This window comes from Pseudochaenichthys georgianus, chromosome 1, assembly GCF_902827115.2.
Source record: "Pseudochaenichthys georgianus chromosome 1, fPseGeo1.2, whole genome shotgun sequence".
Taxonomy (NCBI): Eukaryota; Metazoa; Chordata; class Actinopteri; order Perciformes; family Channichthyidae; genus Pseudochaenichthys; species Pseudochaenichthys georgianus.
Window position 1 is genome coordinate 15,841,350 of NC_047503.1, and position 72,089 is coordinate 15,913,438.

Here is a 72,089-nt window from a genome sequence, read left to right on the forward strand (position 1 = left end):
AAACAAGAACAGGATCTTGAGCCATGATGTTTTTAAAGTACAGAAAAATTCAAATGTTTTGTAATAGACGCCTAGTACTCTTAATTTATAAAGTAATAATAATAAATGTAAATAATTGAGCTCATTAGTGGCCTGACTGGCCCTCCTAATTTGGTCTAAAAAAGTAAATGATCATTGTGAAGGGGTGTCCAGCCCATATCAATAATATACTAAACTACAGGCTAATGAAGTGGTTCTCAAAGTGGGGGTTGCAGAGGCATGACAGGGGGGGGCGCGAGAGAACAGGAGGAAAAATGGTTATTAAAAAAAAAAAACCATTAAAAAAAATCACATTTTGAAAAATTATTGATTCGAAAATAATATGACACAGTACTATTACGTCTGGGTCTCTGTGTTTCATTAAAGCTCGACTCTGTGTGTGTGTGTGCGTGCGCGTGCGTGTGTGTAACGAGCCATTTTGTGTGCGTGCGCGAGTGAGAGAGAGATAGCGCACCGGAAGCCTACCGGAGATCGTTGATGTTAGCTTCTGGTGCTAGCGAGCTACGCTAACGGATATAAGGAGTTTTTTTAACAACAAAGTGGAGGAGAGTCCTCTCCTGTCAGACTGAGAGACTCAGTGAGCTAAAGGACTCTCTCAGTGGGTCTCAAACGGTTTGGTCACCATTAATGTAAACAATTATTTCCGAGGCACACGTTTATATGATCATTATAGTTCTAAAAAAATAAGAGAATAAATTAAAAACAGGTATGAAATACTATATGACAGTAAAACAAGACTACAGTTTAAAAGGAGAGTGATTTGTAAAATATCCATAAAGAAATAGTAAATCTGTTTACAGTTCTGTGTTGAGAAATGTATCCATAGATCTCTTCATTTTGCTCTCAAAGTGCACCAGATTGATGCTTTTAACTTCAATATTTCAAAAATCTTCCCGGGGGAACTTGCCCCCGGACCCCCCTATGTGAGGTCCACACACCACCTATAAAAATAGCACTTGACCCCCGCTTACACCTATATGCCGTGAGCTGATTATCGAGCCTTCATTGTAACAGTTGCAGGAACGTTGTGTATATGCGTGGGGAGTGTTGCAGTAGAGAATTCTACTGTAGCGCCCGGTACATTGATGGGAAACCCTAAATGTTTGAGCACCCTCTATGAAACGTCAAGCAACCCCACAGCACCCCCAAAATAAATCTCTGGTGCCGCCACTGAGCCTGACTATTTGTGTTGGGGGGGCCTGACTTTTTTCTCTCTCCAAAGGGGGGGCCTGACAGAAAAAGTTTGAGAACCGCTGGGCTAATGTGAGATTCAGATTAGTTTTAAAAATCATGTTTTCATGTTATAGTAGGCCTACCTTACATGAACCTGTTTGAAACCTTAATGACCCCATGATGTGATTATTTATATCTTAAAACCTGTAACAACTATATTTAGATGTTCATAAATATCTAAATTTATGTATAAATTAGGGCTGTCAGTCGATTAAAATATTTAATCGCGATTAATCGCATAATTGTCCATAGTTAATCGCGATTAATCGCAAATTAATCGCACATTTTTTATCTGTTCTAAATGTACCTTAGAGGAATATTTTTCAAGTTTTTAATACTCTTATCAACATATGAGTGGACAAATATGCTTTATGCTAATGTTTATTATCATTTGAACAATGACAAATATTCTCATGCATATTAAACACAACAACCTGGAACCTCTCTCATACAATCATACAATACAAATGGGGTGTGTGTGTGTGTGTGTGTGTGTGTGTGTGTGATCGTTGGAGCTATGTGCAACTCAAGGCATATGCTCGAACGGGAGCTGCCTGGACGCTGCAATCATGAGTGTGCTGACTTCTCGTACAATGTCCCGCTGTCTGCTTCCTGCATCAAGTCAAGTGCTCGGCGCAGTTGTGTGGATAGGGCGCTCCTCTGTTTTCATTTAAACAGCTCCTTATATCCGTTAGCGCAGCTAGCTAGCACCAGATGCTAACAACAATAATAGCCGCGTTCACACTGCGGTACGGTAATGCACTTAAGGTCTCTCTCTCGCTCGCTCGGGCCACACAGACACACACCCTCCCGGTCCTCCCGATGGCCAGTCGGTGCCTGCCGGTGAGCGTGGAAGTGTGGTCTGCCACAAGTGGGCGGCAGGAGCGGGGCTGTCAGCAGCATCAGCTTGTAGATGGTATACACAGAGACTGAGCGGAAGGAGGAACCTATTGCGGTGAGCACGTTGTAACTTCCGGTTGTAACTTCCGGTTGTTGTTTTCATCTCCGGGTATCCCGTGTGCCTGTTCTGTTGCTGATAGCTTATTAACTTAAACTTAATCGATCGTTTTAAAACTCTTGATCACGGCAACTGCCTGACGTTGTAATCACACGTTACTACAGCTTAAGCACTCACAACTCTCCTTCTCTTAGCGACTGTAACTCCACAGTTGCCTACACTCTTTTCGGGTTTGCTAACGGTAGCTACTTTAGCTTGATAGCTAGCCATGGCTCTTTCCCCACCTTCTGGTGCTATTTCCTGCTCTTCCTGTCTCATGTTTGGTTACTTCCCGGCCTCCCTTACTGGTAAGGATACATGTGTTAAATGTAGTATAGTTGTTAGGTTGGAGGCGGGAATCATAGCCATAGAAGCCCGGCTCCGCATCTTAGAAAGTAACTCAGCTAAAGTAAAGCCCATGTTAGCATGTGCGGACCGGCAAAATGTAGCTCCTCTTAGCCGTCCCCCGGCAACTCCCGAGCAGCAGGGAGGCTGGGTGACTGTTCAGAAGGGGCATAACGCGAAACCCGCAGGTCCCCACCAACCCGTTCACGTATCTAACAGATATTCCCCACTCAGCGAGACACCCGCTGAGAAGCCAACTCTGGTTATTGGTAGCTCTATTATGAGACACGTGAATTTAGAGACCGAAGCCTCCACAGTCACATGCATTCCGGGGGCCAGAGCGGGCGACGTTGAGGCGCATCTTAAACTGCTGGCTAAAGATAAACGTAAATACAGTAGGATTGTTATTCACGTCGGTGGTAATGATGTTCGTTTACGCCAATCAGAATGCACAAAACGTAATGTGGAGTCGGTGTGTAGTTATGCTAAAACAATGTCGGACACCGTAATCTTCTCTGGTCCCCTCCCCAATCTGATCAATGATGACATGTATAGCCGCATGTCATCATTTCAGCGCTGGTTGTCTTGGTGGTGCCCAGCAAACAATGTGGGCTTCGTAAATAATTGGACAGCCTTCTGGGGAAAACCTGGTCTGATTAAGAGAGACGGCATTCACCCTACTTTGAAAGGTGCAGATCTCATTTCGGCAAACATTTCAGGGCTTTGTGGACGTAATCCATGACAAACTGGAGTTGAGACCAGGAGGCAGAGTCGCAGTCTTACACGCTTCTCTGCGCTCTCTCCTAGGCAGTCACCCATAGGAATCCCGAACCCAATAAAATACCCAATATTGGCAGTGTGTGTGTCTGCCCAAGGACAATTTAAGGTAAAACCTAATAGAGGTGTCATACATAATAACCTAATAAAAGTAAATGTAACAACTACTACAGTGCAACAAAACAGGAAGATTAAATGTGGTCTCTTAAACATAAGATCTCTAGCATCTAAAGCAATATTGGTAAATGATTTAATATCAGATTATAATATTGATATATGCTGTCTCACTGAAACTTGGTTGAGACATGAAGAATATGTCAGCATAAATGAGGCCACTCCACCCAGCCATGTCAACACTCATATTGCTCGAGGCACGGGCCGAGGAGGTGGAGTTGCAGCAATCTTTGACTCAAGTTTACTTATCAATACTAAACCAAAATGTAATTATACCTCTTTTGAAAGCCTCGTTTTTAGTCTTACGCATCCGACCTGGAAAACTTTGCAGCCAATCTTATTTGTTACAGTGTATCGTGCACCAGGTCCTTATTCAGAATTCTTATCAGAATTCTCTGAGTTTTTATCAACTTTGGTTCTTAAAACAGACAAAGTAATTATCGTAGGTGACTTTAATATTCATGTTGACGATGATAAAAATAGCCTTACTGTTGCATTTAACTCTATATTAGATTCTGTTGGTTTCTGTCAGAGTGTAAATAAACCAACCCACTGTTATAATCACACTCTCGACCTTGTTCTGACTTATGGTATTGAAATTGAGCAACTATTAGTCGAACCGCATAATCCTGCTTTATCCGACCATTTCTTAGTAACTTTTGAAGTACTGTTACTAGACTACAAAGCATTAGTCAAAAGCTCTTGCAGCAGAAACCTATCTGTTAGTGCTATAGCCACATTTAAGGAAGAGATTCAACCAATACTTAACTCGATAGCATGTCTGCATGTAGGGGAGGAAACTTATACAAAATGTACACCACCCCAAATTGATCATGTTGTTGATAGTGCTATAGATGCGCTGCGAAGAAAATTAGACTCTGTTGCTCCTTTGAAAAAGAAGAAAATAAAACAACATAGATTAGCTCCATGGCATAATGCCGAAACCCGCAAAATAAAGCAAAAGTCTAGACAACTTGAAAGGATATGGCGTTCCACTAAACTTGAAGAATCTCGTTTAATTTGGCATATTACTCTCAATGAATATAAGAAAGCACTGCGTAAAGCGAGAGCAGCCTACTACTCTTCATTAATAGATGAGAATAAGAATAATGCAAGATTTCTTTTCAGCACTGTAGCCAGGCTGACAGAGAGCCACAGCTCGATTGAGCCTTCTATTCCCATAGCACTCAGTAGTAATGATTTTATGTGCTTTTTTAACGATAAAATTGTTACTCTTAGAAACAAAATTAATGACCTCTTGCCTTCGACCAGTATAGTGTTATCAACAGCTCCCGGAATCGTAAGTTCTAATATTACACTAGATAGTAAACTAGAATGCTTTTCAGCCATTAACCTTGAACAATTACATTCAATGATTCTCTCTTCTAAACCATCCACGTGCATGTTAGACCCAATTCCAACTAAGCTGTTGAAGGAAGTTTTTCCATTAATTAGCACTTCTTTATTAAATATTATGAATATGTCTTTATTATCAGGCTATGTTCCACAATCATTCAAAGTAGCAGTGATACAACCGCTTCTTAAAAAGCACAACCTCGATCCAGAGGTTTTAGCCAACTATAGACCTATTTCTAATCTTCCGTTCCTCTCAAAAATTCTTGAGAAAGCGGTCGCAAAACAGTTGTGTGATTACTTAAAAAACAATGATTTATTTGAAGATTTTCAGTCTGGCTTTAGAACACATCATAGCACAGAGACAGCTCTGGTTAAAGTCACAAATGATATTCTAATAGCCTCAGACAAGGGACTTGTCTCTATTCTTGTTTTGCTCGATCTTAGTGCTGCATTTGATACTATCGACCATGATATCCTATTGCAAAGACTAGAGCACTTAGTTGGCATACAGGGAACTGCTTTAGGCTGGTTTAGGTCCTATCTATCTGAACGCTCTCAGTTTGTACGTGTTAACGATGAATCTTCCACGCAAACCAAAGTTAGCCATGGAGTGCCACAGGGCTCAGTGCTCGGACCTATTTTGTTCACATTATATATGCTTCCGTTAGGCAATATTATAAGGAATCATTCTGTAAACTTTCATTGTTATGCGGATGATACTCAACTATATTTATCAATCAAGCCTGATGAAATTAATCATCTAAATAAAATTCAAGACTGCCTTAAGGACTTAAAAACGTGGATGACCTTAAACTTTTTGATGTTAAACACGACCAAAACTGAAGTTATTGTACTTGGCCCGAATAATCTACGAAACAAATTATCTAAAGACATACTAACTATGGATGGCATTAATTTGGCCTCCAGTGAGACTGTAAGGAATCTTGGTGTTATATTTGATCAGGATTTATCCTTTAACGCCCACATAAAATCAATTTCAAGGACCGCCTACTTCCATCTACGTAACATTGCAAAAATCAGGCATATCTTGCCTCAAAACGATGCAGAGAAACTAGTCCATGCATTTGTTACTTCTAGGCTGGATTATTGTAACTCTCTATTATCAGGGAGTACTAAGAAGTCAATCAAGTCGCTTCAGCTGATTCAAAATGCTGCGGCTCGTGTACTAACCAGAGTTAGGAAAAGGGACCACATTACTCCTGTTCTGGCTGCCTTACACTGGCTCCCTATAGAACACAGGATAGAATTTAAAATTCTTCTTCTCGCCTACAAAGCCCTTAATGGGCAGGCGCCATCTTACCTTAAAGAACTCATTATACCCTACTGTCCTACTAGGGCATTGCGTTCCAAGAATGCAGGGTTGTTGGTTGTTCCTAGAATCTTTAAAAGTACAATGGGAGCCAGAGCCTTTTCTTATCAAGCTCCACATTTGTGGAATCAGCTTCCAGTTTGTGTTCGGGCGGCAGACACCCTATCCGTTTTTAAGAGTGTGCTTAAGACCTTCCTTTTTGATAAAGCTTATAGTTAGGGCTGATTAGATTCAGCCCCTAGTTTTGCTGATATAGGCTTAGTTTGTCGGGGGACATCTTACTTCTTCCTTCTCTCTGTCTATACCCGTGTACACTCATGTTCCGATTAACCCAGCTTCCCCAAATGTCTTTCTTTTTGGTGTCTATATACGCTGGGATCCGGAGTCATGGATGATCCTGCGGTCCTGTGTCCTGGATCGCGAGCGCTGGATCTTGAGTCGTGGCTGTGGTCCTGGATCATAGGTCCTGGATGGATATCCTCGTGGATTCATCTTCCTATTATACACACATGCATTTCCAAACATTTGGACTACCTATGTTGCAAATGTATTATCTTTTCAATTTACACACGGCATCTATTGCACGTCTGTCCGTCCTGGGAGAGGGATCCCTCCTCTGTTGCTCTCCCTGAGGTTTCTCCCATTTTTCCCTTTAAACTGGGTTTTCTTTGGAAGTTTTTCCTTGTACGATGTGAGGGTCTAAGGACAGAGGGTGTCGTATTGTCATACTGATATTCTGTACACACTGTGAAGACCACTGAGACAAATGTAACATTTGTGATATTGGGCTATATAAATAAACATTGATTGATTGATTGATATTTTAAACTCGATGCGCTCTGAAACTACGGGGCGGCCGAGGAAAAAAATACACATGCGTTAATGCGTTATTAACGCGTTAACTTGACAGCCCTAGTATAAATACATGTGTAGCAGTTAGACAAACATAATTAATAGATGATCTCATTACCTATTTTATATGTAGGCTTACTAATATATATATATATATTAATTTGCCTAATAGTTGCTTAAAATGCTACAAAAACATTTGCAATTCGTTTTTATTCTGCCATATACGGTTTCAACGTCTCTCAGCCACCGTAGTGTCGTGCCAGGTGGGCGTGTCGTGTAGGGGGCGTGTCGTGTACCGTCTAGTTGCGGCTGCAGCTAGACCATATTGGAAGAACTGCTCCTATCTTGTACTTAAGTAAAATTAGAAATACCAGTGTAGGAAGTCCAACATTGCACATGTTATTTTAGAACAATTATAAAAGTATTAGCATCAAAATATACTTAAAGTACCAAAAGTAAAAGCACTTATTATGCAGATTATAATATAGATAACTTATTTAGATTTTAACTAGTGTTGCATTAAAGGCTTTCTCACAGCTGGTAAAGGTGGATTTTAATGAATTTGTATAGTTCAGTGTAGCTTGTGCATTTACTCCAGGTGTAACTAAAGTCTGATTTAAGTGTTCATTGCATTTCACATCATGAATCCAAATCTGCAAAGAAAACTAGAGGTATATACTAAATGTAGTGGAGTAAAAGTACACGACTTAACTCTGAATTGTAGTGGGGTAGAAGTATGAAGTAGCAACAAACTAAAATACTGAAGAACTAATCTCAAATTTAAATACTTGAGTAAATATACTTAGTTACTTCACACCACTGGTAGTTTCTAACCCTGTGAATATGCTTTGTGAATGTGCATGCTGGTGCAAGGACAGACACACACACAATTGTTTTTTTGACGACGGGGCTTTATAATGGATAGCATTTCAAATCCAGACAGGGTCTAAATCAAACAACTGTCGCCTTTTTATACAGTCTCACGGTGTATTAAAGTTTGATTACAAAGACACTTGGGAAATCATTGGGCACAAAATACCAGATGGTGTCGAGTCGGGGATGAGAGGAATGAACTATAGAGCCACCCGTAAAGTTAAAAATACATGGAAATGTTCGTCATTGACAACAGAGTCGGTGTGATTGACTCCTATTCCTCGGAACATTAATCCTCATTATTCTGGAGGAATTTTCTCGGAAAACACTTTAAATCCGGGAAGGATTTCCTATCAGTATGTCAAGTGATTAACAAGCCATCAATGTGAGCGTTTCTTAACCAGCGTCAGAAGGTACCATTATAATTTATTATTAAGAAAAATCTAGGCATATCATCTTTAGCTATAGACAAAGCAAAAACACATACAACAGCACCGTCAGACGGGTGCAGCAGACACACATTTTTGGGTCGAACGAACAAAGAGAAAACAAAAATATTAATTATCAGTCTAATCATTCTGCTTGTCAAATATAAAAAGAGAAATGGAGCATGTGATATTGCTCGCATGAGGACAGTGTGGAGCTGTTTCTCATAAATAACATGGAAATTAAAATGAGTAAAAATGTCTTTCAAGGAATGTGCTATTTTTTTCTGTTCGTTTTGTAGCATGATATGTCACATGTGACTCCGGAAAGGAAAAGCAAGCACATACAGTAGACTGTGGGTTTGTCTACTTTACAGAAACTGAGGAAATGTTGATGGATCCCTTAAATGGTGGAAAAGAGACATCTATGCTGAGCTGGAAACTGCCAGTTTTTTCAAGTGGTCCATGAAGACCTGCAAACTGACGTCATCGGTGAGGATCGGGGCTCCTGTCTCCTGCAGATAGAGAAAGAAGAAGAGTTATTAACGCACTTTCCGGATAGATCTTTTTGTGACAACTCTGATCCTGTGCTTGTTTAAACTAAGTAAATAAGTTTATGGCTAAAATTAGCTTATGCAAGGCCTTGTTCTCTTGATAATCCGTGCTGTATAACTTTACGCAGTGTTTGTGAAATCCCAGGTTAGGATTCAGCTCTCCCTTCACTTGGGAAATAAGAGATTAACGCTATTTTTAGCTTTCAATCTCCCACACTCAAAATCTGAGGTTAGCAAATCCAAGGCCTGCGTTTCCTGACGGTTTGACAGATTGTTTTTTCTTGATTTGGACGTCAGAAGGAGATTTCTGAAACGTCTTTATTTTTTTAGATAGATGGTTATAAGGGTGCTGTACTTGTTTTTAACCCTTATATTGTTTCTGTGTCCTGGGGAATACAGTCATTTGACAGGCTGTGTTCATGTGTAAAATGGGTGTAATAACAAAGTAATTACGGTGGAATATTGGTGTTACAAGCGTGTGATATGGGTCGAATAACAGTCTAATAACAGTAAAAATAAGCAGTTATATAGGTGAAATAAAAGTGTAACAATGTGTATAATATGGGTGTAATACAGGTGTCATACGGGTGTAATGAGGGTGTACATTTCTAACACGGGTGTAATGGAGGGTGTACATTTCTAATATAGGTGTAATGCCATTCTAATTACATGGGTGTGTATAATAAGGCTTAGTTACAGGTGTAATAATGGTGTAACATGGAGGTCATGCGGGTGTGATGTTGGTATATATGGGTAATCAACTCATTTCCAAAATAGTAATATGTGTTTCCATTTAAGGGTTAAATAACCTCAGCCGACTGAAGCGGCACGATGCAGTTCTTTCCATATGCTCAGTTGAAAGCCATCTATTCCCAAGTTTAAAACACAGGCAGTTGTAGCGTGTAACAGCGTACCTGTCCCCAGGCGTAGAGGTTGTTGTGGGTCTGCGACGGGTTGACCTTGGAGAGCAGGAAGCGGGCCTGCGAGCCGCCGTGCTCCGTGTCGACGTAGCGCGGCATGGGGAAGCGCGTCTGCATGATCTCCTGGGCGTCGTCCAGGGGGGCCAGCAGCAGCTGCTTGAAGTTCTCGTACTCCGCCAACTCCTGGTAGCCTGCCTTCCTCCACTGGGCTATGGTCTGGAAGTGAAGAGATAAAGGACTTCATTAAGAAATGTCTGCTGTATCACTTAATGATATTTTCTAGAAAGACATTAAAAGGGACGGTTTATCCCGAAAAACAACATATTTTGCCACATATCTGTAGTATTGATTGTGGTAGAATTTTTAGATGGAACTATTTTATTTCAACCAAACTACACCCGCCAATATACTATTGATAGGCTCAAGCTCACTCATATGACGGTATAGTTTGGTAAACATTTTTTGGAGATTAAACCTGGATAAAAGCTTGTTTAAAAAAAAATGTATTCCTCAATTGGGAAAGAGAAATTACTATAAAGTTGTTTTATTTATTTTTGTATGAGTGCCATATAGTTTTAATATATTTGAGAGAAGGTAAAGGCAATATATAAATGTTTGGCATCTTTAATTTAGGGCAGTGGTTCTCAAAGTGGGGGGCGCAGAGGCATGACAGGGGGGCGCGAGAGACCAGGAGGAAAAATGGTTATTTATTAAAAAAAAATTAAAAAAACAAAAAATCATATTATTGATTCAAAAATAATATGATACAGTACAAGTACGTCTGGGTCTCTGTGTTTCATTATAGCTCAGCTCTGTGTGTGTGTGTGTGTGTGGAACAGTGGTGGGCCGTCAGGGCCAGCAAGGCCTTCTCTGCTGGCCTAAACATCATCAGAATATAAATTTAATTTTGATATATTTTTTCCACAAATATGTATTAAATTATTCCCCATAGTCTATTATTTTCATTTCATAGCTTTCCTCTTGGTTGCGCTGCTTCCAGCCTCAGAACAAGATTTGGAGGGCTGGCCTTTATGTTAGAGCTTTTATCCAATCATATTTCAGCCATAATGTGTTGCCAGGGTCCAAGAAATCTGCCCTTAGGCCTTCAGAATCAACAGTGCGGGCGCCTGTAGCTTAAAGTGAACGGAAACAAAACTGTGGCGTTAACCAATCAGATTTTGAGTTGGCGACTACGGGCCAGCTAGCAGGCGTACGATGACGTCAGCATGTGCACGTCTTTTGATTGGATACGCACTATTGAGAGGCAGAGCTATGTAGAGCTAGAAAACTGAACTTGAATTTGAACGAGCTAATTTGTGTAGATTTCTACAAGCTGTTTTTTTTCAACCCACAATGGCTGAAGGAGGAGAAGAGATCGATTTGGTGGCAGATATAATTACAACGCCATTTTCAAGACGAACTTTTCAAGAAAAGCTACACATTGTGAGAAGAGAACGGCCAACCCCGACGCTAGCGAGCCTATCACAGCGGGGGAAAGGGTTTGTCCGCCACTTTCAAATCACTAACTACGAGCGGTACCCCTGGCTCACAGCCTCCGAGAGGCACTGCAAATGGTACTGCTGGTAATGCCTGCTATTTGCAAATGATCGATTTGGTGTTTGGAGCCACACTGGATTTGCAAACTTGAGTTGTCTAACCAAGGCAGCAACGAGACACCAAAGCACGGCTGGGCACTTACAAGCAATGGTGCTTTTGAAAACCTTTGGGGACCTTTGGAGTGTATCTACAGCTCAACGAACAAGTGCGCCGGGAAAACGGAGCTCCACAACAAAAGGGTGAACAAAAATAGGGACTTATTGGTGGAACTGAAACTCACAGATAAACTGTACAACAGAGTCATTGAAGTCTTCTTGAGGAAAGAAAGGAGGATGGATTTTGTGTTCAAATAATCAGTTGTTTTGGTGAGTACAAAGCATTTTATTTTTTATTTTATTTTAATATATTTTTGTCATTTTATGTCGTTAATATTAAATCAATATTAACGAATTAATATATGTAATTAAAATGACAAATATATAAAAAATAAATGTTTGATGCTTCTGCAAGAGATATAGAGATGTGTGTGGCGCACTGGCTCAGCTGTGCAGTAAAAGTACTCAAGGAGACTTGTTGAATTGTTTTGGTTTAACCTTTATCAAAGTGGACATTCAGGGCTAGGAATACACTTTCACCACTGTCGCAAATATATCCTCATGAACAAATGCAAATTCATTGTTTGTTTTCTTTTATTTTCAGTGAATAGTTTGTGTCTTTATCGTCACGTTTCTTAAATGAAACTGCTTTGGGTGCGAAAATGCGCTGTTTAGTGAACAAACTTGTTAAAGCTCACATACTTTTGGTGGACTTAATACAACTTTGTAGACTAATGCCTTAAAAGCCCCTTTTATTTTTAAGTTTTGACAGTATCCAAGCGATCTTAAAGCTGGTAGTTTAACACTCTTAATTGTAAATGCGGATATATTGATTATAAATGCTTCGGAAATATTAATATAACTCTGTTGTACTTGACTATGTTAAGGTGATGTAACGCCCGGTTATACTGCGTTTCTGTCTAAATGTATAGTTTCTAGAGCCATGGCGTCATAATGATGGTATTAAGAGGTGGAATAATTCAGGTAGGACTGTGTCGGACATCACTGAAGGCCTAGGTGTGAAATGCACGGCCCGCCACTGGTGTGGAACGAGCCATTTTGTGTGCGTGCGCGAGAGAGAGCGCACCGGTACCGGAGATCGTTGATGTTAGCTTCTGGTGCTAGCGAGCTACGCTAACGGATATAAGGAGTTTTTCAACAACAAAGTGGAGGAGAGTCCTCTCCTGTCAGACTGAGAGGCTCAGTGAGCTAAAGGACTCTCTCAGTGTTATCTCAGTGGGTCTCAAACGGTTTGGTCACCATTAATGTAAACAATTATTTCCGAGGCACACGTTTATATGATCATTATAGTTCTAAAAAAATAAGAGAATAAATTAAAAACAGGTATGAAATACTATATGACAGTAAAACAAGACACTACAGTTTAAAAGGAGAGTGATTTGTAAAATATCCATAAAGAAATAGTAAATCTGTTTACAGTTCTGTGTTGAGAAATGTATCCATAGATCTCTTCATTTTGCTCTCAAAGTGCACCAGATTGATGCTTTTAACTTCAATATTTCAAAAATCTTCCCGGGGGAGCTTGCCCCCGGACCCCCCTATGTGAGGTCCACACACCACCTATAACAATAGCACTTGACCCCCGCTTACACCTATATGCCGTGAGCTGATTATCGAGCCTTCATTGTAACAGTTGCAGGTACGTTGTGTATATGCGTGGGGAGTGTTGCAGTAGAGAATTCTACTGTAGCGCCCGGTACATTGATGGGAAACCCTAAATGTTTGAGCACCCTCTATGAAACGTCTAGCAACCCCACAGCACCCCCAAAATAAATCTCTGGCGCCGCCACTGAGCCCGACTATTTGTGTTGGGGGGCCCCGACTTTTTTTTCCTTCAAAGGGGGGGCCTGACAGAAAAAGTTTGAGAACCACTAATTTAGGGTGAACTGTCAGGTGTTTTTAATCTGCTGCCTCACCTCTCCATGGTAGATAACCAGCTGGAAGAAAGTGTCCATGAGCAGGATCCGGTCTTGCAGGATGCTGCTGCTGTCCAGGAGGACGGGCTGTGAAGAGACACACATCCAGTTGGAAACCATTCAAGCACCAAACACATAATTTCTCACAGACATTCTGAAGGAAAGGCCGACGCCTCTCCAACAGTGATGATACTAATGGTGTGGAGGGTGTGAGGCTGACCTCTGGTGGTCCGTGGAAGGAGTATGAGTAGAGGATGGGCTGCACCATGATCAGGGACTGGGTCAGGTCCTGCCTGACAAAGTGGTGTCTGTAGTAGGAGGACTCATCTGGGCTGTTGTTGAACACCTGCAGGAAGGGCGACCGCCGCAGGTGGAACATGAACTGCAGGTGGAGGAGAGGAAATAAACGTTATATTAAAGCATATTCTAAACCAATAAAAGTGGGGATAGAGTTATAATGAGTAATCACATTTAAATCCGAGCTAGAAATAGGTGGAAAAGTCAATTTAGTCATTTATTTCCATGTTTACCTGTGGGTAGAGGGACAGAGACTCTGACAGTTTGAATGAGGTCGGATCATCTTTGTTGAACTGTCCGAACTTCTGACACTAAAAAAAGAAAAAAGACAGAACACGGTTCAATTACTGAACATACTTTAACCTATGATAACCTGGCACATCCTACGTGACAGATTGTGGAATGTATTTATAGCGCACAATCCTAAGAATGCCAAATATGCATTGTTGTCACAGAGCCCAGGTATGGAGGTGTGTGAGCGTCACTCACCAGGCGGATGAGCTGCCGGTCGAGCCAGCGCAGCACGTCAGGCCCCTCCTCCGACTCGGCCCGGAACACGCCCAGGCGGGCCATGATCACCGCGGCCGCCTCCTGGTCGAATGACGACTCGATGTGCTGGATTTGAGTCTGCGCGTCAGCCCAGCTTGGGTAAAAAGGAAAAAAAGGTGTTGCAGGTGAGCGTGCCGTTTAAAGACGCACATGCAAACAGGTCTCTGAAGGCGTCGCCAGGAGCTACTGGAATGTAAACATCCTTTTAGAGGAGGTTATATTTAATCCAGCGGTCTCTTTCTTTATTGTCAAGAGACGGTAGTAATGCACTAAAGATAAGCAATATACTGCTGTGGACGTGGCAGCAGCACAGCACCTTTTACCCACCTAAAAATATCATTTTTAGTGTATAATATATTTATAATATTTTCACCTCTTTTCCATGCTGCCCTTTTCAAAGAGGAACTAGAGCCCTTTTCAAAGCCACCAAACATTCATTTTACCTTACAGAACACGCAAGTAGCTTGTCCACCGCTGCCTCTATCCATGTCTTTGTTTGTGTTATTGTGTGACCTTGGAGATTTAAAGGGTTTGATGGAATCACTAAGTCACACAATAACACAAACAAACTAACGGATCAAGGATCAAGGAAGAGGAAGAGCAGCACCTGCTGTGCTGTTCAAGGGTCAAATGTGTTGTTTTTTCCCCCAATGGAGTCTGGTGGCTTTCAAGAGAACATGTTTTCGTATATGTTTTGCCACTAACCCTGGGTGCTTCCCCAAACTGTGTATAGCCAATCATCTACTGAAGGTAATAAAGACTACGGATAAGTACTTCATAAAAATGTACTTCAATACATCCAAATGTAAACCTTTTTAATGTTCCAGGTACACATGTGATACTGTAATGTTTTAGGGTCTTCTTACTTCCTGGCGACGGTGGAGACCCGTATCCTCCTCTGTGTGCTGGAGTGCTGGTACTGGGTCACAAACTGGATCACCCCTCGGCCCCCCTGGGGAACGGGGGCATTGTGCTACACACACAAAACAGAAGACACAGTAAGACATCTCTCTTTGCATAAGTCTAACAAATGGCCTTCTTCTACGAGGAACAACAAGACCATTGTTCGAGGAGTTTCTCTAAACAAAGCCTTCATCACATCACAATGAAATCACTTTTTTTTATGTGATTAGAGACTTGTCTACAGTAATCCCTTCAGAGCTAACGAGATCAAATTCAAGGAAGTGTGTTTATTTACCTGATTCACCACTTCAAAGAACATGGCCAGAGTGGTGGAGGGGTTGAGTCCGCATATTTTCCACTGGCTCGTGCCCCCGGTACCCATCTCCTGCACAGAACAGAGGAGACATTATGATGAATGCCAGTATGCGGCAACTCTCGGATTACAAGTGCATTGTGGGAAGGAAGGAATGGGGGGAGGGGGGGCAGGGACTCACATTCTCTGAGACGCTGGGACCCTTGGCGTTGAGTGAAACACACGGTCCGATGGTGCCGCAAACCTTCACTTCCCTTGACGTCTATGAAGACAGAAAGACACACAACATGAGTATAGGAATGTAGATCTATCAACGCTTTGAATCAAATGGAATAAAACATATCAAACGAGGATATTCATTGGTTAATAATGCCTAAATGACTCCTTTACCTTGACCTCCAAGACGCCTCCGAAGGCCATGCGGAAGTCTCCGTTGTAGTCTTTGCTGAAGACCCTCTGGAAGGTCTGCTTGAACAGTGAGGTGTTGAACGAGTCGCCCATCACAATGTGCCCCCTGATCAAAGAAATGACAATAAATCAGTTAGGATCTAAAGTATCTCATTAATACGTGAATCACCACACATCCCTGACACTGAGGCTGACGTACCCGGTGAGGTTAGATAAGCACTTCATCTCCAGCAGCCCCGACTGGTCCAGGGCGCAGGCGTAGATATCGATGCAGTGGCCGTTGACTGCTGTGCGGTTGGCCATGGCTTCATAGTACTGTGGGACACAAATGAACACACAGATTGTTGTCAGTGAACCTGCTAATTGCATTTGCCTTTATTGCTTTTTTGTGGAACGTCCAGTCTTGTTTTCGCCAACTTTCTAAATTGATAATTCCATTTTAACCTGCCTAAACAATAAAGTTGTCGTTCAAAATGTTGCAGCAAGATTGTTACCTGCATTAAACTAAATGTGTAAAAGGAGTATTCCACTCGAATACAAGTAGAGTTGAAAACGCCTATGCAGTTGCTCACCTTGGTTGCCTTCTTCAAATGGCGAGCGTTGTCTTTCTGGATGTCGTGCCAGGAGCGGATGGGGAGTTTCAGCTCGTCTCCCACCACCATGCCGGGGCCCTGGGTGGGGGGCCCTCCGATGAACAGCATCACGCGAGCCCCGGTGTTGGGGTACGTACCCTGGAGATAAAGAGAGGAGGAAGTGGGTTATTGTTTTACAGTCCCCTCTGCTTAAGTTACAATTAAACTCCACAATGTTTCTCGACTAGGTCACATGCTGTAGTTGTTAGAACAGATTTCTGCCAATTGAAGTGCACAGTTTGCACCCATTTATATCCACATTCAAATCCATGTACTTGGGCAGTGGATGTGGATAATGACCACGGATCAGTGACCTAGTTCTCGAATTTGCCGTTTAAAGAGAAGGTTTGAGGAAAATCATCTAGCCTTATTTAAAGAATTATGATCACAGGTACATTGACAGTAATCCAGAAAACAACCTTTTAAAGACATGTTATTTAAATTCAATATGGTTGGTTACTTCTTTTTTTATAGCGTTGCTAGGTAGGTGTCAAAGGAGAAAATAAACCTAAATTATATGATGAATACTCATTGCTTTATAAAGCTATTGGAAATGAATTTCCATTCAAATAATGCAGTTTTTTTACATTTGATGACAAAAGTAGAAATCCAGGTCAACTTAAAGTGTGTTGAAGGAGCGTGAAAAGTCACATTTAGCGCTTTGAGGGAATCAGTTTCAGCAGAAGGGGGATTTTTCAGCCAATACTCAACCAGGTCTAAAGTCCAGGAGTCTGGGAAAGTCGAGGCATTTGGAAGGAGGCCAGGAAGCCACAAAGCCACCAGAACAAGCTCTTATTGACCACATGTTCTACGCAAACAGTGATTCATTTATACAGGGCCAAAGTGTACTCATTCACGGAGAACAATCAAATAAGCCAACAAATTGGGCTTTTTGTTGTTGTTCGGCTTCACATGTTAAAGACCCATTCATCAAGCAAAACGCCTCTTGAACAAATCAGTGAATCTGAAAAAGCCAAATGTATTCCAATCAGGCCTCCTATCTGCTGAGGGAGAGGGGAGCGGGGAGAACGAAGGTTATGTAACCGTGCTGATTAGCAGCAGCAGGAGGAGGAGAGAGGATGATGATGATGAGGATGATGGTGAGGGGGAAAAGGCAAACATGGAACTAGCCTTTGAACTCACAAAGCACATGTACTGTTCCTGCAGCAGATAGTCATCAGACACTGTGTACCTTTCTGAACCACTGAATGTGGCACGATCGTCTCCAAGAGGATAAAGTTCAGCTTACAGAGTGATTTATTCATTTGAATCCAGACCATAAGCAAACACATCGGGTATGGTCTGGAGTTGTTTTTTTGTTGTTGTTTTTGTAGACGTGTAAAGAACAGCATAGATATAGTCCTGCATTATTTGTATGCACTTAAGGAGGGATAATACAGGTGATAAGGGGACACATATTGACCCAATTGATATGATGAAATGTAGTCTGACTTTAGCAAGACAACTATTTATATTGAAGATTATTGAGTTTTTATGTTTAAATATGCAAATATTGGCTAATATGCATCCATTTCCCGAACAAAACATTGACCATAATTAGAGCCAGGTTCAACATTCTTGTATATTTTGGTGACATTTCAAATAGATTTTTACGAAGGGAATTTTGGATATCTATTTGTATCACTCTAAAATGACTGTTGAAAGCGGTATTTGTATACTAATAAAATAGTTTAAATGTTGAACACCTTAATGTGAATTTTGAGTCTTGTATTTCCTTTAAACTGACAGTAGACATGTTATGGAGGGACAATAACCCCATATTATACCTTAATGTAATATTATCTGAATGTATGTGTGTGTATGTGTATGTGTGTGTGTGTGTGTGTGTGTGTGTGTGTGTGTGTGTGTGTGTGTGTGTGTGTGTGTGTGTGTGTGTGTGTGTGTGTGTGTCGTACCTCCAACAGGCCCACAGCGACCGACAGTGCGACCCCAGTGGAGCGGAGAGGCCGTTTGCCCTGAGGGACGGGCCAGGGGTCTCTCTGAAGCTCACCGAGCAAGTCAGTCAGGTTCATGTCGACTCTGTGCACGGGCTGAAGGAACCTGCGAGGGAACACAAACACGCTTTAGGCAAAGACAAACTCACTGTGTGTATTTAACCTTTAGAAACAGCTCCCATTAACTTTATTCAGACTAGAGGGGAAGGTGTGATGCTCCTACGTACTTGCAAGTGGCTTCAGCATCCTGAGCGGCCTGTGGGCGCCCTTGTGGTCCTGTTGCGGCGGGCTTTAGACCAAGCATCTCCTGAAAGACACACGCAAAAAAACAAACAAAGTTGGGTTTTTTCTTTGATGCTTTCCACAGAGTCAAACGTCAATATGGAGAAGCAGCATTCTGTTTTTATTCTCCCTACATCTGGAAACAAGTGTTTTCTGTTTGCTAATACACTCTTTATGCCTCAGTTTCCCTGTACCCACCTGGATCTGTTTGGAGGTGAGGTCCTTGGTGCCCCTGAACACGTAGCTCTTGGCGATCCCCTCGCAGCTGAGCTCGTGGACCTGAACCATGCGTCCGAATGTGATGAGGCCCACCAGGGCGTTGGGGGGCAGCAGGCTCAGGGACATCTGCAGGGACTCCTTAAGGGCCTGGAGGTCCTCTTCCTCCAAACACGTGTCCACCACGTACAGGAAGATCAGAGGGGCCGTGGGTCCGCGCTGCAGAGAGGAGGGACACATGAGTTCCACACACTGAGGAGACGGCACTGTTACATTAGATCTTTCTTTTTCTTATTGGAAAACAAAAAGTGCTGCTGAATTATTGTTTGAGCTCGTTCAATATATTTACACTAGTGGATCATATTACTTGATGAAAAGCATATGTATTATTCATGAAGGCACACAACAATAGTAATGCAGCCCTCATTGGTTGCAAAGCCACGGATGTGTTTGTATAACTACAATAACAAATATTTATAAGCCAGGTATATGATTTGGAGATTTGTTTTTCGCCACCTACAATCAGCTTTTCGACACTCTTTGTTCTGCTCTCACGGTCATGGCCTTTCTCCATGGAGATATTTTCTTCCCAGTCACTTCCTTTACCCTAGTTGGAGCAATGGCATCTATAACATTTTTAATTTTTGAATTAAAATGATCTCCTAGCTCATTTACTGAGATGTTAGCAGGGGCAAGTGTGGAAGAAAAATTCTGAGTAAACATTTCCCTAGTATTTTCAGTTAAATATCGCTTTGTGGTTACCTCTTTTTGAACATTTTGGTGAACAGAAATAGAGCTCTCAAAGAAAACACAGGAATGATCAGAGAGTGCAACATCAGTCACCACAACCTTAGAGATATTCAGACCCTTTGAGATAATTAAGTCCAGAGTGTGCCCCTTATTGTGCGTGGGCTCCGTCACATGCTGAGTCAGTCCATAGTTATCAAGAACACAAAACAGTTCTTTAGCCCCTCTGTCCTGGGGGTTGTCAACATGGATGTTAAAATCACCAACAATGACTAGACGGTCAAAGTCAATACACACTATAGACAGCAGTTCAGTAAAGTCATCAAAAAAGCGTGCACAGTATTTGTGTGGTCTATAGATATTTAGGAACAGAGCTCGAGAGGAGCATTTCAGCTGAAGGGCCACATATTCAAAAGAAGCAAAGATCCCATACGATGTCCTCCTGCATTGAAGGGAATCATTGAAAAAATAGCAACTCCACCCCCTTTCTTATGCATTCTTTCCTGACTCATAAAACTAAAGTTGGGAGGGGTTGATTCGATAAGAACAGCTGCACTGTTATTTTGTTCAATCCAAGTTTCCGTTAAAAACATAAAATCAAGATTGTGCTCAGTGATAAAATCATTGATTAAAAATGTTTTTCCTGTCAAAGACTTGACATTTAATAAAGCTAGTTTAAGTTTGTTAGATACACTATCAGTATATCAGTAAGATTTTTTGTGACAAGCTGTGGCTGACATGGAATCACTGCTAAATTTGATAAACTCACACGAACGTTTGAGCACTTCCTGTTTCTAAGCTGATTCACCGCTCTCAATATATTACCTATCAACACAGATATCGGCAAAGCTACTGGCAGGCAGGGCCTCGGCATGTCCTGGAAAGAGTTGAGAGTGCCATACGCCCTTGAGCCTGGACCCAGCACATATCAGTAAGAGTTTGCTGCGTTTTGTACACACATTCTTATCAGGCTTCGGTGGCCGCAGATGCTTTCTTGAAGGGGGGGGGAGGTGGTTGACATAAAAGAAAACTCTTCACGTAGAGCGGCCAATATCAGAAATCGTTATTATTCCCCTTGGCACGGAACACCTGGAGAACACACAATCTGCATGCATGGGTCAGTGTGCAGTCATGTGTAATATTTACCTGCACTATGTACTCGATGGTAGAGAACTGTGGCATGAGTTCAGCCGGCTGGTTCACGTCTGATATTCCTGCATAAGAGGGAGGAAACTGCGGAGACAAAGACAGAACCACATGAATAAAAGGAATGCAGCTAGTCCACATTACTGTATGTTACGCAGAGTTATGGAAACAATTGTTATCGAATTAAAGTAAGCTGTGGACGTCAGCACTTACTGGGTTCCTTTGAAAGCAGAAGTTGCACGCCCATATTTTGGCTCTGAAGTCAACTTGGCTGTGAAGGAGAGAACAAAACAGTTTAGGGTTTGCATCCAATTGGCAGGAGTGCAGCTGTGAATGATATTAAGTAAATACTGAAGGTGTATTTGCAGTACCACGCCTAGAATTTGTAACACATCAGCATTTGGAAACGCTGATGTGGTTAAATATATTCAAAGTTTCAAACACCTAATTCATATCCCTGCAAGCCATTTTCTTTTACTTAAGGAATACTACAATGAAAAAAACACAGTGTTCACTATCACTAAGGCTACGACTGAAGATTGTTTTCATTATCCAATACTTGGCCCAACTTTCTTATAGATTAAATTATTAATTTATTTTATTCCCAAGGTTCGCTTGGCTTGGTCTATGTAATGTCAGAACATGAAAAATCCATTCCTAAATTCTACTAATCCAAATTCATGTTTTTCAATGTTTTGTTTTAGAAGTCCAAAACCCAAACATTTTCAGGTTAATAAAAAAATGTTGGATAATGAAAATAGCTGTCTCTGATTTTGCAAGAAATATTACAATTACAATTTTTTTCTGTTGATCAATAATAAATTAATGTACTTATAGTACAAAAGGCAGTGGCACAGTAGGTTAAACACCATTTTCATTTATTAAAGAAAGCTACATCTACAAATGAAAGGTTGATAATCATAAAGAATTAAATAGAATACAACATATCTTTATTATACACAATGTGGTTTGTATAAAGACCGTTTTTTATGCTTGGCAGCAGAAACAAACATTGACAAAGTTCCCATCTGTTGCAATGTTTTCCATTTCACTCACCATAGGGGGTTGAGCACAGCCTTGCAGTTGGCCCGGCTGCACAGTACCGGCTCGTACTGGACCGGCGGTAAATCGGGCCTCTCCTTTAGCGGTGTGAAGAGGCAGGAGACGGGCACCACGAGCCTGGTGGCCTCCAGGCGGCTGGAGGGCCACAGGTTCCAGCTGAATCTCACCCCATCCCTGTCCTCGTTCTGTTGGATGAACTCCTGGTAGGTCGCCATCGCAGAGCTAGGGAAAGAGCCCGATAGATCACAGTCAGGTGTAAGTCCAATAGAGAAACTCTCAGTAGTCCCAGTGACACTTGTTTTGAGTGTCTGCAGTGTGTGAGCAGCTCTTTACAGGTGATCTTTCTGCTAGTCTAACCTCTTGCTACAGTGAGCCACTCTTTATACAGGTGCTCCTTTCCCTCCCATGCTAAAATAAGATGCAGATTCAAGATAGCATGACGCAGAAGTGTAACGTGTGACATCAGCAAACTTGACAAGCATGTTTTTTCGTGAGATAGAAAATAGCGCAGAGGAATCTCAAGGATATTTTTAGGCTACATATTTGTTGGCGTGTGTCAGTGAAATATCGATGACGCCTTTAGAGAAGCCTCACCAAGAAGCTGCTGTAGTGGCTGTCGACTCGCCCTCTTTCTCACTGTTGTCAGAGGAACTTTGTGTTCCCTGGGCAAAACAAGAGCATTTCAGCTAGTTTTCAAGGGGCAAAACAAAAGTTCCAATCTTTTAAGTCTCTCGAGAACTCTTAAGATTTCAGAACATATAATATGATGTATATTTCTGTAGGTTACACACCTGTGTACTAGGCAAGGCTGCAAAGTGAATGCAGATATGCTTTTCAAATTGTATATCGTTTTTTATAAATTAATTTTTCTTGTGTAGAAATGTTTTACATAATATTTCTCCTTATTTTTTCTAAGTGTGTTTGCACCATTTTACCATAAAGCTACTATATTATATGTGAAAACCTACTTGGCAATAAACCAAATTATGATTCTAAAATATTTCTAAAAGGATCTATTGAACCACCAATTATCTCCCCATTGTTAATTCTATAGATGTCCAATGTGACATCTTCAAAGCATTTGTTTCGTCTAATCAACAGTCCAACGACAGGTAACATTGAATGTACTACCACACAAGACGGAACTAGGACACTTTGCAGTTTTCCCTTGATAAAGACTTGGCAATCTAACTTGATCATCTCTGTTACGTAATCAACTTGTCACACAAGATAATATAATGTTACATTAAGTTATTGCAGGTCACAGTTGTTTGACCTAAGATAAGAGACGAATTAATGTCACATTAGCTTTAAAGACCATTGCCATCCACAGTGTTTTGTATTAGCCCTGTAATATAATAATCAAGGCCAAAAATGTACTGTTTCAACTTCTCCATTTGAGAGAGTTTTGATGTTCATTTTAGACTTTTGGCCAGAAAAAGACCCTCAACATAAACCAATATAATCATAATAGATCATGAACAACCACAGTCAGTTTCCCTGTATTCAATGTTTTTCTTAGAGAATGTGAGCTTTGCCCTGCCATATCTGTTGCACGTTGACGTTGTCAAGGGGGTATTTGGCAATTTGTCATTACACTCTCTAGGGATAGGTAGAGGCAAACCTTGACATTTCATTACATCTTAGAAATGATTGATATTTTTTAACGTTTTAAAAAAAATAGTAATTACCTTTAATGCAATAACATAGGCTACAGGCCACGTATAATCACAAATGAGGTTGGTCTCTTTCGTGTAGAATATCCACTCTTACGCTGTTTCTGACATACTTTATAGTATTGTAACCGTGGTGTTATCGAAACCAGATGAATATAACGGTACCCGTTAATGTCTAACATTAGTACGTTGCTCTGTCAGTCAAACAAGCTAACATTTCGTTGCTTGGGCTAGCTAACGGAATGTAGCATTAGCCCACTTCCTGTCCCTTCATGAATGGCAGCCGAAACGGGTGGCCTACTTTCGAGCAAATTTAAGTCAAAAGCTTACCTTTTATGTTAGGTTGGCCTCAGGTCTAGACACGAGCAAAGCAAACCGGTGTTTTCGGTGAAAATTACAGCATTTGGAGATACAAGCAGACGGATGTAAATGACAGAAAGACGATGGTGAGGGGATCACTCCCTGTCAGCCGGCTCCTGCTGCACTTTACTAGAATGACGTGTTACTCCAAATTCAGGCGATTCCTATTGGCTGTTCTCTCCGTGACGTGAATAGGGCGTGCTCTTTGTGCGCATTGGAAGAGGGGAATTGTGGGAAATTGAGTTTAAAGTATTCGCTTACGGAAACGATCGCATTTGCAAGGAGCTTGTTGAAGTTATCATTGTTGATAAGGCGTGATTAGACCATTGTGATAGTTTTTTTACTTTTTGCTATCTCACCTCTTGGTTACGTGGAGTAGGCTACTAGATAGGTGATTAATCCCAAACGACCACAAGGCTACAGATTGAAGTTAATTATTCACTGTGTAAATAGGCTTCACATAAGTGGACCTACTATGTTGTAGCCTTTTTTAGCTGCATAATTTATATTGTCTATTTCTACTCTGTAGGCCCTTAGAAGAGAATATCATACTCATACGTTTTACTCTAAAGCAATCATTTGAATGTTACTGAAATAGAACATAAATACACTTACTACAACTAATTTAATTTTTATTTTACAAGAGGCTTCATGCTAAACCCTTCTTTAGTGTATGGTTTAATTACTTAATAAAGCTTCACTCTACATAACTCTTCACAACTCATTAATTAATAGATATCGTCTTAAAAAATATGATACGCTTTGTGATGTGCACTTGTTGCTTAACAAAAGTAAACGCACAGTACTTTGACAAACTCACACAATTATTTCACACAGTTGAGGCACGTTTAAATCTTTCACTAAACAGGGGTTGCATCACTACTCCTATCAATCAGCCTTAACAATTATTGCTCACCCTTGCTCCCAGTAATAACATCCCTTCAGAAAAAGGTAACAAATGGTAACCTACACGTACACACTGCTGTGTGTTGTTAACAGAATTACTGTGTATATATCTGAAGGCCACAGCCTTGTTGCTCCCATTAACAGCTGTCCATGGTGCTGGAGTTAACTGCTGGAAACTGATGGTTGTGCTGCGTTCATGGCTTGGCTCACTAACTGGGACTTTGGTGTGTGTGTTCACCAAAACCACTTTTTAAACAGAATATCTTGCCTATTATATGTATGGCAAAATCCATCGTTTGAACTTTAAAAACTATAAAACATTGTAACACTGTTAGACAACAACTGAAATGTACTTTATCCTACAATCTGGGAATGGGTATTAGTTTATAATAAAAACACAAAAACGAAATATGCTATGAAATTAAAGTTAAAGTCTGTATGCACCTACGTTTTTAAAGTCTTAGTTTATACTATAAGTGTTTCCCTGGTCAACACATTACAACAATACTGCATTTTCCCACTTGCACTTAAAACAGCCAGAGTGCAAATTAACTCAGCATTTCGCACAGCTTGTTTAGAGTGTCTGTGAACATTAAGTGGCGCTGTAACCAAGCTGTATTTTTGGTGGAGCATAAACCCCTGGAGGGAGAGAGCAAGAGAGAGGGAGTGAGAAGGGGGAGAGCTCTTCCCTCTCTTCTTTCTCTCTGTATGTTTCTATCGTGCACAGCAGACTCTCCCCTCTCTCCCTCGCAGTGTGCTGGACCTACAGGCGGCAGGTGTGTGCATCCACTGTCCGCGGAAGCTTTTCTCACTTATTTGGGACCGATTTTGGATACAAAACCGAGACGATAACTCACACTGCAAGCACTGTAATGTGGCTGTGAGGATGTTGCAGTGATATACAGCAGAGCAGCTTTCCCACTGTATCGCGCTCAGCCGGCATCGTCAGCTGTTGCTCTAGCCGAGAGTGGAAGTGTCGCGAGCGAACTGAACAAAAAAGGCCAAACTATGCGACTGACTTTCTGCCGGTAACCGTTTTACACCTCAAGTCGACCAGGGAGCGGATGCGAGCAGACGTTGCCAACGAGCCTCGGACTATTTTCTGCTCTTTGTCGGTGCCGGAGGAGCCCTGCCAATGGAGAAAGCAACTCCGCCGCCCCAGCCCCAGCCCCAGCTCCAGCTGTCGATAGCGAAGACGGAAAGTCCGGCGGAGGACGTCTCCGGCCTGACCGACGAGGAGCTGCTCAAGTGGGGCAAGGAGGATCTGGTGCGGCGGCTGAGGCGGTCCGAGGCCGACAAGATGAGCGTGATTCTGGACCACGGGAATCTCATCCGAGAGGTCAATCGCAGCCTCCAGCTGCACTTGAACGAGATCAGGGGGCTGAAGGTGAGGAGGGGGCGCGCATCGGTGAAAGATGAGATCATAGGTTTGGAGCACACCTGAGAGCGCGCATAGCAGGATGGATGCTCTGCTTTTTAGTGAACATGGTGTGAGAATAGATGGTATTATCGAAGTTCATCGTGCAGGCCTGCATGAGAGTGTGATGTAGGTGAATGAACACTGTGTGCACACATACTTTATAGTATGCTTAAAGAGAGTTTATAGATTATATTTAACTTCCTGGAAATACATGAAGATCAAAAATAGTTAAATTAACAAAGAAAGGGAAATTATTTACAAAATGTATCTCTAAACTAAAGGCTTGACGATATTAAACAGTTTTATGTGAAATCATAGTGAAAAAAACAAAATGTAGCAAAATGTAATATAACAAATATTTTTACAATTGAGTTTTTTAATAATTTTAATGATGCATATAACCACATCACACAGCCTTACCCTCAGTTTATAGAACAACAAAGCAAGTTAAAGTGCTGAAAAGGCCATTGAAATAGGAGTCCATCCTTCTTATGCTCAAGTGAAGATCACGTCTCTCTGTTCATAATGCCAAAGCTCAAATCTGGAGTCCAGATTTATTTCTGTCTGAGCTACACACACCTCACATTCCCAGACAATCCCTGCATGTTAATCTACAGCATGTGCACTACAATTTGCCTTTAGAACAACGTGGCATTTGCTTCAAAAGTCTATGCAAGCATTCTCCTTTTCCATAACCTTTGTACTGCCTTCATATTCCGCACTGCTAATAAGAGGGTTGTGGAACAGTGTCCACAATATTTGCAGTTAAAGCTGAGACCCAGCCTGAGGTAGCCTCAGATGAAACACATGGGGATCATTTGCCTTTCTTTCAGAGACCTCGTCACCTCTCCACACTTCCACGCTGCTTAATTACACAGGAAAGAGCTGGAGGGTGTGAGAGGGAGGGAGCGGGAGAGCAAGGGTATAAAGAAGGAGCTCTCGGGGAGGTGAAGGGGAGATGTTTAAGTAAACGTTGCTAGGTGTGAAATGTATGGGGCGTGAGATTTCACTGCTTTCAGTTTTATGTAAGGCCCTCTCCAATCTCTCAGTCTACTTCACGTTGAATGGCACATAGTGAGGCAGTGCTTTTGAGGGAAAAGATAGAGTGGATTAGGATTTCATTTCATTATGATTGCATACAGCGTACTGAAATCTATAAAAGAGCAGTGAAATGGATTGAAAATGGAGAATTGTTGTAGCGATTTAGTCAGAGTTAAATCAATAGAAAACAAATTCATTAATTTTATACCAAATCCAAATCACATTTGGTTTCTATCTGCTCCCTAATGCCAGTTAAACTCATTTGTCTATTGTGCTTTCCTTCCCATTCCCTCAGGATATTAACCAGAAGCTGCAGGAGGACAACCGCGAGCTGCGGGACTTGTGCTGCTTCCTGGATGATGACCGCCAGAAAGGCAAGCGTGTATCCAGGGAGTGGCAGCGCTTAGGACGCTACAGTGCCAGCATCATGCGCAAAGAGGTGTCCCTCTACCTCCAGAAACTCAAGGAGCTGGAGCTTCGGCAGGAGGAGGTCATCCGGGAGAATTTGGAGCTGAAGGAGCTCTGCCTGCTGCTTGACGAGGAGAAGGGGGTGGTAGGTGGAGGAAGTGGCGGTGGCGGAGGAGGAAGCATAGGGGGAGGGAGTGTAGGGATGGGAGGGTGCCGCAATTCCATCGACAGCCAGAGTAGTCTGCTGCTGGTGCCCGGGCAGGGGCTCCTGATGAGAGACGTAGGGGACGGGAGCAGCACCTCCAGCGCAGGAAGTGCTGACAGCTCGGATCACCTTCACCACAAGCAGCCTCACCTGGTTCCAGGGGTGGGTGGGGTTGGGAGCAGTGGAGAGAAAGGGAGCCCGGAGCTGGTGCACAAACCCAGGTGTAGCAGCATCAGTGGAATAGGAGGCGGGGGAGACAGAGATGTGTCCAGCCCTGAGCACCCTGCAGGACGCCACAGGAGTACCAGCCTGGAGTACCCGTACACGCTGCCCCAGCTCCGTCGCCCCCGCTGCGGCTCCATATCCGTGCCTGACCACAGTCGAGTCATGCAGGGTCTCAGCCCGGAAAAATACGGGCGGAACGTGGGCCGACGCAGTCCGGAGCAGCACCCCAAGCACCACACCTCTGACCTGCTCCTGGGCCAGAGGCAGCACTTCCTGGGTCAGGGGGGCAGCGGGGAGCTCTATCAGAGGCACCACAGGAGCAGCATCAGCAGTTTGGGCTGCGGGAGCCCCGAGCCCAGGCAGGCACATTTAGGGGCCCCAGAGCACCACGAAAAGGGATGCGTGGTCCAGGGGGGCAGCCCTGAAACTCATAGGCACCAGTACAGTCTGAGCCCCGACCATGTGAAGTTTGGCAGCCCGGTGAGAGACGGGCAGAGGAGGCCGGCTGGAGACGAGCTGTCGCCAAACCATCGGGGCATCTACAATGGCATGAATGGTAGGTTTGTGTGTGAGTGCATGGGGTCAATCTATGTCTCAATTTTCAAATGTATTCACAAACGTTCTCATGCGCACATACCCTTATACATGCAATTTTTGTTTTTTTAACTGCATCTAGGAGTTTCTCGATTTAAACAATATCCAACAACAAAGTTTGGTTACTTTGTAATGAAGCCTCGTGGGAGTTGTTGTCTTCACCAAAAGGTCATTGGGGTTAGGATTCTCCGGGGTTAGGATTCGTTCAGTGTTTATTGTTCGAAAGGTTTGAAAGGGGAGCCGAATTATCCACAGCGTTCCCCTCCTTTCCATAACAAACAAAGCACCTTCAAGTACAACATATTATGTGTTTCCCCGAGCAACACAGGGGCTGTGAGCTAATTGCTCAAATGTAGTCAGCTTGTTTTTATGATTAGATCCAGAAGTCAGATGATCTTAAAATGTAAAGTTGAAAACATTCCAGATCTAAATCATTTATCGTAAAAATGTGGCTTGAAACTAGATAAGATCCAATTTATAACAGCTTCTAGCTAAAGTTTGCCAAATTGTATAGGTATAAAGATATTTCTAATTGTGTTCAGCCATTTGAATGCAGAAATGTTACATGTTATACCTTTAAATTCACCAGATGACATTTTGAATAATCTTATACAGTCAAAGTCTTACATGAACTCAAGACACAATCTCTGTAAAAACTGTTAAAAATAATTAAATAAGGAAAATCAACAAAAGTGTTAAAGGCGATTTCAGTAGAACACATTTATTTTATTGAAAAAACACAGATACTCTTCCTCGTTCTGACTGTTGCAACATTTACAGCATTATTGATTTTTTTCTGGCGTCTCGAGAGGAATGTGGGTTGGCTCGGTGGATGAGAGAGAAAGTAAAAGGGAACAGATTATTTGATTATTTTTAACGTTCTATAAGTTGAACATATTGGACTCAAATGAACCATGCTCAGATATCAGTGTAGCGTTGCAACGTTGCAACACACGTGCGTGCACCTCTTAAGATGATAAATTACCTCCAAATCTTTCCCGTCTCGCTGATCTGTTCCCAGTGAGATCAGGGAGAGTTAAGGGTGTCAGAGAGAAGGAGGAATATCAAAGTACCAACTTGGCTGCTGTTTAAATACCCCACAGTGGCTGATAATGATTTCTGGAGTCTAGGGGGAAAAAAGTGCTGAGTGGCACAGAGCTGGCAGAAGCTAAAGGACAAATTCCTCAAGGTGAAATATCTGCCTGCCTTGGCAATACGAAGCTGAAAATACAAGAGAAACAGTGTACACAGAGCAGAGTGATTCCTGGAAGAAGTTCAATAACCTCTCATGTAGTGAGGCAAATAGTTAGTCATGTGATATTATGTGCAATTGTTATGGAACAGTAAGTCATTTTTGCTTATTGATTATTATGTCTCCTTGTAAAAAAGACAATTGCAAAGCAAAGACAAATCAATGCGTGCTATCTTTGCTAACATTAGCATGACCTTAAAGGGGCATTCTACATATTTTTCGCATTGGAAATCAGTTTACTAGTTACTTGGAGTATTTATTGTAAAAACGGTTGTATGGCATCTGTAGTTTTGGGGCTGATTTACGGAGTCTGACAAATGATGATGTAATTTTTATGTCATCTGGGTTTTTTCCCCTTGTTGGTTTGAAGAGTAAAAATACATTAATTGACAGAACTAATCAAACAGAAGTTGTAGAAAATGAAGACATCTTTTTATTTGCCAGACGTCAATGGTCTAAAGGACCATTTTGAGCTGAATTATGGGAAATTATTTGTGTTTTTGGACTCAACCCATACTGGAGAACAATGTTACTTTACAAGAACTTGGAAATTTAAGATTTGTTCAACCTCTTATTAAAATCTTACATAAAAAGCTGTTTTATGATGTCACACAACAATGGCAGTACCACTCGAGGTGCACACTCCAAATAACAGAGCATCAACCGAAAGTAGTGTCGCCAATGCTATTAGACCCTGATTATATTGGCAGCTACCGAGTAACACATATTTATTAACTTAAAACAGCTATCTATCTTTTGTTTTTTCATAAAGGGCCAGAAGTCCTGTTGCAAAAGCATAACTCCTTCGCAGAAAGGAAGGAATATAATTAGGTTTATGGTACAAAACAGCCATTACAGCCTTAGAAATTACAGTTTGCGCCAGATTAATGCAAAGACACAACTTTGACTTGGATCATCATTCTGTTTCTATTTTATCTGTGTGCTCTGTAGCTCAATAAGTGATTTGAATCTTGATGTAACCTGAAACCCGTATGATGTCTGCAAAAAGGCCTCACCACGGTAATGCCTTGCAAATCCTTAATTGGAAATTGTTGTGAGTGCACACGGGAAGTCACTGGCCCTCGAGTCTAGTGGTTTGCCCCACTGTAGCATGAGTGTTGTGAACTACAAGTCAAATGCATGCAACAAATCGCCTTAAACCATGTTCACAAATATTTAATTGAGCCTTTGTGTGAGAAAAGAGTGAGTGTGTGTGTGTTGCTATGGAGTAATATTGGTGTATCATTATAGTTATCTGTCAGAATGGCTGTTGATCACTATAACAGATGTCCCCACAGGGCCCTTATTCCTCAACTGACCTCACAAGGCCACCAACCTCAACTGTCACAACACAGTATAAAAGTGACAAGGCATACAATATTAGACAAGCGGTGCACATACTGAATGTATTGCTTCTAAATACAGTGATGAAAATAAAGAGTATTAATAGAGCAACAAGTCCTCCAACTCATACGATCAAATAAGTCGATTGTTCAGCAGCTTATTACGACCTATAATCACTTTTAAAGTTTAGCACCTCTAGTGGTCGTGTAATAAACAAAAATTTGCGGCAATTGCAAACGCTCCGGAGGGTCGTATATTCACAAATAACCCTCTCTGGAAAATCCTAAATTGTAGAATAGTTTGGCCATTAAAATGCTTTTTGATTAGATTTCTAGCGAGAAGTGTATATTGGAATACACGTCCAGTGGATTTGAAAAATCTATAGTTTGATAGATATTACGAAGATTAATTGAGGTCTCGCCAGGAGAACGTGTATGTCTTTGCCCCTATGTAAAGTTAGTGTCAACCCTCACGGGGTGAAAATAGTATTTCCAGTCTCGAAGTTTTCATAATAAAACCGTATTCCCCTCACTGACAAATGATTTAACAGTGATATCTGCAGTACTCATCCACTAAAAACACATCAGTTTATCCTTGTTAATTACACGACATTAATTGGTTTAAATTGTGTACAATGATTTTGTGTTTTTCCCATAGATGTTTCCCTTTTGATTCCGAGAGACCCATTTCTTTTTTCAGAGGTTTTCAAACTACCCATAATCCTCAGCTATCGTTGAAGCTCAGTGATTGGATGTTTTAGCAGCAATGCACGTTGGGATATGGTGTTTATGCGATGTGAAATCCGAAAACATACAAAAAAAAAAGAATACTTTATTTCGAGTGTGCTTGCTTTTCTCTTTGGAAGTCATCACATACCGGCATTGTAATACACGGTTCGGCTGCATTAAGTATTACACATCTGCCGTAGTTCTCTATTTATAGAGCCCTGATGAGAAGACTTCTGGACAAACTGGAAGAAATACCGCCAAAACTGAATATGTGACGTGGATCATAAATATATCAGTAATTAAACAACATCTTCAATTTCTCTTCGCACAATACGTCTCTTTGTAGTATCAACAGTAATTCGGCTGACTTTTATATTTGATCCAATTGGTAGATAGGTAATATTTACACCATAACGGTGCACAGTTTATAGAAAGGGACTTGACATTTTTAAAGATATTACTGATTTTCTTTGAATTAAAGAATGTAAATACTGAGTTGAGAGAATAGTCAGGGGTTTTGGGTGATGGGAGACACATCTATGGAATCACTCAGAATTCCAATAGCTTACCATTAAATGATGGATATACCTCAGACATTAATGTGTAGAACTACAATATGTGAAATAATATAGCAATATCCTGTAGAATTATGTGGAAACATGAATAAAACTACACATCTTCAGATGTTATACATACATAAGTGTCCTACACTAATAATACAAAGTCATTATAGCATTGTAGGCTGTCTGTTATTTGTAACATCTTCATAAAGTATAATTTATTGTGTTAACACTGTAAACTTGACAGTTTTTTAACCCGCACCGCCGTTAAAGCACGTTATTGAATTCTCTACAATGAAACAGTTTAGTGCAGGACGTCCAAATATATTAATAGGAAGATGTGCAAAACAAATAAACTAATAAGGCTTTATTTAAATATTAAAGAATACTTTAAGTTAAGGTCTTCTTTTGAATAAGAAAAAAACTTTGGGGGTATCTAGAGATAAATATTAAGCCTGCAAAGTACTTAACGTCTAATATATTACATAGTTTATTTTGGTACTTGACAATCACTGTAACTAAAGTCTGCTTTAAGGGTTGTATATATTTCACATCATTAATCAGAATCTGCAAAGTAACTAAAATAAATGTAGTGGAGTAAAAATACCAGGTTAACCTCTGAATTGTAGTGGAGTAGAATTACAAAGCAACAGTAAATTGCATGTTGTACATGCTGCTGTAACAAAAAAATTTCCCAACTTGGGATCAATAATGTATATCTTATCTTATCTTAAGATGATCGATGGCTACTGCCATATTTGCAAAATTTGCCTCTGAACCTTGACAAGTGCATGTTTCAGTCCAGTTTTGGATAGTCTGCCGTGGTTTCATTCCATTTCAAAGAGCTGTTTGAAGCTTGGCGTAACCTTGGCGCACTGCCACTCCAACATCCAATCACAGAGCTAATCACAGGGTTTGTCAAGCAAAGCGGGTGTTGTAGTCCCAAACGATAGCTGAGGATTATGGGTAGTGTAGTGTCTTCGGCCATCCTAAACTCCCAAAAAACTATTTGTTTCTCCAGATCGAAGGTTAAAAACACAAAAGCATTGTACACAATTGAAACCAATAAAGGTTATGTAATTATTAAGGATAAACTGATGTTTTTTAGTGGATGAGTAAGGCAGATATCACTGTAAAATAATTTGACAGTGAGGGGAATACTTCCGGTTTTACTATGAAAACTTAGAGACCGGAAATACTGTTTTCACCCCGTGAGGGTTGACGCCAACTTTACATGGACGCTGCCGTCAATTGAAATGAATAGGGGAAAGATGTAGTATATACACATTCTCCTGGCGAGACCTCAAATCATCCTCTTAATATCTATCAAACTACAGATCTTACACATCCACTGGACCTGGATTCTAAAAGTACAATATACACTTCTCGCTAGAAATCTAATCAAAAAGCATTTTATTGGCCAAACTATTCTACAATTTAGGATTTTCCAGAGAGGGTTATTTGTGAATATACGACCCCCCGGAGCGTTTGCAATTGCCGCAAATTGTTTTTTATTACACGACCACTAGAGGTGCTAAACTTTAAAACGTGACTATAGGTCGTAATAAGCTGCTGAACAATCAACCTCTTTGGTCGATTTTTGGAGGATGACAGGCTGTAATAGAGTGTATTGTAAAGTAGGAGAAGTAAAGAGAGCAGCTTTGTGGCCGTGTCCATGTGTCATCCTCTGACCCATCCTGACTGCAATGTCCATTTTTGGACGAAGAGGGAATTAAATTCCTGTGACGATGTAGTACACTCTACTCACTTGGATTATCCTCTAAGCCCTTTGAACAGTATTATTTCATTTTTTATCTACTTGCATGTGTGCGCGCGTGTGTGTGTGTGAGAATTGTATGGATGTGCCAGAGTGTCCCATCCAGGGTCACTGTAGTGTTGTATCCAAACAAAGAAAAGTCTCATGTTCCCGGGCCACTCGACAGCTCAGGCCGTTTAAATTCCTGACAAAATCCAAAATGAAAGCAAAACAACACTCTGACCTCTACGGCCTTTTACTACACACTGCTTCTGCATGTTTTGGGAAGCTCATCACACGTTTACCCCTTTCACACTACCTTAGCGCTTATATGCAGGGTTTTAAGCACATGATAAGCTGCTAAAAATAGGCAATAGACTGCTTACCTAAACTGTGGCCTCCATTGCATTTCATTCATTGTGCACAAACAGAAGTAATAATAATAATTGTACTATTTGGCTGGGTGTCAGCAGGTCCCTTTTTTCCCCTGAGTAAATGTCAAATCAACAACTTTATGCAATTGCTGTAATGCGTAGATGTTTATCAATTTTCAGGAGTTCTTCAAAACCTTGATAAGCAGGACAGCATTTGTGAATCATGACAAATTGCATCTAATTCTGGGACGTCTTGTGACCTTTACGTGATTCACTGTAGAGTCATTTGTCCGGGGAATCAATGCCGATTGTACGTTTTCCAACTTGAGACTAAAGGCCAATGTTAGTGGGTTGTTTGTCTGGTCGGAAAGGGACTATATTGTGTGAGGTTTAAAACTGGGAGTAGGATATGACCCCCCCAAAATAACTATAATACAAATATTAAAAATAAGCCTTCCATCCAACAAAATACATGAACCAGTAAATAACACTGGCGTACCTGAAAAGGCATTAAGACTATTCAGGGAGTATAAAGTGAATATATTAATTGAATGGTCCTGAATAGTTCCTGAATAGCAACTAATGTTATCCTGATGTTATCCTGTCCAGAACAAATATGTCCATCTCTTCATGTGATAGACTTCCCCTTGGTAAAAGATAATCAGCCATGAACACTGTAGTCTCCTGACCCAGACTGTTCGCTAAGCCTATAGGATCTCTGCGCTACAGAGGGTCTTTTTCAAAAAGACGAGAGACTTAATCATGTTTTCTGCTTTGGCAATCACAAGTTCTGCATATTAGCCTAAGCCACTCAGATGATGGGGGGGGGAGGAAAAAATTGGCTGCATGGGAGAAAAAAGATACTACAGTGGGTCACACACACACACACACACACACACACACACACACACACACACACACACACACACACACACACACACACACACACACACACACACACACACACACACACACACACACACACACACACACACACACACACACACACACACACACACACACACACACACACACACACACACACACACACACACACACACACACACACACACACACACACACACACACACACACACACACACACACACACACACACACACAGCTTCCTTTAGATACTGTTGCTACGATACATAGACGTATTACGCTTTATATACATGAAAAGTAGTATGAAAACAGTTCCAGGTTAACCACTCACACTGAAAGTTACTACATTTCACACTGAGGTAAAGCCACAATGGCTTATCATCTCAAGCCAGCAATAACTTACTTTTTCACCTGCAATAACTATCTTTAGCAAATGTTTGGTCGTGTCTACATGGTATCCCTCGATTTAGATGCCTGCTTTATATATAAATAATTTACATCTTTTTCTATCGCCAACAACCTGCAAGCTTTTCATTTTCCTCTGAGGCTAGCAAGTACCAACAACACCGGACACTCTGTATTTGGTTTTAAACAGCAACTCTGGTTGTTATATTGTTTCCCAATTCCTCTTATGATAGCAACGGCAGAGTTATTTGACACTCTTTCATAACTAGGGATAGCTACCGAGGGAAAACTTGCTATCCTCTTCCTGTTTTGATTGCGCAATGGTCGTTTCCTTTTGTGCAGTAAATCGATCCTTTCTCGGTGGTTAACAGAATATTGAAAGCAATGCTAGTGAGGATAGGGAACTAATGTAACTATCTGTTTTCATTCTTCTATAACTTCTGTAGCCATTCTGCAATCAACATTTACTTCATTATAGAGCGAACATATTGGTCATTACCACTTATGTTATGGTAGTTTTTAAATGGAAGAAAACTCAAACATTTCTAATGGAAATCCAACTTCAAACACTCGATATTCCACAAACGACAAGCGTGTAGAGTCTCAGCAGTGTTATTCATGCCTCCCTGGAAACAATTGACCTTTTTCTGAAAAGCAGTGCAGCTTTCATTAAATTGGTGAGGTATTTTCATTTGCTTGTGTTGTGTCTATTTGCATATGTTTTATTAATGTTGAGTGCATCAAGCTTTCTGTGCCACCATCATATTAACTTAATAAGAACTGACAAACACTGGCAGCACAGTAGCATTTTTCCTGCTATTTTATCTGATCGAATTAGCAAAGAACATCCGAGTGTCTCATTCATTCTCCTATTAATTGCATCAGCTGACACGATCCAGCTCCTCTGTCTGTTATTAAGAAGTGCTGCTGCCTGTTTGCAACAGGAAATCATCGCTGAAGCTGTGGCCTCAGATAATGTTCTCCCTCTCCACTGTCACTATGAAAGCCAGGATATCTCTCTTTCTCCCTCCTTCCATCCTAATTGGCTGCCAGTGTGAACAAACAGCTGTCGGACACAGAGAAAACTCTGATTTCAAAGCCCTCTTTCTGGAGGAGTCCGGAGGATGTGCTGTTTGCCAAGCTTGGCTGTGGAAATAGGGTTGAGGAAGTATTTGAGTGGATTACTGGATGGTTTCTTCTCTCCCTCTCGGTCCCTCTCCATTTTCCTCTCTGCAACACATCTTCTCTTCTTCCTCTGATTCCACCCTTCGGTCCTCTTCTCGCTCGTTCGTCTGCCAGGGCGATGGATGGAAAGCATCCCCTTGACAAATTGTGAAGTCTCACAGCCTAAGCGACATTTGAAGAAACTCAAATGTTTGTCACAGCTGCATGGCATGAAAGGATTTAGGGAGAGTTAGGCTGCTGTAATTCAAATGGATTAGTATTATTACCAGACAACCTTCATCTTTATTGCTTCCATCCCAGTTTTTCCTTTCTGCATTAGTTTAGCTCACCAAAGTAGCGTGGTGTTGTGTCGGTTGACTTGTTCAGACTACGAGGGTCAGGATACCAGAAATATAGTTGTCAATAAAACTTTATTTATTGAAGTTTCTTGGCAAAAAAAATATTGTTTTAATAAAAATGTGAACATCTTGATAAAGCTTTACTTTACCTTGGCCCAATAGTCTTTTCATTCTTACTGAATAGAGCTTGAGTTCTTCATAATGTAACTCAATGCTTTTTAGCTGTTAGTTCCGTTTTTAGTTAAGCAGGATTGTGAAGCTCCCCGCATGCCAACAGGAAACAGCTAATGTTAACTTGCTCTTCTCCTGCCGTTTTCATCAGGATTTGTTATTTAAATCTCTAGTGACTGGTTGTCAAATGTTCTAAAACTATTACAACTTATTTTCCCTTTCCATTCATCTGACTGAGCCAATAATGGCAGTGATGCTGCGAATTGGAGGGGGGGGGGGGGGGGGCTTACAGAAAAAACAAGTGCAGATACGTGTACTTTTTGAATCTACAGTCGCTCCATTTTCATTCGCCACTGAGAAACTCTTATAGGAATGAACGGGGTCCCGCCTCCAACGCTATATCCAGTTCTCTTTATACATCCATGTCTCAATCCTTAGTTTCTATCACTGCAGACTATATATAAAACCTTAATAATGTTCTACAAATATCTCTCATTCACACTTGAGTAGGTATTCTCTGTTTTAAACCAGTGAAGGAATGAGAACAGGTTAAAAGCTCCAGCAGTCTTTCAAATCCAACAGACATTTTTTTCTCTAGGTGGATGTCTTTTTCGCATCCCTTTTAAATGCTATCATGGCATTTGAATTTTTAATCACACCTGAGACCAATTATCCCAAACACCCTTGCCTATAGGCCATCACTGCAGCCATTAACCAGGGAGTGCATGATTAGGCATTTTGTTTATCTACCTCTCGTGCATATCATTGTCATTCCTAATCAAGCCGCCCTCAGCTCCGTCTCTTTTATAGCTTAATAGAGCAAAGACAGTTATTTTGCCTGTTTGCCATGTGATACTCAAATAATGCGCACTACGTTTTGGTCTTATATCTTCAATACCAGCTACATTTTCCTAACAGTAATGTCAATGGGAAATGGAGTGTGAAATGTCTCTAACAAGAGAACAAAACATATTTTTGGAAGGAAGCAAGGACAATGATTATACGCTACAGATTTAACCAGGATGAACATGTGTGTCATGCATTTTGGCACTCTGGTGGATGTATCCATTATGATTTGTCGTTAAAATTTATTTAAACAGATCATTAAAGCGGTATTTATGAACATGTCGAACAGCTGGCTGTTTTAGGAAGCATCCAAACATTTCCCTGCACCAGCAGCTCCACGGCTAAGTAGCTGTGTGAGTTATGAAGGAGCCAGCTTGGCGTGTACTAGCGTCGCTCCGGCCCAAACCCCAGAGGTATGTGACAAATGTTCCACAGAAGCCCCAGTCATCCGGTAGACACGCAAACCCAGTGGAATGGGGAGCAGTCTTTGTCCTCTCAGGTCGTGCCAACGGGGAACGGCCCACTGAGCTAAGAGGAGATTAGCTTGCGAGGCCAGGTAATTAACTGGAAGTTGAGTGGCTGCCATGCACGAGGGCAGCGCCGGGCCTCAGGGAACCTCTGTCAAAAAGTCACCAGCAGTAACCACATTTAGCTTGTGTGCCATTTACTTCAGCTGTGCGTCATGAAGAGAGCTGGCAGTCTGAGGGTATCAGGTGGGAGTGAAGGAGGTGGGGGGGGTGACAGACAGATGTAGCCAAGTGCACAAGGTGCTCAGAGTTATGTTTGGCTCCTATCAAGATACAAGGAAGATCTGATGATACTGTAAAAAGAGTGAGTTTGCTAAAGAGCATTAAGAGAATATTGGCCACAATGTTGGGATAATATCTGATAAACTGCTTCATTCTACCAACCTGTTGGGTAAAATGACCACAGTCAGGGACCAGTTGGGCTGTAATTACCAATTATTTTCAGTATCTATTGAACTGCAGAGTAATTTCTGGATTCATTGATTTGCAAAGTCAAGGGTGATGTCTTCAAATGTGTCCCTACTACTTAATAATCTGCTATGCACAAACAAAATCAGTTGAATCAGTATATTAAATATCACTGTACATAAATGAGCCAATTGTGAGGACTTGAAGAGAGGACAGCATCCAAGCTAAATATGTTTAAATTAAATGCTTCCCAATCCTCTAACATTACAAAATAAGTGGCAGAACTCTGATCAACATTATTACCTTTATGAGGGGATTTACTGTTATGGAGGCGAGTGTCCCTTATGTACATGGTGGGCATTAACAAACACATTAACAGCCATGTACTTAAAAAAAAAACAACATTATCCATCATGCAGTTTGTAAGAGAAATTAGAACACTTTTCTTCCTTCACATTAAAACTATTTAACTCATTGACGTTCTTCATCAGCTTGTGCCAAGTACCAAGCGTGCATTGTCTTATTAAACCATCAGTTATGTCTTCCATATCTGACAAAGGGATCTGACTAACGTTAGCTGACATTAGCCCCCAGAAGCTGCCAGACAAGATGTGGTGATATTGGTAAAACAGACAAGTTCATTAAATCGAGCAACAGTGCTTTTATGAATCTGTAAAATAAAGTGTGTTTCTTCTTTAAAAGGCTGATTAATGTCGCTTTAAGCTCTAGACTATTAAGAAATACCAATACAAAGTTTCATGGCATATTATTCAGTAAATCAGCAGCCCACATTTATAGAAACTATTAAAAACAATTAACATAGCAGCTCAGAAAATTACCGTCTACTGCAGTTGAAAGCAACACAAGAATTCCTTCAATTACATTTCTTACCTGCAGCTAAAGCAAAGCCGGATGAAAGAGGTCATTTTTTTTCCGTAACAGTAAAGGAAACGAGCCAGTCTGTCTGGAGCAGTTGGGGGTAATGGAATTGATTTAAATATCTCTGGGAGGAGATCTCACAGACCAAAAGATCTGTCTGAAAGAGAAGGGATAATGATATAAATATAATGACGGTGTGCCAATCATTCCACCTGGGATCAGCCCATCCATCCGAGACAATGGGAGCCGCGCACGTTCCTGTCTGTCATTCCTGTCAGGAATAACGTTACATCAAATGCACATAATGCACAATATGGGCAGGAGATTTATGCCCAAATGGAGAACTAGATCCTGGGTGTTGTGAAAGGGAGGGATAATAATGTTGTCAGCTGCAGAGGTTTTGACACGTTACGTTCCCGATATGTTATCTCACGTTCTATCCCTGTTGTAACAATGGTAGCAGATGGCGAGGCTGTAAAAACCATCAGAGCGATGGCAGCAGCAAAGCAGCTCATCGCCGCTGCTTGATCAGAGATACAAATGCACAACAGATAGACAAGCTAGCTGTGCATTAATATGAGAGCCAAGACTATTATTCTCACTTCTTTAAAGAAATAGTTCACCTGTTGTTTCTGAAACGATTACTCACCCTGCTCTGAATTCTTAAACAAAACAGTAAAAGAAGTTTATTTTTTTTAATGAATTGAAGTTAATAGAGGCTGCATTGAACAACAGCAAAACATTATAAAAATGTCTGTTTAGAAACTCTCCCACATCTCGTCTGTTTATGACATGATTGAATTAGTAATTGTGAATTTCGATAGTTAATTATTTGACAATTTACAAATGTTTTGGGTTCTTCATTTACCTTGAAGTCAGAAATATATAAATACCGTACATAGGCGCTAATGTCAGCTCATCTCTGAGGCGTGAAAATCGGATGAAATATTAACAGCATTTTATATTTCAATGCATTATTCTATGATACACTACATTTTCTGTCTTAATACAAAGGGTCTTTTAACATGACACAACCAGAGAAGGATTAGTTGTTTTCACCAGGGAGACGAGAGCCAAAAACAGTGTCAGAGAGTGTAAACAAATGTTGGCCTCAGGACATGGGTCATGGAGGTCCGAAGGCTTGTGAGATTTGAGGGGAGAGAAGCCATTAAAAGCAGATTCTCTGCGCTGGAGGAAGCAGCAAAGAATCCTGGGATAATTGAAATCTTAACATCATTCACAGCTGGGGAAATAATGCATCTTAACCACACCCATCTCCCACACACATACATCAGAATCTCTCATAATCCTGTTGTATTATTTAACAGCACTGAGGAGTGATGGGTGGTGACATGTTAAAATGGGACAACATCAGTTTATCTTGCAAATGTCCGCTTAAATATTTAATTTACCTTTGAGAGTCATAGGAGGATGCGTACAACATCAATGCGGTTGACAACATGAGCCTTTGGAAAACATGATGTGGGGGTTTGAACATGGAGGACAAAAGCAACAAAGAAGAGTTAAAGGCTGACGTTGTGACGACATCTATAAATCTTTCAGATGGAATTTTGTTTATTCCTGATCTGCTGATCTCTTTTGATTAAATATGAAATGCCATAATAGTTGACTTTACAATGTTGCTTTCAAATTCCTGCGTATATATACACAATGTGACGCCTATATACCATGCATGACTTTGCACGTGGTTGCACGAGTCAGCTCTCCCTTTTAAAATAGATGTGTGTAGATCCATTTGACTCTCCCTGGGATCACAAAGGCAAAATAACAATCACACAGACACACGCACGCACACACACACACACACACGCACACACACACACACACACACACACACAAACGCACGCACAAGCCCTGATCAGCCTGCCGGGCTCCAATTATCCAGCTCTCCTCCAATGGGTTTGGTGTTTGGTGCTCTCCTCTCTCCACGGTGAACTTCAGCCTCACAGTCAGACAAACTGCAGAAGCCCCGGCTTCCAATACTTGGTCGTTCCTACCTGCTGCCATCACTCACTTCATCATAGCTCTTACACAGTAGTCAGAAGACACTTACCATAAAATAAAGCATCATAACTTTTCTCTTATTCCCTTATTTTCATACTCTTAGTCTTATATGACAGCTAATGTGAGTTTAAATATTAACAATGTAAAATTAAACAGTAGGATAGCAGCCATTGATTTAGGGGAAATGTGCCTCTAAATCACCAAATGGGCAAAATGGCAATGTTCCGTAGACTAAATGAAAGTCCAGCGTTGAGTTGAGCTTCAAAAGGTTAACTTAAAACATTTTTAAAAAATTGTTTACAGATTAAAGCAATTCATTAATTATATCATTAGTGATATATAGAGGTTCAAGTATACAGATTTGTGAATTTTGGACATAAAGCCATCTGTTTCTTGCTGCCTTTATTCTTAACGTTGAGCTAAGCTAATGGCCTCCCAACTGATGCTCAAAAAAAGCAAATCAGTGTATATCCAAACATATGGAACGATTCCTTTAAAACAAAAGACCCAACTTGTGTTGTCCCTCTTCAGTATATTCATCTGGTGTTCTTTAGTGAGTCAATGCATCATTTTCTATTATCATAAATTGTCTTAAAGGCGCCCAATTGTGCTTTTTTGTGATTCTCCCTTTCCTTTAGTGTGTTAAATAGGTTTCTGTGTATGTAAATGGTCTGTGAATACTACATTTCCCAAGTTCCCTCCAGAGAGAGTTTCTCTCACTCGCGCTTCACATTTATATGCGAAGGGGCGGGACAGCTCTAAGCGGTTGACCAATCACAACAGAGCCGGCCAGCTAACCAATCAGAGCATACTCTGCTCTGGTTTCAGACAGAGGGTCAAAAGAGGTGCAGCAACACAGGCAGTAGGACAAAAAGAAAGACCGTTTTGAGGCACAACATTCAAATATGAACCTGGAAATAAGCCCATTAGGGCACGCTTTAATAACATCTGCCATTTGAAGCCACTTTGCAGTAGTACACCTGTTGTTGAAGTCATGCAGTTATATATGTATCGTAGAAAATGTCAAAAACGTTTTTTCGACAACTTCAGGGCAGCCATTATGTCCATGAATTTCAAAATGCCAGCCTTGAAAATGCCAACTTAAAGTTTTAATTTCTTTATACAAAGTAACTCACCCTTTAATTGATTCTGTTACGGTGTATGTTGGAAGCAGGACCCAAATGCAGATATAAACTGAAAAAACTCCTTTATTTCAAGGCTAGGGATATAAACAAAGACAAAACAGAACACTCACCGACGAACTAGTCATGACACAAGACGAACCAACACTGAACACAGGAAGAGAACAGACTAAATACAGGGAGGGGTAATCACAAGACGAGAAACAGCCGGGCAGGGGAGGAGAAACACAAGGACAACAGGTGAACACAATCAGACAACTAGACACACCAGGGAAACTAATGACAGGCGAAAAACACAGGAAGAAGGACCAGACAATATACAAGGAGGAAAATACCCATAACCAGACATACAAAACTACAAATGTGACAAAACATGAGAATCCTGACAGATTCAAAAAAGAAAGACAAGCCACGAGGGTATATCTCCATCAAGGACTGACAGCTTATGCCTCCATGACTGATTACCAGTGTAGCCAATCAGCATATCGGTTGTAAAATCTAGTGCGGCAGAAACGACCAAAGTGATGAAATTCCCCGGGGGCTGAAGTGGTTTATCGACTAGAAGTCTGGACTCTCAAGACTGGGGCCCTTCCGTGCGACTGACCAAACATTGACTTGAATCCTTAACTATTCTGCGTCGTTTCCTCTTGGTGTTCTGTGCACTCTGTATTATGCATTCAGAGACTCATGCTGGAAGAGTTGCATGTAACAGCACTGACTGTAGTCGCCCGAGGGACGTCAAGACAAGTAGCTCTCCTACATGGCCGCCTCCCTGACTGGCTGACTGTCTCCCTGATTGTCTGACTGACTGCTAGCTAAACGGAAGGTCACTGATCTACCATGCATCTCCACAGGCTTCACTGCGCAGCCCGGCTGAATAATTTATATGGCAGATTTTTAGGAGATCTGAGAGAAATTACCTTGCATTGATCCTGTTAGTTGAGAGAAGAAGAAGAAGAAGAAGAAGAAGAAGAAGAAGAAGAAGAAGAAGAAGAAGAAGGAAGGAGTGAGGGGGGGTTGACAGATCATAGAGGATTGAGAGATGAATATCTGTGAGGAGAGAAAGTTTATGTGTTGATTGGGTCGATTCAGACATCAATAACAATGTGATTACTGGTTCGGACAAAGAATACGGATACATTCATTAAAATTTTTGTCAGAGCTGATTTTGATCACAGCTTCCTTTTGAATCAAACTTATTGCACCAACCTTCATAGAACTTGAATTTGCAGGATTATGAGTGGAATGGAGTTAATAATTGGTGGCTGGCTCCAGAGGGAGAGTTCTTCCTCTACCCGGAGCAGTGATTTATGCAGCGTGGGAGCAGCTTCTCCCCGGCCAATCTCCCAGATCTCTTTGTGGGAACATTTAGAGGCTTTCACTCGAGCTCTGGTGTACAGAGGTGAAATTTAAAGGGGCTTAAACTCTACATTATTCTCGAGTAATCACATTATCTATAGCCTCGACTGTTGCTCTGACCCACACAGACTCCTCTTCCCTTTTACACATCTCTCACATCCTGTTAAATCCAATTTTGGTTTTAACGCCCTTCTCATAACTAAATCAACAAACACGGGCCAAATTTGCTGTATGTTTCTCCTTGACGGGGTCACATGACAAGTTTTATCAGACATTGATCACTTTAAAGATTCTCTTGGATTGTTGTGTTAACAGGAATGCTCCATCACAAAACAGCAGATAGTAATCTTGTGACCTGTGTGTGTGTCTTTGTGTGTTTGTGTGTAACTAGAGACCTTGACACAGCAAATCCATTTAGACTAATTGTTATTGTGCTTGAGAGTGAGATCTCAGACCCAGAACGGAGATAGCTTGATACGTGGAACAAAAAACTGAATTTTTCTTGCGTTTATTTACTCAATACGTTTGTTGTAGTGATTTCCATGTTTTCTTAGGAGTTGTATTTTGACTGTATCCAAGGCTAATTGCTAACATTGCAGTTGTATCTACTTTGGTGTACATGTAAATAAAAGATTATGCAATGACAGGAACATATTGTGCAAGTTTGAAACTGATCTGGACGTCCCCACAAGATAATGAGCTCAGGAACAGGGGCGGGGGCAACCTTCATACGGCAAAGTTAATACAATGCCTTGCAGACATGTGATTATTGTGAAAAATCCTCAGGAACACATCTGGTCACTTACCTAATATTTATTTGGCCTCAATAAAACCAACATGAATCCATGTTTCAGGACTCCAGCATCCATCCAAAAACATATTCAGAAACTGCTTGGATGTCATTGCTCGACTCTTCTATGTTTTTTAAAATCTAGCAGAGCATGTCCAAACAAAAACAATTTTACCATTTAAATAGCTAACCGCTAAACTTCCTGTGGACTTTGTTTGTGTTTGAGAAGGAAGTGAGATGGGATCATGTATAAACCACTCTCTAACCAGTCTATGAGCTCCACTTTAGCTGTGAAATCAATTCCATTCTTCACACCCTGACCTCCATACGAAAAACACCCTCCAGCCCACCTCTGCATCCCCCGACACTTTAAAGGAGTTTTGATATCTCGCTGTGCAGTTTTGCACCCCCCCTCTTCACTCCAAAGATAAACAAAGCAAGGAAAAGGGCAGGGGACTTAAGGAAGGTGGCTACTGGAACAGAACTCGGCGGATGCGAGCATTATGAATCTTTAATAAGAAGTGTAAGCGCGCCAAGGAGAGGAAATGTGGTGAAAACATGATTATGGGCTCATGGGGAGGAAATGATTGGTGGAGAGAGAAAGAGCGAAAGCATTATCAAGCATGGGGGGTGATAATAGAATTGTTTTGAAGGACAAAGGAGGTATAAAGGGATAACATTTTCCTTTCAGAGCTTGAACTGCTTAAGGCAAAGGCATTTATCGACCGTTTAACTGTACCAAGCTCTGAACAGAACCTCACAGTAAGTTTAAGGGCCAATACTGTGTATCCTATACTTTAAAACAGCTTTAGATGAACACCATTTACTTTGACATTTGTCTTGGTAAGATGATTTAAAGCAGCACAAGAGTTTTTGGTCCAGATGTCAAGATAGAGTCCATAGCCTGTCTTGTGTTTAAGGATAGTAATGTTTATAGCGATAGTGTGATGTCTTACACTTGTCACTGTGAGATACTGCAAATACAATTGTAAAGCCCATGATTCGATCTCCCGTGTTAAGCCCCCATTTGTCTCCTGCTATTGCTCCATGTTATCTCCTCATCTTAAATTTGATACACTTTGAGATTAAGGTCTAGATAAATCAGTCAGCCTGTAGGTGTGTGTACATTATGACTCACATTTTCTTCGAAGGTTGTTGCTGTCGCTTGCACCATTGCAGCAGAGATTGAAACAAACGAGACGAGGGTGTGGAAAAGTTGTAAATGCTGCTCTAAACAACACCATTTAAAGAACAAGGCCGTGAACCGTCTGAGTGAGTGTTGTCTTTCAGTGCATTTTAAAAGCTCTTCCTCCCTGGCATCTAAATTGTAAAGTTTGTAACAAAATGATATGAGCTTTGTCACTCATTCTTAGCAATAATAATTGATAACACATTACACACGTAAAATAATGGTAGCAACCCATCCATGGATACAAGTTGGACAGTACTGTGTGTACAACTGATCCAATGACATACAAATAAGCCAGAAGCTAAATTGATGTAATAGTTCAGTGAGGTTCTCCCAACTGTCCGGGTCAGAAATCCGACTTCAGGGGGGTTTCAGTGGACATTTCGGATTGGAAATTCGGACTTCCCGGTACAAATTGAACACCCAATTAGATTAAAATATGGAGCCCACTCTGTTATTAGCCTAGCTTAGCATTAAGACTAAAATCAAGTTAGCCAGATCTCAGCTCTGTGCAAAGTAAACAAATCACCAGACAGTAACTCTAAAGCTCACTAATTAACACGTAATATATACTTTACGTTTCATCTGTTCACAAACCTTAAAAACTGTCATCTGAGTCTTTGGAAATTTCAGGATTTGGCAAATTCTTCAGCTATTCATCAGGGGGTTCCGGCTTGTGTTACAGAAGTGCTGGGCTCAAAGATAAAGAGTTTAAATAGTTATACCACGTACCTGAACTTGAAACGGAGTCATGCTAGCTGTTTCCCCGTGTTTGCAGTCTTTTTTTTGCTAAGTTTAGCTAATCGCTTCTTGACTGTAGCTTCTTACTCAATCAAGAATCAATCTTCTCATTGTTCGCTGATTATTGAGGCGCTCTTATCCTGTCAAAACAACACATTGACATCTCGTCTCTTCCTTTTTCTTTGTTACAGCTTTGATATCAGCCGGCTGCTGCACCAACAACTGTAGAAATGTCAAGCTATGGGACAGGTAAGAACCTCTCTCGACTTTGTCTCTTTTTTTTAATTTTGCGTTAATTAAAGTCTTTAGAAGAAGAACAGCCATTGAAGGTCATTGTGTTTGTCAAAATGACCACGAGGGGCCCTAATCCTGTAATTAGCTCCAATTATTCCATTTTAACATACAGACCTCTTCTTTTATACAAAATCTTTAAACATATTCACATTTAGCAGTTGGGTTTTAGGGTATTTGTGATCACAATAAGAAGTCTCTGAGTCAGGACCTTACAAAATAATAAAAATATTTTCACTCTGTTCTTCCGCTAATCATTAGGTGATCAACACAATATCTCAATTTATATTCTGTTGTGATCCCATGCCACTGCAGGGTCAGTCCTTGTGTTAGCCGAGCGTCCCAGCTCCAGATGAGTAATGTGTTCGTAAGCTTGTTCTGGCCCAAGTGTAATCACAGTGGCTTTACAGTGGGACTACGGAGATAGAGGTGACCCAATCCTGTCCCCGTGCACCATCCCACATCTTCAATCAGGTCCCAGTGGGAGGGCGAGATGGTCGTGTTAATATTTAATAACTGCAAGACAAGACATACCTCCCTGCTAGCACATAGCCACACCCCCCCCCCCCCCCCCCTAGCCAGAACACACGCACATACATATGTGCATAATTCACACACATGCTCATGGTGGTTCTCCCATATATGGTGACCCTTTCTCCTTAAGGTTGAAGTCTTCCTTCTTTTCTTTCTCATTCACATCCTCGTTGCTTCTGTGCCTCATACAAAAATATCAATGACTCAGGTGAGGAGCAGAAGATGAAAGTTTACTTTATGTCAGTAGATTTGCGAGCTCAGAAGAAAAGCAAAAAAAGGATGTGCTAACAATGCAGAGTAAAAGTCCCTGGTCTCTGTGCTGTGGAGGAGACAGACCCAGGATCTGTCATTGATAAGCAACACAAAAGCCTGCAGGAACGTACATCATATTTACTTAGAACTACTTGCTTTCATATGATTTATGCTCTATATCTATCTATCTATCTATCTATCTGTCTGAGACATTGTGACTGATGGCTTTATTTATGGTTAAATAATCATATTCTAATGCTTTATATTTCAGGGACAATCAAAGACCATTACATAGGGTAGCCAGATTGGGAAAGATCCCTTTGGCAAATGGCAAAATCCATTTCTTAACAAGATATTACCATTAGCATTTGATGGATTATTGTAAGAATTGAATGTTGCCTTCAAGGTTGAATTCAGTGTTGGAGAGGTTGGTGACAGCCTCAGTAAGGCCTGATAGGAACTCCCAAAGGCTACCGTTGTAAAACCAAAACATACATTTTTTAGTAGATTATTCATATAAGAATGTAGCACACACATTGCACTAAATTCATTTTGTATTAATGAGCAATTTTTCGTTTGTATCAGCAAGGGGAGGTGGGTATAACCAGCTGTTTCCTTTGTCTCACTGACTCTCCCTTTGCTTTTCTTCTTTGAGTTGGAAAATGGGGGGGAACAGCAGGAAGTTGTAATTACAATGAGGAAAAGCTAGCAGGCTAACACACATTATTCTAGAATGAGTCAACTATTGGCAGGAGGTAACCAATCAGATTCGACTATGTCAATTCGTAGTCTGCGATAACCCTAACCCTAAAATGTAATGACATGTTTGTGTTATTCCAAACGTCAATAAAAAACAATTGAAAATGAATTTCCACTGTCTATGAAATCCTGTTTCTACCGGTAACCTAACTACTTCTTCTTTCCGTAAGGCCCCACAAAAGTTACACATTATTAAAAACACATGTTATTTTTGTTCTTGTTCTACAGCTTTGATGCATCCTCTTGACCCACACCTGACCAGCTAGGCTCCTCATACGGAGGGGGGGTCACAGTGGTCCAGCCCCCCTGCGTCTCTGGCCTTGATAGAAACGAGGACCGCCGGACGCCTTCCTCCAGGACTGAGAACGGTCTGTCCTCCATGGCCTCTTCCATGCCCTAAAACTGACTGCCTCCATGTTTTCATTTCTACATATCGAGAGTTTGAGAGACACGGGGGAGTTTTGGTGGAAATGCTATTAGTATGGTTGGTAAAACTCACAAAGACTGCCGCAGCTAAATGGATTAAAGTGGATATCTCTCCCTTCCAACTGTGACGTGGCTACCTCCTGGACAGTACCCAGAAAAAAGGGGAGAGACGCTGGGGGTGGGTGAGAGAAGATATATAGGACTGCACTGTATGTGCCACTACCCTCTGTTTACAAATGTTACACCATTGGTGGAGAAGCACATAAATGAAACTTTCTATACCCTGCCGGATTCATTTCCCCTCCCTGTTTATCCGCTCTCTGCCTCCCTTCCTTCATCCTCAGAGTGTGTAATGGGACTGGTGTAATCTAATGTTCTGTCTCTTGCTCTCCACATACAGCGGATCATGTGATTGCCAATGTCTTTAACGTTTTCAGCCATTTCAACTGAATTTAAAAACAAAAGCATATTTGTCAAAGATGTTCTAGCAAAGAAAAGAAAAAAACCTCTTCCTGTGTCTTAAACCGAGATGGTCATCATTACTAGCTGCTGACAGATGTTCTAGTTCTATAAGATGCAATGTTCAGGTGTAACTTTTCTTTTTTGTATTATCTTCTTTACTCCCTTGAAGCGCTATATTGAAGCTGGGGAGAAGATTATACGTACAGTATGTTGTTTTTTACAAGGAAGTAAAGTCCAAGTAAAAAGTAGATTATTGGATTAGTTTTCTATATATCTATATATATATATAATAAAATATAATATGATTATTATTTTTCGACTTACTGGTATTAGAACTATTATATGAAAATGCATATGATATATCTATCAAATAATAAACAGACTTCTTTATGTAAAAGTGTATCACTTGTTTAAGGTTTTATTTCAGTGAACTAAAATGACTCGAGTGCGTGCAGCGTTGACCCTGCAGCCAAAGGTCTCATTGGAGTGGTGTAAAGCCCATACAAAAATCTATAAATCAACCACAATGACAACAAAAGGTGAATAATAAGTTGTTTAAATATCTGTGCTGAATAATAAACCAATTTCACTAAGTGCTTTTATTTTACACAAGATATTCTGATGAAGTTAAACATTAAAGCTCGAGCAAAAACACATCCTGACCACCACATGGTAAACATCACATGTTGCCGTGTCTCATCCTGTCAGTTGGGAGACAATAGAGTCAAACAGGAAAACATTTCCTGTTAAGTCACGGGGACTTCCTGTTCGCCCGTCACCTTCCCTCACATCCTGACCAACAGGCTAAATCCAGTTGTGCTCCAACATCTGCTACGCTACTAAGGACTTCCGACACACCGTGTGTGTGTTTAGTATTTGGTCAAATGGCAACGCTGAAAATGTATTTTCCACCAAAATCAATGCGCTAGTTAATTTCTTTACTTTAAAAATCCACAATCACACCCATTTCGCTGGCACCAAATGTATTTATTCCTAATGAATACGTTCATCTTTACAAACAGGTAATACATATTATGTTTATGTTTAAATAATGACAATAATGATTATTAATGATAATAAATCATTTCCGTAAAAAGCTGGGCACTGTTGTTTTTAGAAAACAATACTACAAGAGTAACTAGCGCATTCATTGGGGACTATTTCCAGCTGCGGATTAATGCACATCGGGTATTTATTTGGTCTATTTGCTTGATTTGAAATTAACTAGTTCCCATGTTTCTTTTTAATAATGAGAGAACATGTAACGCAGTGCAACAGTGTGGCTTTTTTGTTTGTATGTTTAAGCACAAAAACAGAGTTCTGCAGCACAGAGCAGTAAGATTCAGGCTTTGACAGGCAATACTTGTTAGCAGGATCTATAAGTTGTTGGTTTGGTCTTTTCATTGGATTGTTGACAAAGGGAGAAATATACAACACCACCATACTTTTTCATAGTTAGTATTGAAGTAACGTGTGTCGTTTTTATGGATATGGTTCTGTATGGGAACGCCCCCAAGAAATACAGTTGCAAGAAAAAGTATGTGAACCCTTTGGATTCTCCACACGCGTTGTGTGTTCCTTCCAAACAACTCAACTTTGGTTTCATCTGTCCACAGAACATGTTGCCAGTAGTGCTGTGGAACATCCAGGTGCTCTTTTGCAAACTTCAAACGTGCAGCAATGTTTTTTCTGGACAGCAGTGGCTTCCTCCGTGGTGTCCTCCCATGAACTCCATTCTTGTTCAGTGTTTTACGTATCGTAGATTCGTCAACAGAGATGTTAGCATGTGCCAGAGATTTCTTTAAGTCTCTAGCTGACACTCTAGGATTCTTCTTCACCTCATTGAGCATTCTGCACTGTGCTCTTGCAGTCATCTTTACAGGACGGCCACTCCTAGGGAGAGTAGCAACAGTGCTGAACTTTCTCCATTTATAGACAATTTGTCTTACCGTGGACTGATGACCATCAAGGCTTTCAGAGATACTTTTGTAACCCTTTCCAGCGTTATGCAAGTCAACAATTCTTAATCGTAGGTCTTCTGAGAGCTCTTTTGTGCGAGGCATGGTTCACATCTGGCAATGCTTCTTAAGAATAGCAAATTCAAAACTGGTGTGTATTTTTTATAGGGCAGCTTTAAGCAACACCTCCAATCTCCTCTCATTGATTGGACTCCAGGTTGGCTGACTCCTGACTCCAATTAGCTCTTGAAGAAGTCTTTAGCCTAGGGGTTGTTAGGAGATTTAGGTGGTAACTAGGCCGCATTTCCAAATCTCCTCGCGTCCCTACACAAGCCGTTATCTTACAGGAAGGAAACCCAAAGCATACAAGTAACCGTTTAACAATAATCAATTTTAATGGTAATATACAATGCAATACAATCAAGTACAGTACAAATTAAATCCCATAATTACCTGTGCCAGCGAGAGGAGAGAGAGAGAGAGGCACTGCTGGGATTCCTGTCTAAATACTTCGCTGACCGGAGGAGGAGTTATCTGCGCCCCCCCTTCCAGACCAGTGATTGGCTGCCCAAATTAGTATCAACAGCTCACATCTTAAGTTCCCCAATCCCAGTGGCTCAGCTTCCTTATCTCAGGGATCTGAGATGACTGTATGTTAACTCCACACCTTCCCCCTCTTCCTTTTGTCCTCACAAAACCAAATGTTCACAGGCCCCACAAACAGTTCACAGTTTTCTCACCCAAATCATTTTCCAGCTTCTTCACAGTTTGCATGAATACATACAAATATTTCCTTACAATTCCCTCTTTTGCACTCTTAAAAAAGAGAGTGCAATTTACACAAGGCACTTGCAAAAAACTGCATCCTTGTCTGCTGAGTCTCCATACTTTTTATTCTCAGTGTCCACCGTGAAGGGCACTCCGTCCAGGCTCTCGTTGCAGATGACGCAGCGGAAGCAACCGGGGCGGTAAGACTTCCCCAGGGCCTGCCGGCCTGCATGTCCATGATTAGATGTCCACCTGCGTTGCACTTGTCTGCAGACTGCTGGAACCCAGAGTACAGAAAGTCCTCTTCACAGAAAACCCTTCCTGCGTCATAGTAGAATGCCTTCCCTACTACAGGCGCTGCAGGTAAAGCAGCTGTCATGGTAGAGGCTGCCCATAGCTTGGCAGGCCTGGCTGGCTCCATACACCGTCTTGTTGCACTTAACACACACTCCTGTTTCAGCGGAGAGTGGAGTCCCCTGTGCCATCCTGGCTTGCCGTGTCTTTGTCCCCTCTGATCCGCTGACGGCGGCTTCTGGGCTGCCTGCTAGAGAGATGTCTTCCTTCTCCTCCGGCTTGCTGATGGCGGCTTCCGAGTCGATGCTGAATAGATGTCCTCCCGATCTTCCTTCTCCGGTCCGATGATGATGCCTCCCGGGACGACTGCTGGATGGATGATGGATGTCCTCGAGGTCCTTCTCCTCCAATCCGCTGATGACAGCATCCGAGTCGACCTCCATGACGAGAGCCAGATCTGTCCTGATGTCGTCTAGGGTCCTCGCAGGTGTTTTCCCCGCCGCACACTGGCTCCCGTGGTACCAGTTGTCCCCCTTTCCTTGTAGGCGGACGGCATGGGATGTCCTCGGGGTCACTCGGTCGGGGCCGGAGAGCCTGGGGTTGACAGTCAGCCTCCTGCGTCTCGGGTCCCCCTTTCGGCGTCAGCAACCTGTGTGGAGAAATCTGATACAAATCCCTCAAGCCTACGCTCCGGGCTCTGGGGCCCTCGGCTGTTTGACCCACCAGTGCGTGGCAACTTGGAGCCTGTTGGTGGGGTGTCTTACAATAACAGACGCCTGAGCACAGGTTTTCTAAATTAATTGTGCAGCTTCAGAATCTTAATACTTGGACTGTGCCCACTAAATAAGAACTACAACATCTTTAGGTAAACTAAATAACATATTTCAATAGCTCTGAATTTCTGACAAGCATCTGTATTTATTTAAATGAAATCCCTGAGATCCCATTAAAAATCTAAAAATATGATTTGAACTGCTAATGTTTCTGGTAAAGAAACACACTAATCTTATGGATTCAAAAACAACCAAAATCACAATACTAACAAAGTGAATGGCTTCCTGGTGATACTGCTTCTACCCGTCAGGTCTTAGATATTATCCTACTAAAAAATGAATACAAAATTCCTTACAATTGTCATCAAATGTCTTTCTATTACAAATGTAGATGAAATGTATATCCCCATAATGACCTAAACAATAAAGTCTATGGCTCTTACTTCTTTACCAGGCTAGTTACATGATGTTGTCTGTTGAAACATTACTCACCGGTCAGTCTCTCCAGTATTCCATTCTGGACTTACATCTCTCTGGCAGCCCCTTGTCCACTGATTCTCTATCTGTGTCACCTGCTATAACTCAATCAATACTAGAGACATGTCAACATTCATCAAACAGCCTCTTATCCCCAGATATGGAGCAGGTCAATTCTAAAACTGTCAATCAATGGTCAGATTGAACAATGGAGTTGGGCAGCAGGTTCCTTTCAGTCCCTAAATGAAAAATGTACATTGTAAAGTTTACACTCCCCCTTTTTTACACATTCTCTCATGTGTAAACAAAAACCTGTATAGGAAGAAAACCTTCAGGTCATAATGGATTATAAGACAATACCAAACATTTTTCCCAGTAAACACTTGAGAGTGTTTCTCTCCATCATTCAGTCCTAAAAGAAACAGAATTCCAAATTTCATAGTTTGAGTTTCACATTCTTCAAACCGCCACCTCCTGTGGGAGTGAAACATCATGAAGCAGATTAGATACGGTTTCCCCTTTTGTGCAATGTTAGGAAACCTCTCATTTCACACATTATTATCACACAAAAATAATGTGTTAGTCCAAAACATGCTTGATTAGTCATCGTTTTAAATCATGCAGTTGCACTGATCAGGTGCAGACATACACACACTCACACTCACACTGTCAGGTTGTAAAGTCAGGTTTGGTCAGGTTCACCGCAGAGTCAGTCATTGACAGTGCCTTCCCAAGTTACCCTGTCGGTCAGTTGGTCTCAGTCTTTTTGGCCATGTGTCGTGCCCTGCAGAGATGTTCCAGCACAGGCCAGCATCCTCCGTCTATACAAATCTGTATATATGGAGCGCCATCATTTATTAATTCACAATTACAACTATAATGTTCAAGATATCTCCAACCCCTCCTTGCTGTTTCCCACATTCCCTGAAAAGTGTCTAGCCAAAAAAATGTCACTTCCTTATTGTACTATTACTATTACTGCAATTCATTTACACCTAATTAGTATTAAAATGACTAATAGATCTATTTCAGAAACATGTGTACATCACTATCTTGTGTCAAAACATTACTAGGATCTGTAAAGATCTGCTATGTATTCCATAACTCATTCTATCAATTTATCTTCAATTCTGGTGCACTTAAAGAACAATGTTACCCTCTTTAACAATGCGTGGAACTCTGGGTGTCTGAACATGAAACCAGTACCTCAAATTGAAATACTATATTTTGTTTAGAACCAGCTTTCCCTTCAACATGACCTATATAAATAAATATTTATCTGATCTTATAGAGCTGTTACTAAAACTCTCCCTTTGAACTGATCAATACTGTAACAAATTAAAACACTACCAAATTCACACACGAATAAAAAGTCCAGTGCATACTTCCTTCATGCCCCCCCCCTTTTTTTAATCAGTGTGTATTAGACTGATTTTCCACTTCCCTTTAATAGTTCCCCTCTTTTCCGCTATTTTTATTTACCACTTGACTAATTTATGGTCCATACATCTTCTTATCTTCACTTATTTATCAAGGCAATTCAAGTTCTTTACAATACATTAGTAGATACCTTGTGGAGTCTTCACAATAACTAATCCCCTCTAGGATATGAAATCCATTCATCTTCAAGCAGATACTATGTCCTTATTTATGTTTTGTTCACGATAACAATGGTATAACAACCACATGTCATCAATTCTGGTCCACCTAAAAACCAATGTTAAACTCTTTAGCAGTGTGTAGAACCCTGGATGTCCGAACATGCAACCATTACTCCCTCCTTTATCAAGGATTTAAAACAGAAGTCATTTCATATTTCCTATGGTAATAACTATGCTACAATGGTGAAATCAATTATTTAGATTGGAATACGATATCTGGCTTGGCACCAGCTCTCCCTTTAACATTATCCATACAGATAAAGATTTGTCTTATAGAGTGGTTCCTAAAACTATCCCACTACTTTATTCACACGTGAATAACAATGTCAAAGAATATTTTGTTAACCTGATGAAAAGATTGAAGAATATGGTTGTACTCTGAACCCTCAGTGTGTTCTCATTTTACTCTAATAGTTTACTGCTATTTTTAATTTAATAAATCTTTCTGTCTTTACGTATTTATGCTTCAAATGTGCGTTTTGTGAATAAGTGTGTTTATGTGTAAACTCACTCATTCCCGTTTTCCTTTTCTCCTCCTCTGGTTTTCTCAAGCCGTGACCCCGGCCTCCTCACTTCTAATCGACCATGCCAACTCCTCTGATTCTGTGTTCTCTTCAGTCCATCAGCTGTAACTTCATCCGCTGTCAGCCATTGGCCCAGTTACATCTGCATGCCTCATCATGCTAATGTTCTTGCACTGCTTCGCATTTCATCTCCTCCTTTACAGTCTCCCTGCTGTTTTTATGGAGGGCGGATTCTGCTCTCATGTCCCACACTTTGCGCTTGTGCTCAGCTTGGAACTTCATGGTCCCGTCTGAGGGACTGATGAGCGTAGATCTCTGATCGTCAGCATGCTGTTTGGTTCTGGATGCCACAGGTGGAGATAGTTCTGGCTGCAGTCTTGTTGTTGTTGTTTCAGCTCTGGTTCTCTGTCTGTTCGATGGAGAAGGAGGAGTCTCCCGTTGGGTTAGGTCTTTTGTCTGCTTGGAGGGTCGGGATCGTAGCCTTTTCTAACTCAGAGGGGGAGTCCAGGTCTCGGGACGCATTACCTATAAAAAATCGAGCACACTGAGGTTAAATAAATCCAACCCTTTCCACTCTGACTCTTTGTAATCATACTATCTGTCTTAATTGTTAAATGCCATCTAAACAACCTAATTGATGTCTACAAATGATATTACAAAAACTCACTCTAAAAATTGTTTCATCCATTGCTACATATTTACCCAACATAACTCTTTCAGGAAACCATTTTCTCCTATACATTGAAAAACGTACATGTTTCCAGCATCACATATTCCACACACTACGAAAGAACATCTACATATTTTCTCCAATATTTTAAGCTAGTTTCTATAGCAAGATTATCATGTGTGACATAATAATCAGATGTCTTGTTTGCTAACCAAGAATATTAAACTTTAAAATGTCTTTTGGCCAGTTGAAGTCCTGCTTACTTCATCCTTAAACTCTTCTTTAATTTGAAACCAAAAAAGGTCTTCCTTCTCCACCATGATCCTATCTCTATATCAAAGTCCAGACAAACTGATGATTTATCTCTATAAACCATGAGGAATGAAAACACTATTCTCCCTTACTCCAGTTCTAAATCAAATGAGCCAGACAGGAAACCCCCTTTAACCACTTGCTTATCCTATTATTTTGATCAAAGTTGTGTTACAAGCAGGTTAGATCTGTAATGAATTAAAATCAATATTTAAGGACGTAATATAAGTTAAATATATTGTTAAGCCAATTGCTGTTTTATTGTGAAGGCCTCTCTGGCGAACAGCGGCCTTTGGCTTTTATTTTGAAAGGCCGTTCCGGAACAGCGAGTCCGAATCCTAGAAACACGGCAAGTTGACAATCGTTCTAATGCATTAACTATAGTCGTGAAAGAGACAAGGAGGGGGAAGGCGTGTGGAAGCAAGCAATGAACTGAAAATGCCACCAATCCTGTTTTAACGTGATGGCGCACATTGAAAACCTAAACGCCCTGTCATAACTGACAAGCGTTCAAAAACCTTTCTGCTTATCCCTTAGGCCACTACTTTTTGTTTTATTCATAACCTAAAAATACAATTGTGATGAATAGCTTGCTTTTGTATCATTACATTTACCAACATAAAACAAGGTCTGTACTAATCAACAATGACAACCTACAGACAGGTCATTTAGTTAAATATACGCAATATATTGACTTCGCTTTTATTTATCTGACTTAATTAACGTGCTTCCCCCCCTTTCAGCCACTAGATGGCAGCAGCAGAGCACAAATGAGCTTCACTCTTCTGAGCGAATGTCTGATTATCACAGACAATCGGTCACACAGGTTATTTGGGTAAAAATCACACAGATTTATTCCCCGTACAGTTTGTCCGGCTTGATAACGTGCTACATATGTCGTCACGCAGGACTCTCTGCCTACCTTGCGATCAACGTTATGTTTACGTCAGCCTTTCAAATTAATTTTTACAGACAAGGGAAACGGGAGCCGGTCTCGTCACAATGTAGGTGACGTTAGCGCTCTCTCCCAAGGATTTAACAGATAACAGTCCACTGACACTTTCGCTTATTCGGTCTCAGACTGCTATTTTACCCCCAGTTTTAAACGGCGGCTCGATCTGAAAATATCGAGCGTCCAGGTTTCGTCGTGTGGGACTCACACCTCACAGCCCACGAACTGCACCGCTTCCACACCACTTCAGGACTAAACTACCTGAGATCCACGCTAAACTGCTTTAATTTCTCGTCACGCAGGACTCTCTATACCTTGCGATCAACGTTCACGTGTTATATATAACTTTCCTAACATGGTAAAAAATATGCATTGTATACTCCATTCAAACTTCAAAAACACTCTGAAACGCCTACAGACAATCCTACAGGGCCCTGCTATTGTCCGAGGCGTCTAAAAGTGCTTGTTCCCGACCCAGTGTGGTCGTCTGAATCCTTCCACAGCTCATGTTTATTCAGAAACGTCGGAGGTCACCATTTGTTAGGAGATTTAGGTGGTAACTAGGCCGCATTTCCAAATCTCCTCGCGTCCCTACACAAGCCGTTATCTTACAGGAAGGAAACCCAAAGCATACAAGTAACCGTTTAACAATAATCCATTTTAATGGTAATATACAATGCAATACAATCAAGTACAGTACAAATTAAATACAGTTTATCTGTGGGATCCCATAATTACCTGTGCCAGCGAGAGGAGAGAGAGAGAGAGGCACTGCTGGGATTCCTGTCTAAATACTTCGCTGACCGGAGGAGGAGTTATCTGCGCCCCCCTTCCAGACCAGTGATTGGCTGCCCAAATTAGTATCAACAGCTCACATCTTAAGTTCCCCAATCCCAGTGGCTCAGCTTCCTTATCACAGGGATCTGAGATGACTGTATGTTAACTCCACACCTTCCCCCTCTTCCTTTTGTCCTCACAAAACCAAATGTTCACAGGCCCCACAAACAGTTCACAGTTTTCTCACCCAAATCATTTTCCAGCTTCTTCACAGTTTGCATGAATACATACAAATATTTCCTTACAGGGTTCACATACTTTTTCCAACCTGCACTGTGAATGTTTACATGGTGTGTTCAATTAAAACATGAAAACATATCACTGTTTGTGTGGTATTAGTTTAAGCAGACTGTGTTTGTCTATTGTTGTGACTTAGATGAAGATCAGAACACATTTTATGACCAACTTACAGTATGCAGAAATCCAGGTAATTCCAAAGGGTTCACATACTTTTTCTTGCAACTGTAAATGAATGTCAGCACAAGGTCGTCGCAAATACCAACGTGCATTAGGTCGCCCACTGGGCTGAAGTATTGACTGAGGCTGATCTGGTTTGATCTGATTGCTCAGAGTGATTAGGGTTTACTCTTTTGCCCCGGAAAATCTCTTTAATGAGGGTCTGTGCAGTGCTGCTATTTAAATCAGATATCTTGGCACTGCTGTATATTGTCCTCCTATGGGAAGAGTGATCCCCTTATCTGTAAAGCAGTGACTGTTGCAGTGCAAAGAAAGAAAGAAAAACATTGAAGATTTATATGTGTGTGCCTGTGTGATAAGGAGACGTTGCTTAGATGCAGAGGAAAATGCAAGTTATTTTTGGTGCTGTTGTGGTAGATTATGTACAGTAGTAAGAAAAAAACTATGTGTCATTCCATTGATATAGTGCAGTAATACTCTCTATGAGTGTTTTTAACTGTATTAGATGGTGTTTATACATAATCTATTTTGTTAAACTGCATTTGGACAGTCTATATAATTTCTATGTACAAGCAGGCTTTCCACATCTCTATAAACTGTGTGTGTGTGAATTTTTTCTTTCTGGTTGTGAGCATTTTTTAAGGGGTGTGGAGGTAAATGTGGGGGAGCACGTGCTTGTTTACGTGCTGCTAAATATGCGGAGTCATGTGGGCGGTGTGTGTATTTCAGCCAGGCAGACAGCAGCAGGTTGATGAAGACACACCCTCGCCTGCTCATCCAGAAGGCAATGTGAGCGTGTGTGTGTGTGTTACTATTGATTTGTGTGCATCTATACAGTACACGTTTGGCTGTTTAAAGGTCCAGTAAGTGTGTGTTGTGTTGTTCAGCCTCAGTTTATGTCTGTGTTTGTGTGTGTGTGTGTGTGTGTGTGTGTGTGTGTGTGTGTGTATGTGTGTATGTGTGTGTGTGTGTGAGAGCATGCAGTGCCTCTGATCTGCTCTGCTGCATTGCAGCACGTCCCGCCCATCCCGAGGTTGCCGTCGTCCTCCGTCAGGGCACTCTTCCAAGGTCGCAGCAGGTCAATTCTCCCCATCTGCATACCCAGCCGATGCAAGGGTAAATCTATAAACACCACACCAAATCTGTCGGCTGAGAGAGCAACGGCACACCAGTCAGAACCAGAGCCGGAGATAACCATACTCAGGCTGCAGGGTCGCTATAATCTATCAACGTGCAGATCAGACATGTAATCTACCCAGATGACCGGTCGATCAACCGGAGAAAACCTGTCAACACAAGATGAACTACTACAGCAGCACACATTCCACATGCAAATGCATTCAGCTGAAGTCCGATATACTGGAGTGACACTTCGACTTCAGAGCGTGGGGTCTCCGGTGGTATTTACTGTCAATCTGCTCAAGATAATAACTTGTATTTGAGCCGTCAATGTTGTCAAGGCTTTATGACCAAAATGTGCTTATTCCATCATTGAACAAGAAGATTATAACATCATATGTCACTGACAGAGATAATGAGTAGAGACAATGGAGATAGATGTTATTAAGTGCATTAAAAAGAACACAAAAGAAACAGGCACTTAAGGGTATGAATGGAAGGGCCAAAGTGAATACAACAATCCTTGACAGATTGACTCTTTTACTGAAAAGTAAAGTAAAGTTCAATGGCAGAAGAAAACATTTCAGCTGCCATGGATACAAGCAATTGGGAAATGAAAGCATCGAAGCCCTGGCAGCTCCTTAACATTATTGGGGCGGTGGTGGTGAAGTCGATAGGGACTTGGCTTGGCAACTGGAAGGTCACCAGTTCAAGTCCCGGCAAGACCAAGTGCTACCGAGGTGTCCCTGAGCAAGGCACCGTTCCCTACACTGCTCCCCGGGCGCCGTTCAAAATGGCAGCACACTGCTCCTAACACAGGATGGGTCAAATGCAGAGAAACAATATCCCCACGGGGATTAATAAAGTATATCAAATCATTACACATATTGTGAAGGTAAACCCCCAAGAAATGTCTTCGAGGATAAAGTCAGAACTGGTGGAAGTATGAAAACCATGGGTTCAGTCATACTGTTTGTATTCTTAGCAATATAAAGCAAACATAAACATGAGTTATACTTCCAGAGTGATGCATTCCCAGTAGAGATGTATTGTCATCCTATCATCGGCTGTCGTCATTTTCAGCATCCAAATTCAACATTTGAGACTGGAGCCCTTCTCCAAGGCCTGAAAGGGAACAGCATTCCCTTCAACTGCATCAAAAATGAAGCTTGTTTTTTTCGACTTGACTCAGTCCCTGTGGCTCACCAGTCTTAACAAAAGCTGTCAGAACTCAGTGTTCCTCCTTCTATGAAGAGCACTTCAGGGCATTGTAGTTTCATAGAGTACTTGGTGTTCACCCTGGAGCCTTCCTAGGAATCTGTGCCCTTCAGGTAAAAGTCAAGGTATCACTCTTTTTCACTCCCCAGCAGACATATGCACCAAACACCAGCTGCAAACCTTTAGTGGCACCTTTAATTATGTCATAATAACTTCAATAGAAACCCTTTCCGTACATTTTTCAGACCGAAGCAGCTTCTGTCGTCTTGAATAACGAGGTGACTTTGATAAGTACTCCTGTCCGTCTGCTATACATTTTTACTTAACATTGCATGTTTAGCTGAAGCTTTTATCCAAAGCAACCTACAAACACTTCAATACTGTAGACCAGTGGTTCCCAAACTGTTTGTGCCCAAGGCACACCAAAGGACAAGTAAAAATCTCAAGGCACACCTATTGTGCAAAATAGCCCTTATAACACGTGTTATCACTCATATCATGTAAAATATCTGTAAATGTGCATAATTATTTACTAATGCCAAATAAAATGTGACAAAGACAACTATATTACTCATGAAATATTTATTAACGAAATATTTCAGAAATTAATTTGAAACTGTATCAAATTAGGCTTCATCAAAGCAGCAACACACTCATTTAAACCAGACAGGTCACAACATTAAAAATGAGGCAAAGGAAACTCAGCAGAAATTCAGCACAGATAACTGTCAATGCAAGGAAGCTGCATTGTCCATGGTCCTGAACTACAAATTATAAATGTAACATTTCAGCAATCAGCATTGAAACATGTGCTATTGTAAATATTTTTGCCAACTTACAAATTAGTGAGATACATGTGCCTGTCGGGGCACGCAGAATTTTGTAATCCTTGGTGGCACTGAGGAGAGGGCCACTCGCAAGTCCTGTTCAACAGAGAGCCGTGACCTCCTGTTGTTCTTCATGTAAATCAGAGTAGAGAACGCCAACTCCAGAGATGGGGTCGTTACTAAATTGTTTTAATATATTACATATTACTTTTTAAAAAAAAAAGAATATATTACACTACTTCGTTACTATCTACATAAACTCGTTACTTTACTCGCCAAGCACGTACGAACTGCGCATGCGTGAGTGGCAATAACTTTCCTTACCAGCAGGCGGCGGTAGTGTGTATTTGTCATTCAAAACAGGCAACAACCGGAAGACAGAGAAGAAGAACTACGTGATATAAACAAAACAACAAATAGCGTGTGCGGTAGCTTCACCTTAACATGTGTTATTTGCAGGTGTTTGTTGAGGTTTGACGTGGTGTTTACAGCAGTGGATAACAGCTTCTGGCCTGGACACAGTTTGCACCTCACCATCACATTCCTGTCTATTCCTCGGACGAACTCAAAATAATGGGCATACCTCCACCCCTCGAAAGTTATCACTGACTCAGCCATGTTTATGCAGCACTGCACGTGGAGATGTGGACGCGCAAGTCGCGCAGATTACGTACATATAAACCTACAAAGTACTGATATAGTAAATAAAAAAATGATTATTTCTGTGTAGTTGTATATTGCAATAATAACGTATGGTTGTCACAAAATCCCACGGCACACCCGGACTTGCCTCACGGCACACCGTTTGGGAACCACTGCTGTAGACTATACCAACAATTTGGGGTTCAGTGTACTGCCCAAGGACCTAACTGCTGACCTCTTGATTTGAAAATGAGCGCACCAGACACAGATGTTTCAGTTTCTCAGACTGAGAGAGGAAAGAGTTGAAAGTCTCCTGGCATTGATCACGCTACTTCTCACATGCTAAGCGAGCGTTCAGCCATTTGAGCTAATTCCCCTCTACTTTTCTCGAACACATCAACTGACCCAAAGAAACTGAATTACATTTTGTTTGTTTCTTACTGTACCTTGTCAGACTGTTGTTGAGTTCAGAGATCTCAGCATTTGGTAATTGGTGAATGCAATACTATAATTGCCGACTGGAAATACATCCTTAACAATACAAATAAGAAAAAAAAAAGACCTAAATTCTAGCAAAACTTTAAAAGTTGTAATAAAATGGAGTTACCCTTTAACCGAGAGAGGTAGTCCTGAGTTTTTCAAGTTAACCTGAGACTATAAGTCAATATAGGTTCACAAATACAGAAGTCAATTGAATTCCTCCTTCACAAATTATCATCATTAAAAAGTATAGGCTACTGTTACTTCCAGAAAAAATTATCTTCGTTCTTCATCAAACTGCTTATTTGAGCTGGATTGAGTCTCTTCCTTGTCTATTCAGAGGATTGTTGTTGTGTCTCGTCAGATTTGTCAGTATTATTTCTCTGTTTAGTTAATATTGTCAAGTCCGCGTCTGCTAACCCCTTTTTGTCTGTCATTTCCTGTTTTACTTTGTTAATCTCTTCTCTCATTTCAGGTAGTTCGACTCCTACCTTGTCAGTCTGTTAACTGACCTGATTACCTGCCCCGCCCTTATTGTTTGCACCTGTAGAGTCCCTTGTGTGTGTATTTATTCTGTGTTTTCTCTGTGCCAAGTGCCAGATCGTTTTGACCCTTGTGTTGCCTGTCAGCCAGCCAGTTGTGTTCTGTGCTACAGTGAATTTAGGTTAGCTTTTTGTGAAGTCATTTGAGAGTTTTGTATTACCTTGTATTTCACCACAAGTAAATCCTTTTTTTGAATCATCTTTTGTCTGGAGTTGTGCATTTGTGTCCTATCGTTTTTGTGTGTGCCCCAGTCGTAACAATTGTATTCCCTGTCTGTTGTGTTTATATTTACAAGTCTCCAAAGAAAATACATTTTAATTTCAAGGGACTTCTTGGTTAAATTAACTTAAAGGTGGGGTATGTCATTTTGGAGAAACCAGCTCGAGTGCGCTAGAATTTGAAAAACTGCCTCTTCCTTCAGACTTCCTTACAGAGCCCCTCCTCCAACACACACGAACGCGCACATGACCAATGAGGGCACGAGATAAGTTTGTGCACAGATGGAAGGCTGACAGGCAGGTAGGCCATCCAGTTATTTTAGCCGGGCCGGCTCAGATGACTGGTCGTGCTTTTTACTGCACCACGGCTTCCACAAATGAAATTTGTTGATGTATTTATTGTCAAAGCATTTAATATATTCATTGCTATCGGGATGTTAAGAGCATTCCATGGAATATAACAAAAAGTATTTCTGAAATAAATTACTTACCCCACCTTTAAACAATACAACAATTGGCCATAATCAAACAAAAAGCACCTTTTCGAGGTACAGCTTTTGACAGCTGCTTGAATCCCTTTGTGACCACGTCTCATGTGGCTTCAGGGAGCTGTTTGACAACGTGTGGCTTGTTGTAAAAATACTCAGCTTCAGCTGCTCTGCCAGGATGTTTGGGGTTTTATTACATTTACACAGCAGCAAAGATTTCAATGGGGCTTTCAATGATTGGTCATCTAGATATAACGGAAACAAACAAACACATCCTCCCTTTATGATTTACAGTAACACTGCAAAGTCTCAAATGTCTACATGAAATAACCTCATTCATTTATGTAAATGGGGGGCATCACAGCAAGCTCCATGTGGTGTGAAATGTAAACCACGTCAGACAGGCCACGTGGAGAAACAGGAATGAGGAATAAGAAAAACATTTATGATGAATGATTTCGCATAAGAAATGAAGAAACAATGTGCCTCATCTGCATGCTGTAGGTGAACATAAAAAAACCTAACTCCAGCGTGATCACAGGCTTTGCGTCACAACACAGCCTGGCAGTCTCACAACAAAGCGTGTTTAACGTCTCACCTCATGTAGGTCATCACCAAATAACTCTAGTACAATAGGAGTTAATTACATCCTCCTCACACACTAAGGCTAATGGCCACGGAGAGATAACAGATCTCTCATTACTCATGCTATATCTTTGCTGGAATGGAGGGGCTTATTAAACAAACTTCAGTGTGGGGACACATTTATACGGCTCCTTCTAGACAGGGACACTAATGTGTTTCATCTGTCATGTAGTGCTGGTGTCCTCACAACATAATATGTTCTAGTTGATGTAATTTGGCTTTTGATAACCAGCAGGGTTGCATTGTAAGACAGCCATGCATTTGTCCTGACAAATCTGCAAACATCCCTATTAGGCTTTTTGGGATCTAGTGTGTTATATAGATTTGTGTGCATGTAAATGGTCTGACAAAAAGAACACCCTTCAGGCTCATGAAGATCCCTCCGCTTCGCGTTGGGCTCCATGATCAGCCTGTCGGGTCTTCTTTTCCTCATAATGACGCCTCGCTGCACATTATCCCTTATGTAAACAGCAGGTTTACTAATCTACCCGCACAATGTTTCTCTGGTGTCGGAATGTCTCGCGATGTTGGTGAATTCTTAAAAAACAAAACACCATTGCATTTCGGGTTAAAATGTATTGTAACTGCGTTACTGAGAATTGTAACGGGTAGTATATTACCCACATTTCATTAGTAATGCGTTACATTTACTTACAGTAAAAAGTAATACATTACTGTACAGATGTATCACTCCAGATCAGACTCAAATGGGTGTGTCCCAGTCAAAAGCCTAGCGGATACCAGTGGCTGGGGGTGTTGCCAAATTGCTAGAGGGCGTTGCCCAATTTCCCCATTTGTTCAATTACAGGATTTAACCATGAGATGGCGCTTCATTCACAAAATACACAAAGACAACTGGGTGTTGTAGAAACATCAATATTTTAGATCAAATAAAGTATATAGTTTGCTTTATGCAGTATATTTCTTGTAATATTGTTGGGGTGTTTTTACACAATACAGTAGATTGAAGTAAATCAATTTATACATTAAGATAAGATAAGATGGACCTTTATTAATCCCGTGGGGAAATTCAGTAGTTCAAACAGCAACAGGGTGAGAGTGAAAAACAGGATAGCACAGATTCACACAGATTAATAAAATCAAAAATAAGATGAGATAATAATAATAATAATGAGAAACTATGAAATAAGAAATGAATAAAACTAAAATGTAATTATCATATCATATATTATAATGTATTGTATTATTAAGTAATATCATACATTAACCCCATTATAGCAGATGCCACATTGAATGGATGAACACATGTATGCATCAATAATTACAACAGAGTATTTCTAAATACAAGTTGTACAAATACTTATATGTATTTAATATTAACCCTTTGGAGTCAACCGTCACGCCGGCGTGATCAGATCAAATGACCTGTTCAAGCCGGTGCCGCATAAAAACAACAGTCCGGACAACATTGCCGTGTGTTTCTGTCGAAAGTACTGGCTTGAAACTATATCCCAGTCTTTGGTTCATGCAAAAAGACCCAGTAAACACGGAGATACGATGATATAAATGTAATACATTTCAAAAGTATGAATAATGGAAGCACATATTTTAATATCTTCGCCGCATTGATCATTTTACGAAACGGAAAATACTGGAAACTGTAGATCCTGCTCAACAGGATGTATATGTGTATTTCTGTCGAAAGTACTGGCTTGAAACTATATGCCAGTCTTTGTTTCATGCCAAAAGACCCAATAAACACGGACATACGATGATATAAAGTTAATACAGATATATTTCAGAAGTATGAATAATGGAAGCACATATTTTAATATCTTCGCCGTATTTTATCATTTTACGAAACGGAAAATACTCGAAACTGTAGATTCTGCTCAACAGGATGTATTTACCAGGGAGGGGGTGAGGTAATCAGGTAAATGGAGTGATACGAAACTACACGAAAAGAGACGAAGAGGGACGGCGGGAACCGAAGAGAGACGGCGGGAACCGAAGAGAGACGAAGATATACGAAGACAGGCGGCGGGAGACGAAGAGAGGTGGCGGGAGACTGCGATTGAAGTAAAGTGACAGACAACATTGAGAATTTAGATATAGTTAGATAGATTTAGAGTTTTGAAGATTCAACTATGATGAAGAGAACTCTGAACGTGAGTCAAGCTTTAAAGGAATGGTCCACTCATTAGATAATTAATCAAAACTTCAGTATTTAGTGAAACGTTATGTTTAAACCATACCCTGAAGAAATCAGCGATATTCCCCGGTAAATAATGATTTTATAGCTCTTTTTGATCAAGACCTGTATATTCCGTCTGGCCGCCACCATGTTTGCCATTTTCAGTAGTCACGTGATGGTCGTGACGTCATCCATGCGTTCACTTTGTCAACACACTGAAACATGGTGGAGTATTTCAGTTCGGACTCGTCAGCAGAGGAACAAGTTTTGACCAATGTGAAGAGATTGGATGGGGGAATTCAGCCATACATATCAGTATGACAATACGACACCCTCTGTCCTAAGACCCTCACATCGTACAAGGAAAAACTTCCGAAGAAAACCCACAGTTTAAAGGGAACATGGGAGAAACCTCAGGGAGAGCAACAGAGGAGGGATCCCTCTCCCAGGACGGACAGACGTGCAATAGATGCCGTGTGTAAATTGAAAAGATAATACATTTGCAACATAGGTAGTCCAAATGTTTGGAAATGCATGTGTGTATAATGGGAAGATGATATAAGATACTATATGTATGCATGTAGTACCACCCTTGCTAGCGATTCCCTCTCTAGTTTAGCATACTCAGCTTCGTTGTCCCTGGCCATAGAATCACGATTTTATGGGGCCGGAAAAACTGGGGGGAAATACACACTAGCCGGTACTACGCTATATGGAAAGGCCACCAAAAACTGTCCTGGCCTGGACGCTAAAGGACGTTAAAACGGGGCTAGCCGCTGCAATGGAAATGCGCTATAACATACCTTATTCTTACTCCGAGCACTACTTCTGCTCCTCCGTCGCTTCACACTTGCAGAGGGCGATTTCTCAACTGGCCGAACTGGTGTCCTGGTCGGTGATGACACCAGAAAGACCGATGGTACTGCATCTCCATTGAGTAATGGTTGTTCTTTAAATCCCATGTTATGTTTGATCATACTCTCAGAGTAGTCGTCCGGAAATGTGAAATGTTCGCTGCATACATGAGCCTGTAAATGGACTGTACTTATATAGCGCTTTATCCAGTCTTTAAGACCCCTCAAAGCGCTTTACATACTACATATCGTTCACCCATTCACACCCATTCATACAGAGCAGTGTATATTACTCTAGGAACTAACACGCATACACATTCACACACCGTTGGCCATGCCATCGGGAGCAACTCAGGGTTAAGTATCTTGTCCAAGGATACATCGACATGTTGACTGCACGGGCTGGGATCGAACCCACAACCTTCTGGTGGAAAGACGACCGCACTCCCTCGCAGCCACAGTCGCCCCTGTAAATCTCTCGGTTCGGGCCGGCCACATTTCGCTAGCCACTGCCTCCGAATGTACTTCTTATGCTTACCTTTTGGCAACAGATGGAACCGAGCATTCCGTGGATTGTTCCTATCCGAATTATGGCAATATTTCGCGATACAGTGAGGCATATTTGAAGAGAGAAACTACAGTAAATAACATGCAGATCAACGTGTCTTCGAAAACCAAACGCATGGATTACGTCACGTCCGGGAAATGGCGGCGCCCACAGTGTTGATGTTATTTCGGTATATAATCAGTTTAAAATCACTGATAATGTCATCGGATTAAAAAAAAAAAAAGAGAGACTGGCAGAGACTGGTCTGTTTTATCGGATGATAATTTTTAAAAAATGAGTGTCATGAGCATACCATTCCTTTAAGCTTGTTTTTTGACATGGAGGAGGAGGAACCTGTGATGTTGTCCTCTGTGTCGTAGTTGACAGAAACCGCTTTGAAGCGTGGCACAGATAAAGACAGAAAAAACTGATTTTTGTACATAATGTGTATATATATATATTTGTATTATATTTATAATAACACTATTGCCTTATCAGAATGAAATCCCATGCTACCTCAATCAAACTTTCACATTATCATAGTGACATCCCATGTATATATTTCCAGCTTTTAAATGGTTTTGTTGTGTATGTTTGTGTTACCTATATGAAAAATAATATCATTTTCAAAATCTGTTTTTACGTTTTTTTTGTGATTTTGGGTCCAAAATGTTCATATAGTAGAAGATCACTGCTCTAAACAAAGTCAAAAATCCTACAGCCACACGAAATAAATATAATTAATTATGATGAATACGTTAAGTCTTGTTCATTGTTTTTCACTTTTATTAAATGTTTGATATTTCCGGTGGAAATCGTGGACTATCGGACATTCAAAATGCAGCATATATACTCTTACACAAAAAGAGTGAAAATATGAAAATAATTCTCCTTTTACATACATACATTTTCACTCTTACACACATATATTCTCCTTTTATATACATTTTCACTCTTACACACATATATTCTCCTTTTACATACATTTTCACTCTTACACACATATATTCTCCTTTTACATACATTTTCACTCTTACACACATATATTCTCCTTTTACATACATTTTCACTCTTACACACATATATTCTCCTTTTACATACATACATTTTCACTCTCACACACGTATATATATTTACACTCACACATTCATACATTTTGCTCTCATATTATCATATTTCAATGCACACATTCATATATTGTCACTCACACATTCATGCATTTTGTTCTCATATTCATATCATTTAATGCTCATATTTATATATTTTGCTCTCATGCGAAATCTACTAAAACAAAGTATGTCATGGTGGTCAGCCGTTAAACACAAAAGTGTATCTTAAGGGCTGTAAATATAATATATAATATGCAAACAAAAACCTACAGACTGGGGGATGGGAGATCACAGGAGTGGGGGGGGGGGGGAGAGCTGTGGAATGTGACCCTTGGGAGAATTTCTCCACACATTCCGATGGCCAATTCGTTTTAAACAAAGAGTTCGCAACACAGGACAGCATAGGCAACATGGGGGGTGGGGGCTGGTGAACGGTCTGGTCAATGTTTGTAAACACAATCCCCAGGATGTGTCCTAATCAAACCAAAAGAGAAAATGCAGATATCATTCTCTCTCTCGACTCGCTGGTATCTCGAGCTGAGCGCTCATTGGTGTTCATACTGCTCACAGGCTGGGCTGCTAGTGTATTCATACTGTACCCCTCCTCACTGTTTATTCATCATTCAAACATTTACACCTTCCTTTTTCCCCGTCAAGAGGTTGAAAAAGATTGAGTCCTATGTTTCCAATTGGTTCCCAAATCTGAACCTTGACCAGTGGCATAAGATCAGGAGCCGGGTAAATGAGAGACTGAGGAGCCCCCGAAAAACAGATCCCGAAATAGCTCGTCCTGGTTTCCGCAGCAGATAGGCCTACAGTATGGTGTCTGTTATGTCAGTTATTTTAAATAAAACGTTGAAAACTGAACTTGAAAATTGTTTCCTCTTTTTATTTTATTTATCATTTTCGGGACGGGGTGTGATTAAAAATTTATTTGCAGAAATGTAAAGTGATCTACCTAAGTTCTATTCATATTCTTGACGGGAAGAGCCGTGTAAATGGGTGGCCATATATGCATTTGAAAAGCAATATAAATCACACAGTTATTATACAATAGGCTATAAAAGCACCATCGATAACTTTTATCCAATTCAAACTTTGGACGGGAAAAAAGGAAGGTGTACATGGTTGGGCTATACTGTAGGCCTACTGTATACATACAAA

The 72,089-nt window shown here is 41.0% G+C and overlaps 2 protein-coding genes across 3 annotated transcripts; one reads left to right on the top strand and one right to left on the bottom strand.

Moving 5' to 3' along the window:
- Positions 1-7,993: 7,993 nt before the first annotated feature.
- sec23b (SEC23 homolog B, coat complex II component) lies at positions 7,994-24,156 on the bottom strand. Of its 2 annotated transcripts, XM_034094628.2 has the most exons (19): positions 23,981-24,156; positions 21,969-22,196; positions 21,126-21,183; positions 20,913-20,999; positions 19,002-19,238; positions 18,749-18,828; positions 18,483-18,627; positions 16,507-16,665; positions 16,134-16,249; positions 15,917-16,040; positions 15,708-15,788; positions 15,509-15,598; positions 15,177-15,283; positions 14,251-14,404; positions 13,995-14,072; positions 13,685-13,846; positions 13,465-13,551; positions 9,870-10,091; positions 7,994-8,916 (listed from the first exon to the last, which is right to left on the bottom strand). In XM_034094628.2, the coding sequence occupies exons 2-19, from the start codon at positions 22,187-22,189 to the stop codon at positions 8,827-8,829; spliced, it is 2,298 nt and encodes a 765-aa protein (XP_033950519.1). In that variant the 5' UTR covers positions 22,190-22,196; positions 23,981-24,156; the 3' UTR covers positions 7,994-8,826. The 2 variants fall into 2 exon arrangements, with proteins under 2 accessions (XP_033950519.1, XP_071061680.1); XM_071205579.1 differs by lacking the exons at positions 20,913-20,999; positions 21,126-21,183; positions 21,969-22,196; positions 23,981-24,156 and adding an exon at positions 20,726-20,833.
- A 1,458-nt stretch (positions 24,157-25,614) lies between these two features.
- ccdc85al (coiled-coil domain containing 85A, like) lies at positions 25,615-50,540 on the top strand. Its single transcript, XM_034094745.2, has 4 exons — positions 25,615-26,303; positions 27,673-28,771; positions 47,905-47,962; positions 49,778-50,540. Exons 1-4 carry the CDS (start codon positions 26,052-26,054, stop codon positions 49,794-49,796), a joined length of 1,428 nt encoding a protein of 475 aa, XP_033950636.1. The 5' UTR covers positions 25,615-26,051; the 3' UTR covers positions 49,797-50,540.
- The last annotated feature ends 21,549 nt before the right edge of the window (positions 50,541-72,089 follow it).

Bases quoted from the DNA above. Each gene is read 5' to 3' on its own strand.
- sec23b (XM_034094628.2), bottom strand. From the start codon at position 22,189: ATGGCGACCTACCAGGAGTTCATCCAACAGAACGAGGACAGGGATGGG. The intron at 21,184-21,968 runs GTGAGTGAAATG...TCTCCTTCACAG, and splicing joins GCTGTGCTCAACCCCCTATG to CCAAGTTGACTTCAGAGCCA. The intron at 19,239-20,912 runs GTAAATATTACA...TCCTCTCTGCAG, and splicing joins CCATCGAGTACATAGTGCAG to CGCGGACCCACGGCCCCTCT.
- ccdc85al (XM_034094745.2), top strand. From the start codon at position 26,052: ATGGAGAAAGCAACTCCGCCGCCCCAGCCCCAGCCCCAGCTCCAGCTG. The intron at 26,304-27,672 runs GTGAGGAGGGGG...CCATTCCCTCAG, and splicing joins ACGAGATCAGGGGGCTGAAG to GATATTAACCAGAAGCTGCA. The intron at 28,772-47,904 runs GTAGGTTTGTGT...TCTTTGTTACAG, and splicing joins CATCTACAATGGCATGAATG to CTTTGATATCAGCCGGCTGC.